The 72,089-nt window shown below is 33.8% G+C and overlaps 1 protein-coding gene and 1 non-coding gene across 4 annotated transcripts; both read left to right on the top strand.

Annotated features, from left to right (window-relative positions):
• Positions 1-38,913: 38,913 nt before the first annotated feature.
• TRNAS-AGA (transfer RNA serine (anticodon AGA)) lies at positions 38,914-38,995 on the top strand. The gene has a single exon. It is a non-coding gene; the product is annotated as a tRNA-Ser (tRNA).
• Positions 38,946-42,479, top strand: LOC149577996 (WAT1-related protein At2g39510-like). 3 transcript variants are annotated; one of them, XM_089827169.1, is made up of 9 exons: positions 38,947-39,426; positions 39,540-39,657; positions 39,893-40,010; positions 40,128-40,190; positions 40,908-41,024; positions 41,099-41,336; positions 41,412-41,573; positions 41,655-41,806; positions 41,913-42,479. In XM_089827169.1, the coding sequence occupies exons 2-9, from the start codon at positions 39,573-39,575 to the stop codon at positions 42,334-42,336; spliced, it is 1,359 nt and encodes a 452-aa protein (XP_089683295.1). In that variant the 5' UTR covers positions 38,947-39,426; positions 39,540-39,572; the 3' UTR covers positions 42,337-42,479. The 3 variants fall into 3 exon arrangements, with proteins under 3 accessions (XP_089683301.1, XP_089683295.1, XP_089683291.1); XM_089827175.1 differs by having other exon boundaries at positions 38,946-40,010; positions 41,412-41,525; XM_089827165.1 differs by having other exon boundaries at positions 38,947-40,010.
• Positions 42,480-72,089: the final 29,610 nt, after the last annotated feature.

Here is a 72,089-nt window from a genome sequence, read left to right as displayed (position 1 = left end):
AGGGTAAGGAGGTTTTAAACATTTATTTGGTTAGTAATGAAGTTAAGAAACCCATTTTTAAGGCTATTCCTAACATATCTTACAAGAAAGACCCCTCTAGTGTGTTATCCATGATACCACTGAATGTTTTAATGGTATAAGACGTTAGAAAATGCTATAACTGCAAAATTGGTAGCATTGGTGATATGGAGATTAGGGAATCATATAAAAGACTCTATGGTAACAATTTTTTGAAAGAAGAATTCAAAGTTGTCGAGAAGAAAGGGTTAACACAAGCCTTAGATTTTCCAAATGTGTTCAAAATTGAATGGATTAGGATAGTCTTGAGTAGAATACATGATAGTTCATTATGGCTAGATAATAGACCTATCAAAATAACTAAGAGCTTAATTCATAGGGTTACTAGTTATCCAACCCTAGATTGGCCTAAGACATTGAGAAGTGATTCGAAGGAACTAATTAAGAAGAACACTAGAGTTGTATGGAACAAGAGAGGCATGACTATTGATACAATTATTGATCCACTAATAGAGTTTGTTGTTAGGGTCATTTCACACAAGTTTTACCAATCTAGTAGATTAAATAGTGTGTCCTGTATAGCAATAGATGTAGGATATAAAATTGTCAAGAAAGATCATACATATGATCTAGCAGAGATACAACTATAGCAACTAGTTGAGAACCTTGGAGAAATTAGAAAGACAAAGAGTGCACAATGTAAATTTGGTTATATATTGATATGCATATTCTTTTATGTGCAAAACACTTTTCCTACTTTTGGAATAGTTGCATTGAAACCAAATAGATCAATGGAAGTACAAATTGGTGAATACATTGAGCAATTAGGAGAGAATTTTGAATCTATGATGAGAAGCTATTTTGAGGACTTCAAACAATCAGTAAAGAAGAGAATGAGAACACCAATATCTCTAGTAGAAAAAACATTATGATGATGTATGGTTTCTAGTAGATACTGACTATACTTTTGTACATGCCACTACACCAAGGGTGAGATGGTTAAGACCCTTAGGATATGAAATCAATGTGGATGAAGCTTTTGCAGCTATAACAACTTTATTGGCAAAATAGGTTGAAAAAAATGCAAAGGAATTTGGAAATTATGAGATGAAAAAGTCCAAAATCTCATGGAACTGAAAACTACTTCTATAATCAAGAAGAAAGAAAAATTTGGAGAGGGTGTCGAGTAGGAAGAAGAAGAAGAAGATGATGAAGAAGAAGAAAATTCTCAAACTGAAGCACCACTTGCACTTACACAAGGTACAAGAGAAGACCAAGGAGAAGAGAAGACTATATTTATTGAAGGTGTCAAGGAAGAAGAAGCTAAGGATGAACCTAAACCCACTAAACAAAAGAAGAGAAAGGCCAAGGTCCAACATGTGGCAAAGGCTAAGAAAGCTATCAAAACAAGCCAAGCCTACTACACCTACTATAAGAGCTACTACATGTCCAACTGCATAAAAGGCTAAGGAAAAGACCAAACTAGTAAAACAAGGAGGTCAAGTGCATAAAAGGCCAAGAAGAAAATATGTGGCACAAGCATATTCTAATGAGGAGAAAATATAATCAGGTGAGATCAACCAATTCAAAGTGGTGAGTCACAATCCTTTATTAGATCTTGAAAACCTTTGTGAAAATGTTAAGAATAGTGTAGATCTATCAGGATTTTCTCATGTAGATTTTGACAATCTTGGTAAATTGGAGAAAAATCAAGTGGAGGAGGCTATATATTCCATGATGGAAAAATTCAAGACTACCCCACTAGATATTACCAACTCAATGCCTAAGAGTTTGTATGATAGAGTTGAGCAGAAATGGCACTATTGTCTGATCTTAGAGAGATAAATTAGAGAGACATCTCTTGCATAAGTGATGCCTAAATTAAGTAAGGGTAAAATTTCTAAGGCTATGAAGAAATATATAGTTAGGTTTGTACCTAAATACAAAGCCTTTAGCATTTTGCAAAATAACATTAAGGATGTAGTTAAGAAGACCACTCAGATGTGGGAGCTTACATATGGGTTAACTATAGTGAAGGAATGTAAGGAAGAGCCCATAGACATAAAGGATGATGATGAAGAATATTATCATGATGACACTATTGAGGGAGGAACTAAAATGCATATAGATGACAAGACAATAGCTGAGCCAGGGCAACAAGAAGAACAGAGTGTGCAAGACACACAATTGCCTAGTGTCAACCCCCAACATGAAACAAATGAGAATACTAAAACAATAATTGTTAAGGATGTTTCTAATGACATAGCTCAGAACATCAATCCCCTTTTAGAGGAAGATCTCAAAAAGATACTAGATCAGTCCATACTATAGGAAAAACTATGTGATAATCATGTATTGGTGAGTGTGGAAGAATTGTAGAAGACAGTGACTGATACAAAAAGGGAAAAGGTGAATACACAAGAACCACCTACAATGCCCTCTCAAGTCACTCATGTACAACCTTTGGACAAAGTACTCGAGGCTACATCAGAGAAGGTTGATACACTTGAAAAAGATACAATAGAAATACAAGTTATTATTGAATAACAACAAGAAATAGGTCAGATAGACTTATTTGTACCTACAACACAAGATCAAGGTACATCATAAGTCATTGTGGAAGTTAAGGGCAAGCTTGAAGAGAAAAAGATGACACCTAGAATGAAGGAGAAACTAGCTATAGAATCCCTAGTAACCTTACTAGCATCTAGCACTCCTTCCACTCAAACTCTTCAAAAGTCGAGCACAGATGCAACTCCATTGCAAATCTCAGTGTTGAGGCTGAGTACATCAAAGGTAGAGGAAGTAATCCAATATGGAGATGCGAGCCTTGATAAATAAATTGTTCTACCAAAGTATGATTATGATACAATGACTACATACTTCAACAAGCCCCAGCAAGGAAGAAGCATCAAGAAATTCTTAGAAGGGAGCACAAGCAGAAGTAGGCATTTCATGATATTAAAGACATCTTTTTAGATGCATTCAGTCTACTAACTCTAGATGAGACCAAGCCACTCATTGAACAACTTACAAACATAGTGGAAAAGGGTAGTGATGCCAACTTAGATACAAATGCAAAATTATTAGAATGGTCAAAAAAGAAATTTTAGAGCAAAGTAAATGAAAAGATATCAGGTGACATAGCACTAATACTAGTTGCATTGGCAACTAAGGTTGAGGATGTGAAGATGGTACTTGAGAAAATTTTCTCACTATACACTAAATTGTGCAATCCAACACTCTTTGCCCAAGAAACTAGAAGTCAAATTTTGAGCTTGGAAAGTTAGACAAGTTCATTAGGTACACAATTAATAATGACACTAACTCAAAGTGAAAAGCACTTCAGAAGACTACTACAAACCCAAAGTCAATTAGTTGCATTGACAATAGATGAGGCCAACATAACAGCAAAATTGGTTAGCATTTAGACAAATTTGGCCCCTCATATGGAATTTTTTCACAAGGAATTAGGTTATGCTGAAACTCTATTGAAGAAAGACCCCAATCTTTCAACATTAGATGGCCTAGTCCACCGTGTACTGAGCTTGCTATCCAAATCAAGTCTTTGGATGTTGCATGTGAAAATTGGGATGTAGCTCTCAAGCTAATCTTGGATGTCCATAAATATTTTCTAGACAAACACACTATAAGTGTACAACCCATTGACATAAGTGTTAAAAAAGGGGGAGAGATAGAATAAATGGAGAAATAGAATAAAGGGGAGAGCAAGAAAAAAAGGGGGAAAGAAAGAAAAAATGGGGAGAGCAAATCAAGAAATTTTTGGAGATATAAGGAGAATGAGAAGTGGGAAAGCAAGCAGAGATAAGAGTAAGAAAAGGGCCAGAGAAAAGACTAAGCTAAGCAAGCATCACAAGGATCAAAATACAAGAAGTATCAAATGAAAGAGTATTAGTTAAGAAACATTTACTGAGTAGGAGAACAAAATTTTGGATACAAAATAGACCCATCAACTAAGGGGGAGTTATCAAATTTTTGAGGTATCTAATTTGTTAAAAAAAATTGAAAATTTGAAGTTTTGTACATAAGCCAAGTTAGAAATATGTTATGCTCATGAGATCAAGGATATTAATGTAAACTCAAACATTTTTCGACACTCATGTCAAAGGGGGAGGTTTTTGATCTTAGATTGGTTTTGACAAGTGAGTGTCAACACACTTAAGTTATTTACTTAGTTTATGTCGAATAAGTAGTACATGCCGAGCACAACATGTATATATATTATAGGGCATGCCAAGTCAATAGTAAGTGCCAAGCCTTTCACATGTCGAGTCACTCAAGCACTGAGAAAATAGTGTATGCTGAGTAACATAGGAGCCGAGTAAATAATGGATGTCGAGTAATCTTAAGTTGGATTCCCAATGAAATTACATGTAGCTAATAAAAAAAAGGGAAGATTTAAGTAGAAAAATGGATGAATCACAGCCATGGATTCATACCTAACCCTAAGTCACCGAAGTATTTTTAAGGAGGACAAACCCTAAACTATATATGATATGAAGAGCATGTGCAAGGTGTATGAAGGAGCAAAGAGAGTAGTTTGCATGAGAAAAATAGAGCAATCATGGTGACTAAGGAGTTATGAAGTAACACTACATTGTAAAATCAGTTAGAGTAGAACAAAGGAAAGGAAAAGGACATAGCAAAGAGACATTTGATCAAGGAGAATTAGAAGACAACAGTTTAGAGGTGATCTGTCATCAAGCAACCAAGTGCTAACTATAGGATCAATGCTGAGACATTCTAAGAGGTGATTTCAATTAAAATCTCTTAACAGAGTACTCCTAATAAGTTGTACTAAAATCCTTTTATAGGTTGCTTACTTAATTGTGAGTTAAAGTCCTTTAATTAGGCACACTTTTAACAAGGTGTTGAAATCCTCTAATTGGGTAAGACCTAATAGTCTTTGTGAGCCTTTAATAGGGTAGACCTTTCATAGGGTAGATCATGTTTCATCGTCAAAACATTGTAACCTTCATTGGATACACTTTATTACTATAGTAGTGAAGATTTGTGGGTGTCATCCCCACCCAAATTTTACCTTCTCATTGGAGGGTTTCTGGGTAATCATATCTAGTGTTAAATGTGTGAATGTTTTCTTTCTTACATGTTTTATATGGTATTTCAATTTACTTGCTAAATGTATGAGATGCATGTGTTGTGAAAGTTTTGTGGGTCCTAGTGTAAACTACTAATTCACCCACCCTCTCAGAAGTTTACCTTTCCTATTTTAATTCCAACATGATCATGATTGGGACCATAAGTGGTCTACACCCTTGAGTTGATTGGATTTATGTTACTATATCAATTGCTTTGATTATGCTTATGGATGATTTTTGAGATTATGATGTGTTAGATGGTTCACAGAGTTTTTTGCCAGTGGTTACTCAGATCAATGTGGTATCATGATGTTGTTCTGTGATTACCCAAAGATGTGTGTAGAGATTGCACTATGTACTATTATCTTGCTACACTAGATTAGGTTCCTTTAGCAGTGGTTAGTCATGTGTTTGACCATTTTCAATATGTGTTTTAAGTGTCTTATTAATGTTGTTTAAACAAAAAGTATTAAATGCTTAAATAATTAGAAATGTATTGTTCGTGTTGGATTTATTGGTTATATGCTACAGAAATTTACCTTGTTATATTTTAATCTAAGAGATACTTATTTTTGATTAGGTAAAACAGGTTTTACATGGATCCGGAAACCCAAAGTTTTACAGCAAAAAGAGCGAGATGAAATAGACTAAACAAACCAAAAATTGCCACAAAAGGCTGGAAACAAAAGAAGGCCCAAAGCCAAAGTACAAAGGCCAGAGAAAAAAAAGAAAATCCAGGCGAACAGATTAGTGTCCATCTGTGTCCATGGCCTACAGGGTTTCTGCAGCATCATTGTCCTTTTGACTGGCCACACCCTCCTAAATTTTGGTAGGAGTGTTCATCTGGTTCCCTTGATTCACTTGGTCACTGGCCTCTTTTTGAAATTCAACCCGGTTGAATCCTTGCTCTGTGTTCTGCTCTGCATCTCTTTCAAAGCCAGTTGTAGTCAGATAGTCCCCCAGATTGACAATATTCTCATTCAAGGTGTGAAGGGTGTCCACTATCTGTTTGGTGATAATCTGGTGGATAGAATCCAGCCTTTGGACCTTCTGCTCAACCTGGGTGAGTTTGTCATCCTAATGGTCTCTGGAGACCTAGCCTCTATCTTTCTCCTAGCTCCCCACCTGGTCTTTGCTTCCTCAGGCTTCCTGGTCCTTGTCAGAATCCTAGTTGTTGGGCTAGTTGCTCCTATCCTTCAGAGCCTCAATTTCTTGAAAAAGCCACTTGATGGAACGAAAGTTGTCAATCAGGCTATTCTTTGCATTGTTCAAGAAGTTGAAGCTAGTTTCCCGCACATTGTTAGAGATAACCAAAAGATCCAGGTCAATGAGCTCGTTGTAGTGGGTACTTTTGTCAAGGTCCTCCAGCACCTAGATTTTAGCAGGTTCTCTAACAATACCCAAACTCATGTTATGTTTTACATTTGAGATGACCTACAGGTCAGATGTTATACTTTGATTTTAGTATCATAAATTCTAGACTACTGTGTTGTTCAGTTGATCATATTTGCATGATGATGCCATTTTGAGATGACAGTATGCTTTATGATGATATCTGGTTATCTAGTATTTGGACATATCTCTAATCATGTTATGTGATGGATTGAATGCTATGATTATTTACTTCATTATGCTATATGCAAATGTGAGTGATGTAAATAGATTATTTTAGTGTAATTGAATAAATGGTTAAATTAAATGATTTAATGCATTTATTGCTTCGGCTAAGTTATTATATGCAATTGCACTTGATCATGTATTTTAATGTGCAGGGTTTATATCCCTAGCAATGGCACATGGAATTAGTGATTCAGTTGTTCATAATTATCAATGTCGTCCCTCTATGGTTGACATATATTATTTAATTATTTAATTAAAATTTCTGATGATTTGACCAAATTTGGACTCATTTGCATTATATGACTAGACCTATGATCATGTACATGCATTTAGAGTTTCACATTGTCGCAAAGTTGTTAAGGCTTTCTATGATTTTGGTTTTTGGGGTTTTTAGTCTTTACTTTAATGAATTTTAATTTTTGGTAGCTTTTCCATAAATGAGTTCCAATTACTTGGAATAAACTTTTATTTTTGGGTTGATTTGGGGTATAACTAGGTTGGTTGGTTATTTGCCCTAATCGATTAATCACTTAAAAAGTGAATAAGTATCCAAAAATGAATTTAATTCCTCACTTCTCACTTTTGAATTAGAAAGTTTGAGAGTAAAACTCAAAATCCTCTTCATGAGAAATTATTTTTTTGTTTGTTGTGGGGGCTATGGGCATAGGATCATCATGAGATCATTCTTGTTGGATCTAGATCGGGGAGACCTTGGATTGCTGCGATTTTTGGCTACTTCTATGGGATTTTTATTCTATGGTTTAGATTACTATTTTTCCCTTTTGGCTATGAGGTAGGGCTCTCCCATTTTATTGTTTCAGCTCTATTTCTACTTCTTTTTTTGGTAGCCATTTGTTAGGAAGCTGAGAACTATTGTTCCCCTCTATTTATGTATGCTAGCTTTACCCAATTGGGTGGGTATGAGCATTTCCTTATTTTTTGGGATGAGGGTTTTGGATTTTGTACCATTATGCTGGCCATTTTTGCATACAAAAACCAAACCTAGATTTTATTCAAGATTTTTGTGGCTTTTGTGCCCTAAGACCAAATGGGTTTTATTTTTGAAGTTTTTGAGTTTTGGGGTTTTTACCTCTTTTTGTGTGTTGTCCTATTTTCTCAAGTCTTCTTGGCATGATGTTGGTCATGGATCTGGATCATCCATTGGGATGTCATTTAGATCATTTTTGTACTTTTATGTTGTATTGGGATGCGTGCCACATCTGTACTCCCAACTTTGTGTTTGGTTGAGTGATTTTATACCTAGTGTTACTATTTCTTTTGGACCCTTGTTATTATTTTGTGGACACTAGGATTCATATAGAATCCATACTCTCATATTAAGGCTGGTTGAGTGAGTTCATGATGTTTGGTCTTGTTGCATCATTGGGATTCATGTAGAATCCATATTCTTGGATGCAAGCTGGTTGAATGAGTTTATGATGTATGGTTTTTATTTTTTTTGGGATTTGTGTAGAATTCAAACTCTCAATGGTAATTCAGTCAATTTTTTTATTGCTTGTGTTCTCATCCAGCCCTTGTGTTTTGATATTCGTGACAGTGGTGTGCCCAATCATGAGCACATGTGCTTGCATTTATCAGGTGACTTACAAGGCTCAAGCTCGTAATGGTAATGCGGTTGACTTATATCTTTGGGGTTGGGTTGGGAATATGCATGTCTACATGCCCTCATCATTGAATAAGTATGGGTATGGTATGGTATCTTATGGAGGGGCTTCTATTACATCCCTAGTGACCATACATAGGTTGACATATAGAAGGCTTAACTAAGTGATAACTAAATAAAACACTCAGTGGTAATAAAACTTAAGATAATAAAATGTGTTAGCACATGGTTAAGTTTGAGGACACAATGCATGACCTTTCCATTGGGAAGTTGATTCTACATCATGCTATCTTAGGCTGCTTGATGCCATGCTATCTCCCCTATAAGTGATTCCCTACATAGTAGCCCATTAAGTGTCTAACCAGGACCTGTTGTACTTGCATTGTCACATGATCTTGGTTGGAGTTCTCTTTACCTATTTGGCATGAGTTTTAACCATGGACGTTTGCTTTATGTATTTTGTGGTTGGATCATTATCCCCATCAACACAGTGGGAGTGGGCCTATGGGTTTCACATGGTTGGGAGGCATAGCTACCTATACCATTGTTGGGGACTGATGTACAAAGATGGTCTATTGTTCCAGTGTGACCGTTACTTGATGTTTTCACTTGGTAATTTGGGTTTCAGAGTATGCTTTCTTATGATTTATGCTTTCACTAGAATGCTTGGATACCATGTTTAGATGATGTTAGTTTATTTGATGCATTCCTATATTATGATGTTTAGCATATGATTAGATGATGTGATTTTCTTAGCTGAAATATCTATTGCTTATTGTTTTAGCATGTTAGATTTCCTATTATTATGATGGTTAGTTTGATTAGTTCGAATATCTAATGCTCTACTTTTTAACATGTTAGATTTCCCTGTTCTTATGATGTATTACATTTTAGTAGTGATGTCCTCATAAGATAGCTTTGACAATTTGGTTAGTAGTTTGGGATGTTATCCATAGGGGATGGTTAGGACCTTCGAGGTCTAATGATGCTATTATGGTTAGGAGGAACCACGCACAAGTTTTAGTTATGTTGGTCCTTGTACGTTCATGTTTCCTTCATGTGATGTTTGGTTTATGAACCATGTATGTACATTACATTGCTTTCCACATGTTCTTTCATATGCTATTATGGTTTAGATGGATAGATGTTCCTCTTTATTGTTGCATGGCATCTTGTCATTTATGCTCTCGAGTGTTTATTCCTCAATCTATGTGGATCTAGTACTCCCCAATGTGGAGGAAATCTTATTCATACATTTTTATTTCATATTTTTCTAGCTTTTTGTTGTGGATCCTCATGTGAGATTGTACTTTTTTACATAAGAGTGCCAAGGTTCACATGGTGTGTTGAGTTTCCTCGCATGGTTCATGATACATCCTTGTGCGAAACCCCACACTAATGTAGTGCTTTCTGACTGTTGGTTCCAACATTTCCTCATGTAAGATGGCATTTTCTCACATGACTTGGTGTACTTTATCATGCAAAGAGGTAGTTACTCACATGAGACTGTCAGTTGTAATTTCTCTCGCACGAAAAAATAGGGGCATCTCTGCTATTTTTTGGAGAGCACAATTTGAAATTTTTAGTACCCTTTAGGAATGCTAGTGTTTTCTTTCTTTGGAAAATTGGAGATTTTGTATTCTGGTGTCATCTTTGAATTTCCTTCTTTAGTTTGGGCATGTCCATTTGGTAGTGGTATTTGGAGATCTGTTGGTTGCTAGGATTGTTGGTAAAGTCTTCTGTTGCGATCTTTTTGATCCTTATATGATGGTGTCATGTGCATTCATAATTGTAAAAATAATATATCTTGGCTTGTATTAAATCCTTGTTCCAAGGATCTCTGGGAGAGGCATTACATAGGGAATGTGAAAGGATATTGTCAAAAAATACTAAATATGATAATTAAAATTAGAAGTTAAAACATAAAGGATCACAAAGGATATAAGGAGAATTATTTTTTGGTTGTCTTTTTGGATTGCAAGTCGTTTATGTAACACTCCTCTAGGGAACCCAAAAGAAATTAACCTAAAGTTTCACAAAGTTTATCAAACATTTTTTTTTTAAAGATAAAGATAAACAACAACATATATAATATAGCGGAAGCATAAACACATACTTAAACACATACCATAAAACATATTACATCTCTTAAGGTTTTGTGACATTGAATCACATTTAAGTTTAACTAAAACTAAAACTAATATATAACACATCCACATTAAAGAATAACTAAAAGTACAAATCCATTTAAATAATATAAAATTTTGTCTTGAATGCTTTTTGGCAATAATCAAAATGCACAATCATCCACTATACAGGTCACAGGGTATGAAAGACTAAAATAATATACATCATGAAATAGATTACATCATCTCGTAAGATCCATGAAATAAAATAAAATACAATAGGTATAACCATCCATCATAGAAATACAAGACTAGAATGAAAAGGAACATCTACACAAACACATCTAGCAATAGCATCCGACAATTGAATCTCAATGGTATAAGAAAAAGCACTACCACCCAACCTCATGAAACCCAAAAAGGTCCACACCCACCACACTGAGGAGATAAACTCAAGTCCCAAATAGGATAGCAAACTCAAAAGTCAAAACCAACATCTAGGTCAAGGAAACACCTGAAAGCAAACTATTTTAAAGGGTACCAAGACACAAGTATCAACAAATCCTAGAGGCAAAAAAGACATGTAGGGAATATACTATGCAACTGGCAAGTGTCATCACATGAGCCAACTCTAAGGTTACCCAATTTAATATTTCAATAGTTTGGCCCCTGATGACTCTATGCAACACTAGTATCCTTTTGTATAGATAAGGCATACTAACAATTCAGCTCTAAGGTTACCACAGTAGTCTTTTGATACTTGAGACCCCCTAGTGACTCTATGTAGCATCAGTATCCTTTTGTACAAACAAGGCATACTAACAAGTCAACTCTAAGGTTACCATGATAGTCTTTTAATACTCTAGACCCCCTAGTGACTTTCTGTGGTACCAATATCTTATTAATTCATTTTGAACCAATTTAATGAAATGTTATCACTTATTAAAATAGCCTACAATAGGTTACCTGTCAACCTCTTTAGGGCCTTGGCCTTCGTTACAAGTCACTTCCCAACATGATATACATAAAACCTACCCTAATCTCAGCAAAATCAAAAGATCTCAAATGACTATAAACCACACATCACTTCTTAAACAAGCAATTGGAAAGCACTTAAATATCACTAATCATAATCACATATTCCACCAATATGATCATCCTAATAGGACTGATCCCAAAATCAAGTACACATAAACCAAATCCATGTCATTACATGACATCACCATAAACAAATCACAATATCACCTCAGTCCAGTTGCTAAAGGATAACTAATCAAAAAGTCAAAGGTTATATTAGAAAAGTCACACCATTCACCTTAGTTCTACACAAGAAAATAGAAAGCACATCTTGAAACATCTGATCAAACTCATCATAGCACACATACAACACATTATCATGGTCGAGTATAAAAGATCATATACAAAGCATCATCATTACATCATAGGAAAAACTCCCAAGCCTCTAGCAATACAACCTGACTGGTCAAAGCTAAGTCAAACCCCAAAAACCCAATACCAGTAAATCACACATTACATAAGGTACATACAAAAGTAACTTTCATAATTCTTTCTATTTTGAAAACACATAAGTTCAATGTTCACTATAGGTATTCAAATTTCACTTTCATTTTCAAACACAAAGATTTAACAACAACCAGGGTTTCGGTTTTCTTTTCCAAGTATGATTGTTTATAGAGTTTTCAATTTCAATCCGTGTTCACATTTCCATTTCTCTAGTTGTCAAATTTACTATGGTTTCTGATTCCACTAGAATCCTAGATGATTCAACAATTCATATAAAGTTGTTCAATTCATTATCAAAACATAAGAGTTCAAGTTTTCATTTCTAAGTTTTCAACTTTATAAAGTTTGTAAATTTCCCCATAATAAAACTCATTTCTACTTTTAAATTTGATCAACCAATTACCACTAATTCGCAAAACTATCGTCTCTATAGGATCATATCTTACATAATAAATTATTAATTAATTAACCAGTAATTATTTAACAATAATAGATAATAAAAAGAATTTCATTAAATGATTTCCTTCTGATGTCCTATTAAATAATTAATTAAATTAATTGCTAATAACATAAAATTTTAAAGAAACACTTAATAAATTAACATACTTTAATAGTTGAAAGAAAATTATTAATAAATATATTAATAATTAAATTATTTAATTTAAATATAATTAAATTAAAAAATATTTAAAAAATAAACATTTAAGGCCCACTGGCTAGCCCTTAAAGGGTGGGACTGTTGTCGCAATGGTCTATGGCTGCAACAACACTTGCTGCATGTAGCTATGACCCAAACACCGTTGTTAGGGAAAAAGAAAGGGTAGGTGGGGGGTTGGTGGCCTCATCCACCAAAAAATATATTTTTTAATTTTTTTTTATTGTTTTATAAAAATGAAATAAAACAAAACGCTCCCACCCCCCCCCCTCCCCCCTCCCCCCCTAAATATTTTTTTATAAAAATTATGAATAATACTCTGATGGAGAAACCTAGATAAGCCAATCAAATTTACATTCTAAATTCAATTTTAAATCAAAAAATCCCAACTAATTAAAATTTAAAGCACAAGGGTTTTCCAAAAAAATCATTTCTCAAACATAGATAACTTTGAAACAAAAAATAAACTCAGATTCACAACAGGGTTTCATTAAAGAAATCAAACAAAACAACAATTATCAAGAATGGATCTATCTAGACATGAAGTAGATAGAAGATTGGAAAACTAAAACTATTGTGAAATTAAACACTAGATTTTACCTAAATCTAATGCTAACATGCAAACACACAATCACATAAAGAATGCAAGAAAGCCCCTTTCCTCTAAAAACTTCCTTCCCTAAAAATCACTTCCCCAAAATCCTTGATTCTTGCAAAATGAGCTCCTGATCTCTGATAAAGAGCTCTCCCCCAAATTTAGGGCTTTGATTGTGCAATCACGCGAGGGAACTCGCTAGTCAATTTTTTTTAATATTTTATTATCTTTTACATTTTCATGCACATACTTTTAGATATTTAATTACAAAATATCTTTATTAAATAATTAACTTTCACTCTTTAATTAATTTACTATATTTTAATTCCATGCATAAGCTTTATGTAATTTAATTAAAATAATCTTTATTAAATTCATGTTTGCTCTGTCTAGTTAATTACAAGACGTTTTAATAATATATATAGTAATTCAACTAATATTATTATTTAGAGTTTATTATTTAAATAAAACTCCTAAATAATAATTATTAAATTAAATAAATGTTAATATGCCCAAATTAGAACTTTAATAAAATATTTTAAATTTAATTTTTTTATTTAATTAATTTCTCAATTAATTAAATATCAAATTTCTTTATAAATTTTTCATTAAATTTTCTTTTAATTTGAATTAATTAAAATAGAAAATCACCACAGACCCATAAGACTAAATATGATAACTAAACTAAAAAAAGAGAATGGAATCAAACTCTAGGGTCAAAGTGACAAATTCATGTCACTTGATGAATTAAGACAGGTGAAACTAACTCAGATACTTGTCCTATTTTCTAGTACAATTGGTTTAGGGTTTAGGATTTGGACTCAAGAGTTATCTCCCCACTTATATCATTGAAATACTACAATAGGGTATGCTCATCCTGGCAATTCAGGGAAGTCAATACATGATACATGCAATCTGCATAAAATGCATGCATGTACATACACATATATTCTAAACTAAATAGACAATGGTAAGAAGTGGTACATCATGTAGATCCTGACTAGCAGGTGACTACGACTCCCTTCCTCAACCACATTAGAAATGTCATACATAAAGTAAAATAGACAAGTACACCATACACATGCAAGTATGGGGAAAGTAACCATAGAATTGCATATAAATAATCTATCTACTAATCATCAAGAGATAACTAAAATCATTGAATGAACACACATCTATCATTATTGAAATAATCATGAAATAACTTAAATAACTAAGTAACTCATCACATTTATCAACTGAGTATAGAATAACATTTAATCAAATCTAGTAACCAAGCACCGATAATCATAAAACATAATTAGAAAACTGGCCTAAAAGAATCTGACACTACAACAAAAAAGTCAACTAGGGGTAGGCATTACAATTTACCTATATATATATATATATAATAATAATAAACTATACTACTTAAAGGTAAGTACTAAGCCACTGAATAGTACTTGTTTAACTTCCAATTGAGCAATTCACCAAAAAGCTAAATGAGTCAAAGTAAGGAACATGCTTGGCACTCCTACTAATGATTTTGTTTTATTTTTCAAGTTTGATTTACGTTTACTTATTTACATGCTCATTAAAAATTTGTATAGGATGAAAAATAATCTTGTATATATCTTATTGACAGACATCACCCTAATTTTTCTTTTTGTTTTAATAAACCAGTTTCATTTTTCTTTGTTTTACCTTCATATATATTTGTTAGGGATGATGTAATTTTAAGTAACTTTTGTTAACTCATTTCATTCATGTTGAAGAAAACATAATTATCTTTATTTTTGTTTTTTTATAGTCTTTTTTATGAATCTTTTATTTTTTGATTTGTTTATCCTTTTAAATTAAATTTAAATTTATTGTTGTTCTTTTTTTTTTACCTTACAAACTTATTTTCAATCTATTTTACACTTATGACACTATTTTTCTTCTAATTACCAAATTTTTTAATATATATTGAATAAATTGTTAGACTTAACCTTACAAACTTATTTTCAATCTCTTTTACATTCATATCATGTCCTATATGCTATTTCACCATTTAAACTTAGCTTTATATAATAATCTATTTGATTTGACATTGCACTTATTTAGTGATTTCAACATGAATATTTGCAATATTTAATTTCATTCACTTTGATAGCTAATCATGATGTGTTTAATTTAACATGAGGTACTTAATTGTGTGATATTTAAATATACTACATATGTTCATTAAAGGAAACACATTCCTTAAATAGATTGAGATGAATCCAAATTTAATTGGAAATGATTGAATGTGATAGTTGTCCTCTAGACATTTCATCTCCTTGAATCATACATCCAAGAGGGCTATTATTTTTTACTAAATCCTTTGTATCATATATTTTTGATATCCTCTATATTGGAATGGTTGTATTTACCTCTTGCATGATCACTTATATTTTTATTTGGAACTCATGCAACTCTTGGTTCTATCATGAGTGACCTTCCCTTAATGAAAATCTTTAAAGGCTTAGGTTTACAAATGTTGGCATCCATACTACCAATGATAATTGGATTGAAGAACTTCAATTTAGTTTCTACAAAATTTACATATTTCCCTAACTTGTTACCTATCAATTTAAGAGTCTCTTTTGTCAGTAGTTCAATAGGGAGATTAGACAAACTAACGACATGATCTATTATGAAGGAGCCTAAGTTATTTGGGTTAAATAAAGGTTTCCAATAAATAACTCTAAAATATTTTCCTTTAAAATTTAGTGCATTTTTAAATAATATTCTTTTTTTCAAACTAGAATTACAACAATCAATATGAGAAAATCATTTTTCAAGATAGTTACTATTGGAAACTACAATTGAAGCAATTCTTATGTTGTCATTGATGTCAAACCTATTAGTATGACAGAGTGTGAAACCTATTGGAGAGACATTTACTAATAGTGTAGATTGTCATATCATTTGATTGATGAAGGTGATTTGAAAAGAAGAGATCATGAGATGACCTAGTGAAAGGTTGAGTTGAGATGTGATAAGTATTATGGAAACACAATGGGCACTTGATAAGTTGGTCCTTGACAAAATAATGTGTTGTTCAATCAATACATGAAGTAAACAAGATAGTTGGATGAAGCTTAGAATTAAAACAAGTCAAAAGGATAAGCTTGACCGAGTATCAACATTGGTTAGTAAAAGGAGTTGAGGTAGAAGGAACTTAAGTAGAAGCTAAAAAAAATAGTTTAAGTTGAGTGTTAGTTATTTTTTAGCAAATGTATGAAGTGGTATTAGTAGAAATTAAGAATAGTAATGATCAAGTGAGCTTTTTCATTTTGAGAAAGACAATATAGTGTATTTTGAGCTACACAGTGATGACCGAACAGAAGAACACAATGATTGTTGAGTGACAATAAAAGTTACAATTTGAGAAAGATTTGAACTTTAGGCTGACATAGTTGGAATTTTGAATTAGTCAAAGCGCATGGAAGATAAGGATTTATGAGCTAGCATATTTAATGCATGAGGAGAGTTTGTTAAGTGATCAAATAGAAGGATTTGAGAAGAAGTTTCTAGGAGAAGAAGGAGAAGTAAAAGATGGAAAGATTTGACGAATCTGACCTAACCCTAAGATCAATGATGATATTTAAACAGTGAAAGATTAAAATTATATATTTAAGGAGGCATGAGAGATGTTTCCTAAGGTTGGTTCATTGTTGATTAGCACTTATTAGAAGCCGTGAAGATAAAAACAATTGAGGTGAATAGTAAAGAGTTTGGCAAAGAGTGATTGCTTGAGGGACGCTAAGAAGATCAGTGATGGAGATGTAAATGGAGGATAGACAATGAACCAACATATGAGAAAATAGAGATCTGAATTTGCAAAGTGAGTTGTACTTTATAGATCAAACCTACTGTTACATTGTAACCATTGTATCAGTCAAGATCCTTTAATCAAGGTGACATTCTAATGGAATTTTCAAAATTGCTCTAACAAGACCACTCCTAATAGGGTGATTAAATCACTTAATAGGGTCACGTTTAAAAATGTGTTGTATAACCTTTAACAAGGTTGGCTCTTAACCAATCTCACTTTAGAAGTGAAAAATGGATAGCATGTTACTTAGTGGTTTCCTAAAATTGGGTTTCCACGTTAAATCATGGTGTCAAAGTGTCATTTTTATGTATGGATGTTATTGTTATGCATGCTATATTTTATAGTAGTTTATACTAGAAATCAACACATATAGAAACAAAAAGTTAAGATATTGTATGAAAAGTTAATTTTTTTATGATATGCTATATAGACTGAGTGGGTATCTAAGATTGATTAAGTTGTTTAAAGCTAGAAAAAGTTGAGTTGGTACACATGGACTTGAGCATAACTTATTCAACACCCCCCACCCCCTCGACAATTATTCTAAATCATTATAATGATTGGTATTAGAGCTCTGGCGCTTGTAAGGAAAGTTTGAAGTGACTCAAACCAAAGATCAAGATGTACAAGAGAGGGATGCCTAAGTTGAACAAGGAGAACTTCCTAGCATGGGAAAGATTGATCGGACTGCACTTATCTGATATAGAAGATTCCACATCTTACTACCTTAACAATGAATAGATTGAGGTTACTAGACCTATGATAGTTGAACAAAGGAAAGAGAAGCATAATTATAACTGAATGATGATTGAACTTGTAGCAACCCTAAGTCATGCAGAATTTGACAATGCAAAGGAATGCACTACTACTAAGAAAATGTGGGACAAGTTGGCAAAAATCCATGGATGAGACAAAAACGTATTAAGAGTTAAGGTAGAAAGACCAAGAGGAAAATTTGATGACATGAGAATGAAAGAAGGTGAAACTGTTGCACAATATTATGGCCCAATCAAGGAAGTGGTGAATGCTATTAGAGGAGCTAAAGGAGACATATTTGATGAACCTATGATAAGTAAGTTATTGAGGAATTTACTTCCTATCTATATAATTAGAGTATCTATAATTCAAGAACTAAGGTGTACACTTGGTAATGATATAACCTTGGATAGTCTGATTAGTAGAATTATTGCATTTGAATTATCAAATTTTGATAATTATTCCCCTACTAATGTTGAATCTTAATCAAAGCACAACTAACCCTTGATGGATCTAAGAAAAGAAAAAAGATTAAGTATGTAGAAAGTGATAGTGGATCTGACGATGATCTTGATAATCTTGAAGCATTGTTGTCTAGAAGAGTTTCTAGATGAAAAGGCAAATACAAAGGTAAACTTCCTATTATTTGTTTTACATGTAACAAAGTTAGTCATATTTTTGCTAGATTTCCCGAAAGAGATGAGAAAGAGGAAAGGAAAGACTTCAAGTACAAATGAAGTAGAGATGATAGAGACAAAAGAGAAAATAAAGATAAAATAGACTAAAAGGATAAAGATAAGAAATCTTGCTATATTTTTGAAGAGGATGGTTCTAACAGTAATTTTGATGATCATGATGAAGAAGTTGTTTGTGTTGCAATGAAAGATGATTATGATGAAGATGAGAAAACTGTACTAATCTCACATGTGAGTAAGAATGACAGATGGATAATTGATAGTGGTTGCTCACAACATATGACTAGTGATACAAGTAAGTTTGAGAAACTGGAACATAATAATGGAAGTAGTGTTAATTTTGGTAATGATGCACCATGTTATGTGAAAGGTAAAGGACCAATTGAATTGAATAATAAGATCAAATGTGAAAATGCATATTGGGTTGATGGTTTGAAATATAACTTGTTGAGTATGGCATAGCTAATAAGTTCATGCTACAAAGTTGTTTTCCAAAACAAGAAGGCAAAGATTTATGATGCTACTAGTGAACTAGTTGGAAGTGGAGAGAAAAGAAGAGGTCACTTGTTCTATCTAGACCTATCTGAAGATACTTGTCTATTTATAAAATATGAAGATATCTGGTTAGGGCACAAGAGGCTATGTCATGTGAACTTTGATAATTTGGTAAGAATTAGTAATATGAAAAGAGTTAGAGGGTTACCAAGATTAAGCAAACCTAATGAAATGATGTGAAAACAATGTTGAATGGGTAAAATCACAAACTCTAATTTCAAGAGAAATACCTATTCTTCTGATGATATTTTGGAGTTTGTTCATATTGACTAATGTGGTCATATTGGAGTGCAAAGATATTATGGTGATAAATATTTCATTTTGTTTGTTGATTATTTTTCTACAATGATGGTTGTGATGTTTCTTAAAGAAAAAATTGATGCATTTCAAATGTTTAAGTGGTATCTCTCTAGAGTTAAAAAAGAAATAGAAAAGTGTCTGAAATGCTTGAGATCAAATAGACGTGGTGAATTCATCTCATATGAGTTCAACATATTTTTCAATGAAAAAGGAATCAAGAGTCGAATGAATACTCTAAGTACTCCACTACATAATGGTATAGCTAAGAGAAGGAATAGATCAATTATGGATTGTGCAAGAACACTAATGATGGAGAAGGATGTTTTACAAAAATACTAGAGAGAGGTTGTAAGTACTATAGTCTACACTCTAAACTGAGTTCAAGTGAAGAAAGGATCAAACAAAATACCTTTTGAACTTTGGTATGGATATGCACCAAATGTGAATAATTTTAATTTTTTTGGAAGCAAGTGTTACATATTGAAAGATGCAAGAAAAGGTAAACTTGATGTGAAAAGTGATGAAGGTATATTTCTAGGTTATTACACTAAGAGAAAATTTTATAAGTGTTTGAATTCTAACAATAACAAGATTGTGGAAAGTGCAAATGTTAGAGTTGATGAATTTGTGGAGAAAAATGAAGAAGAATGAAAGAAAGAACCTAAAGACTATAGAAATTTTATCTATACCTATGAAGGTGAACCTAGCACCTTACCTAAACAAGAAAAGGTGGCTCCTAAGCATCAACAACCAAATGCTATCAAGGTTCTACAACATAGTTATCTCAAGCATCAACAAATTTCCAAGCATTAGGCTACAGGAGCCAAGTCACCGACAGAGACTGTCGATCAAAAGAAAATGGAAGCTAGGTTGCAACTAGAAATAATTGAAGAAGTTGAACATGTTGAATCTAGTGAAAAAGAAGAAGAAGAACCAAGACCTAAACCTATATTGGAAAATTATGTGAGAATACATCATGCACCAGATCAAATTATTGGAGACAAAGATTTAGGGGTCATGATAAGAAGAATACTGAAGAATGATGCATTCTTATTGTGTAAGTTTGAGCTAAATCTATCAAAGATGCATTGTATAATGAAGATTGATCAAGGAAATGAATGAAGAAATTGAAAAAACTTAGAAGAACAAGACTTGGATACTGGTACCAAGACCAAAGGACAACAATGTAGTTGGGACTAAGTGGTTTTTCATAAAAACGTTGAATGAGAAAGGTGAAGTTATAAGGAATAAGGAAAGACTAGTTTGTAAGGGATATGCACAAGAGGAAGGAGTTGACTATGGTGAAAATTTTTCCCCAGTTGCAAGGTTAGGAGTGAGAACTTTTCTTGCATATGTTGCTTACAAGGGATCCAAAGTGTACCAAATGGATGTAAAATTTGCATTTTTTAATGGAATTCTAGAGGAAGAAGTCTACATTGAAAAACTTGAAGGATTTGTTGATCTAAATAAAAGAAATATGGTATGTAAGTTACACAAAGCTTTATATGGTTTGAGGCAAGCCCCCTAGACATTGGTATGAAAGGTTACACAATTATTTGGTGAAAATTGGTTTTGCAAGAACTAATGACAATATAAATTTCTATATGAAAAGTGAATCTTAAAAAAAGATATTGCTAGATAAAATATTTGTTGATGATATCATATTTGGAGGTAAAGATTCATTTAGCAAGTTATTTGCTAATCAAATGAAACATGAGTTTGAGATGTGAATGTTTGGAGAGATTAAATTCTTTATTGGATTGCAAGTGTATCAGATGAATAAAAGTATTCTCATTACTAAATCTAAGTATATCAAAGAAATTTTGAAGACTTTTCAAATGGAAGACTCAAGACCAGTTGGAACACCTATGGTGTCTAGACACAAATTGTCAAAGAATGGTAACTCAGTTGAGGCGAATCAAACAATATATAGAGCAATGATTGGAAAAATAAATATGTTGTATATAAAAAACCTGACATTGCATTAGGTGTTTGTATTGTTGTTAGATTCTCTGCTACTACTAGAGAAAACCATATGATAGTAGTAAAAATGATACTAAGATACCTAAAAGGAACAAAAGACTATGGAATATGGTACAAGAGAAGTGACAAATTTGAGTTTAAGGTTTATATAGATGCTAATTTGGTAGGAGATGTTGATGATAGAAAAAACACAAGTGGAGGATCTTTCTTTATGGGTAGAAGATTCATTTCTTTGACAAGAAATAAGTAGAACTTTATTTCACAATCTATAAGAGAAGCTAAATATGTTGTTGCAACAGTGAATTGTTCAAACATTATATGGATCAAGAAATCATTAAAAGGAATGAAGGAAGAGATCAATGAACCTATTGTAATATATTGTGACAAAAAAAGTGCTATTATAAACATATCAAAGAACCTTGATGCATACAAAGACTAAGCATATTTGTAAGAATTTGGTATAGCTATGATACCATGAAGAATTTTCCTTAGGGCAAAATGACAGCAAGATCAAGAAACACAAGACAAAGCACAATATGGACCAAATGATGTATGATCATAACAATATGAGAATAAATAACTAATTCTTTGGATATCAGATTATTCAATGATAGATAATTGATGTATCAATGTTGTACAATACACACTAGAAGTGTCTATATATAAAGACCTCTAGAATGACTAGGAGTTAGTGAAGAGATAAGCTCAACAACTAAGCACACATCCACCAGAAGTGGATTATCCTCCATTGGGCACAAAAGTATGTGTGATGATGAGAGGATAATATGACAAGGTGTATCTCGTATGGAGATGTTGTAGACACCATGTGCTTAAATTAGTTGATAACTCCTGTGTTGTAGACACCATGTGCTAAAATGAGTTGCTAACTCTTGTGTTGTCAACGAGACAACTCATATGAGTACACTTACTCCTAGGCATTTAACTAATAAATAATAAAATAATGCATTAACCTAAGTAAACTTAAGTAAATTTTAAATAGTAATTAATTATTTACACTAATAATATTGAGATCAGGTATCACTATTTGAAGAGTTGGTATAAGGAAAATAAGTGATATTGGAATATGTAAACACAAAAGAACAATTAGCTGACATATTCACAAAGGCACCACCTAAGGATTCTTTTGAGTATCTAAGAGATAAGTTAGGGGTCATTCCCCTACTTGAAAAAAAACTAAGCAAAGATGTTGTATTGCATCAAATGTTTTCAACCAGAATATCATAAACATTGATGTATGAGGTCACACTTTAGGAGTTTCCTAAAGGTGTGAAAAGTAAGACATTGAACTATGAGAAGATGAAACTAAAAAGATTTAAGAAGAAAAATGTTGATAGGACATTTCTATATTAGTCAGAGGAGTGACATGAAGACGTATGAGAATAGTTGATGTCTTTGGCATTGTTGTCAAAGATAGATAGATTAGCATGATTAAGTTATCATACAACATTAATCAGTTTAAGGAGGGAGAGTAAGATTAGGTCATCATACAATTATAGATACAAAGAGGGAGATGTATGGAAGTTACCATTCTAATTAGAAAGAGTGAGAGAAGTTATGAAGAGAGAATTGTCAAGAGGGAGACATATATTGTTGAACTTGTGAGGTGTTGCTATAGTGAAAGAGTATGTACTAAATTGACAGAGGGGACATCCTAAGACTACATGGATGAGAATTAGAATGAAGCTAAGAAAGAGAGAACACAAACATAGAGGGATTTGACAATAACATATTGAAGATTTTGGATTGCATAGTAATGAGTAAAGTATGTGAGGTGTTTCCATCAATGCTAAAGAGGGACATTGTTGGAAAATATAATTGAAGAATTTTTTATGTTGTCATTGATGTCAAATATATTGGTAAGATAGAGTGTCAAAAATACTAGAGAGACATTTACTAATAGTGTAGTGAGTCATATTATTTGATTGATGAAGAGGATTTGAAAAGAATAGATCATGAAATGACCTAGTGAAAGGTTGAGTTGAGACGTAATAAGTATCATGGAAATAAAATGGGTACTTGATAAGTTAGTCTTTGACAAAATAATTTATTGTTTAATCAATACATGAAGTAAAGAAGACAATTAGATGAAGCTTAGAGTTAAAACAAGTAAAAAAGATAAACTTGAGTGAGTATCAACATTGGTTAGTCAAAGAAGGATCTAAAGCGGAAGATTAAGGAACTTAAGTAGAAGTCAAAAAAATAGTTTAAGATGAGTGTGTGTTATTGTCGAGAAAGTGTATGAATAAATGTTATTAGTGATTGGGCATAGTAATGGCTGAGTGAGCCTGCTGATGTCAAGTGAGACAATATAGTGCATGTCGAGCTACACAGTGATGATCAAATAGAAGAACACAATGATTTTTGTGTGACAATAAAAGTTACAGTTTGAGAAATATTTGAATTTGAGGACTACACAATTGGAATTTTGAATTAGTTAAAGTGCATGGAAGATAAGGATTGATGATATGAAAAATTTGATGCATGAGGAGAGTTTTTTAAGTGATCAAAGGCAAGGATTTTATTAGAAGTATAGAGGAGAAGAAAAACAACAAACAAATGGAAGGATTCAATGAATCTGAACTAACCCTAAGATCAATAATGATTTTTAAGTGGCAAAATATTAAAGTTACCTATTTAAGGAGGCATAAGAGATGTTTTCTAAGGTTGGTTCATTGTTGATTGGTGATCTTGAGGAGAAGTTGTGAAGAGAAAAATAATAGAGGTGAATATTGCAGAGTGATTGCTTGAGGGATGCTAAGAAAATTAGTGATGAAGATGTAAATGGAGGCTAGTCAATGAACCAACAAATGAGAAAATAGAGATCTAAATTTGTAAAGTGAGTTGTACTTTACAAATCAAACCTAATGTTACATTCTAACATTATATCACTCAAAAGCCTTTAATCAAGGTTGACTTAATAGTCATTTTATAAATCCTTCAATCAAGGTGACATTCTAATGGAATGCTCAAAAGTCCTTTAACAAGGCCATTCCTAATAGGGCAATTAAATTCTCTAATAGGGTCACATATAACAATGTGTTGTATAACCTTTAACAGTGTTGGCTCTTAACCAAGCTCACTTTTGAAGAGTGAAAAATTGGTAGCATATTACTTTGTGTTTTTTCCCAAATTGGATCTCCATGTTAAATCTTAGTGTCAAAGTGTGATTTTCATGTGTGGATGTTATTTTTATGCATGCTATATTTTACACTAGTTTATTAACTAACAATTGACATATATAGAAATACAAAGTTAAATTGTGGATTATATACTATATAGTCTGAGTGTGTATTTGAGATTGTTTAAAGTTATCAAAAGTTGAATTTGTAAACCTAGACCTAAGGATAACTAATTCACTCCACCATTGTTATTCTAAATCATTATAAAAATTACTTCTAATTTCTTACCATAAGATTCTTTCAACCATCTCACAATAGATTCTACCTCTATACCTCTTCCCTTTCATCTGGCATAGAGTTTGTACTTCTAGCATTGTCATTGGGTATATTCTACCTCATAACCTTGAAGATCTAGAGTGAGGATTTCCACCTTGTTAGTTACCACTGGTCTAGAGATGACCTCTTCATATTGGCTTGCCGATGTTGGAAGGATTTAATGGGAAACAAGATATTGAGAGGGAGGGGGTGGTGGTGAACCAAGATCTTAAACTTTTACTTACAGAACCAAACTACTAATTTCACACCTAATACATCTCATATCTATCATCAATACTATAATGCTAAAATGTAAATGAAAAATCACATCCATGAAAAGATTCAACACATAACACAAATGATTTGGTTACCCAAAAACACTTCAATCTATTAAAAATGATTCAATACCTAACCCTCGATTTTCTCTGAAAGCTAATTTTGGATCTCCTTTGTTCAATGTCTCAATTTGATCTCTTAATCTAATATCTCAATTCTATCCTTTATTGCTTGGATTTCTCTATCTAATCTCCTTTCAGACTTATCCTTCCTTGCTATGTTCTATCCTTGTTTTCTCCTTCACTTGCGCATTCACCCATTCATTCACACACACTTCCTTTCACTTGATCCTAGGGTTAGAATCCTCTTTAAAGAGATAATCTTAAAAAGTTATGGACCATAATCAATGGTTCACAATTCATCTCTTTTTTCATTTCCCTCCTAATTTCTAGTTGGTTGATTTACTTTCCTTGGGATTAATTCCTCCTATAAATATGTGTAAGATTCATCTTAACTATCTCTATAATCATTAAATGCTATATAGAAGTTGGCAAAAAATGGTCAGCATAGGTGTTTGTGCGATTTCAAACTCATTTACAAAACTAATTTTCTCAGCATCTGAATATTAAGATGTTCATCCATTTCTAAAATTCATTCTAGCACTTGGCTTCTACACACTTGATCTTTTCTGTTTACTCAACAAAAACTATCTTCCATTTTACTCAATCTTAACTGTATATGCTTGGCTTATATATGCACTTGGTCTCAACTAGGGTTCTCAATAATCTATGACTTGCTCAACATGCAATGAAAAATAAACAAGTCCTTATGTGCCTAACCTTTACTAGATGACTTAGTTATTGTGATGATCATCCATCCTTGCCTAGTAAATGACTATGTGTTTGGACACTAATAGGAAACTTAGGCATAGAGATCAACAATCTCCCCCTTTGTCATTAGTGGAAAAAACACTTTGTCATGAATTATCATTCCATATAGTAATACTTAGATCTACAATCTTGATTTACTAATGTTGTTCCATCTTACTATATTTCTCTTATCTTTCTCTTTATTATCTCTTATCTCTTATTTCCCCCTTGTTTTTGTCACTTATGGATTGGGGTTTGCTAGGGCTATCTTATATTTCTCAAAAAATGATTTGTCGCTTGCCAAAATTTCTACAAAGCTTTCATTATACTACTCCTTTACTTTCTCCAAAATTTGAATTTGAATTTCTTTCTTGATAGCCAGATCAATTAGGCTATCAAAAATTGAGAAATGGGTGTCTTTCTTCATGATATTTTGTGCTATAGACACTTCCTTTTAAATAATTTCCAATGTGGTAGCAATAGAAATTGAATTAGTATAATTTTATTCCTCATGTCACTAAATCGAGATGTGAACTTGGCTAACCTCTATTGTCCAAATGAAAACTTATTATATGAGGGTGAGCTCGAACTTGCATTCTTTCCTAATGAAATTTTTCATGCCCTCATGTCAGCATTTTATTAAATCAATGGATGGTTGATTCTCTAATGTGAATAACTCAACATCACAAAGCTTCATATATAAAGTATGAATGGTCTTCAAAATTGCTTCTAACTATGTGACTAAATTAGAAAGCTTTGCTTGTATATGTACAAGTTCTCTAGAGACTTTCTCCATTATTTTGTGCTCAAACTTTCTCTTAGACCATTCCATCAATTTTCATTGGTCTCAATATCTTCTTATTGAAATTTATCAATTATGTGCACTAACTAATCCAAAATTTGATGTTAATTGTTCAAGTTAGTTATTCCAAATGTATCTACAAAATGTCTTTAACAATATGCAATACATGCTTCTTTATGTGCTCTCTCCTTAGTTGTTCTTTCTTTGTCTTGCAGCTTAGAAAAGTTTGTAACTCTTTCATTTACTCCAATGTCAAATTGTTTAAGTCATACACATGTAAAGTAATTACCTCATCTAGACTTACTGACTCATCTGTCAGATCTCTTTTGATTGAGTCATAATTTGAGATCATGGGGTTATATCACTAGGTAGTGATATTTGTAATTATTTACCCTTCTCAATTGATCTAGATATCTATTGATGCTCCTCTTGAGTAGGTGGCAGCTATTGTTCAGGTGTTCTAGTTAATGGTTCTGATAGCTTTGCACTCAACAACTATATAAGAGCTTGTGTAGCTTCTTTCTCTTTTGAGTTCTCATTCCCTTCTACTAACTTTATTTTCTTGACCTCTACAATCTTCACTTTAGTTTGAAGTACAGGCATACAAGTAAATTGTGGAAACACAATTATAGCCTTTCCTTGTTGCTCGACACTTGTATTCTTAGTGATTGATGTAACTTCAGAATTATCATTATTTGCACTTTCAATCCTTGGATAATCTATGATCTATAACAAGACTAGATTGGTGTTAGGTAGAGATGTGTCAAGCTCAACATTTTGCAAGTCTTCTTCTATTAATGCATTTTGATCATACAATGATGAATCAAGAATGTCTTCAATGGTGACAACATCTTGTTGTCCACACCCTTCTACAAGTTGCCTAATTTCCTTAGAAATTTTTACAACTTCTATTGCATCATCCTCTTCTTCTTTATTGACTTCTCCACCTTACTCCACCTCTTCATCTCCTTTATTAGCCAATGGATTAAGAAATTCAAATGTTTCTTTCCATAAATTGATACTCTCTTGTTCAACTTCATGAGCTTTAATTCATCAAAATTTTATATGCCCTTTCTTTTGGCATGATCATTTTCACAAAATCTTTTAGGAAAATAGGCATGTGCGTCTTCCCCAAATCTAGCATTGTCTATGCTAAGTGGTCTCCTTGATCTACCTCTTAGTAGATAATTCACACTTTCATTTAGCATTAACCTTATTATACAAGTTTTTTGGAATGCCTTTTCCCAACTCTATAGGTGTAGTCTTAAATTGTATCATCATTTCTATCAAGGATTTTTCAAGGTTTTTTTGATCTTCTTTATTTAAGCAATCAAAATTTCTTTTTTTGAATCCTATTGAGCTTGCAAGTACAACGATTTCTTGGCATACCTTATCAACAATTATAGGAGGTGGTCTCAACACAATCTAAAATTTGCTCATATCGTCAGATTCAGTCTCTCTACTATCTTCTTCCTCTTTAACTACAACTAATTTTCTCTTTGTCCTCTTAGGAATGTTTTTCTTGAGCAAACTGGCTTGTTTCCTCTTTTCTTGACTTCCTTTTGGTTTGATAACTAGGGGCTGGGCTATCTTTGATCTTTTTATAATTTTTTATTTTATACTCTTGAGGTGTACAAACCTTCTACACATTTGTCCTCATATCAGCTTTAACTTTAGGATCAGCAATTATCAATTTCTTTTTCTTAGTTTCCTTAGGCTTGGCAACACCTATCTCTTTATCTTTTCCTTCCTCGACTCTAGTTTTTTGTTATGATCCTTCTTCTCCATCTTCTTCCTTGTCCTCAAGACTTTTCTTCTTCCTTTTCTTTTCTATCTTGTGCTCACTTTACTCTGCATTCATTTGATCCTTTGCTATGTCATATGTGTTGAATGGCTTGACATTAGCATCAATATCTTCAAATAAAACTGTAGTTACTACTATTGTGACTTTATCAACATTAACATCATAAGACATATGTCTTAATCATGCAATTATGGGTAACACTGCTTGTGCATAAACAAAATCTATGTCTACCATGAAATATATCTCATCAAAATATCTAACTACAATAGATTTGGGAATCCCTCATTCATTTTTTCATTTTGTTTTTGAATTCCTCAAAGTAGTTTTCTATAATTACTTCAAAATTCTCTCCCAAGTGACTTATTAAGTCATTTATTTATTCCATAGCTGTCTTGTGCCTATCCCATACTATTGTACCAACCATAGGAAAATAATTATGTACATAAAAGAATATAGACTAACAAAGATCCAAACTTACACGATGTGTTCTTTTCTTTTCTTATTGCTCCTAGATTCTCTGTCAGTTGTTCTAGTTGCAACTCAACGCGATCATAAGTATGATCCTTTTAAACAATTTTGTAGCCTAGTTCTATTGCAACACATGAAACATTTTTCAATATGCTAGATTGGAAGAACTTGTGTGCTATCACATGTACTAAAAATTCAATCATAGGATCATTAATCCCATCAATTGACATCCCTCAACCATTCCACTTTACTTTGGTATATTTTTCAATATCATTTTGTGATGCACTTCTTATGCTCTTTGGTCTATCCAAGGTAGGGTATTTGGTAACTCAACGCATTATGGCCTTTCTAATATTAAGTGGCCCTCCTTCTAACCATACCTTCATATCATGAACATGACTTAGGACAATCTTTATCCATTCAACTTTGAAAACTTTAGGAAAATCTAGGTCATGGGTAAGCCCTTTCTCAAAAACAATCGTGTATTCATTCTTTAGTACTTCATTGTTTTATAGCTTCTCATAAGCTTCTCTTATCCCAAAATCTCCAATTTCTCCTATTTTGCACACGTGACAAGATCTCACATCTTGTACAGTAAAAAATTTAGGTGGAATTGATTATAGGCCCCCAATATCATCTCCAGTCTCCTCAAAATTCACACTGTTACTAAAATTTGGTGGGGGACACTAGTCGTTCCTCATGATTTATCATTTAAGCATTGCTCACTTTCAACATATCACTTGTTGATGTCATTTCAATCTAGGATTTTCAAAAACAAATTCTTCTATGATAATAATTAACTCGGCATTGAAAGTAACACTTTTTGACTTTATCAAATTCACTAATGCTTCACTATGATTCACTTGTTTCATCACTAAATTCTCCTTATTCACCTTTGTATCACTTGTGAACTCTGAAATCACTTGGTAAATATAAATGTATGCCCAAATTTGATAAATACCTTCAATTTTCCATCTTAGGTCTACAATAAATATCTTCATACTTGGTAGGTGTATTATAGTTTTCTTGGTCTCCATGCTTATTTACAAACACTCAGTTATCGTTACCTCACTCGGTCAATACCAATTCGTTTAGCCAACACATCATCTTAGTTGATCACTCAGTCTATACTTCAATTCTTGGTCAATATAGACTATATCACTAATGCTCGATAATTTATGTTGTAAATGATTCTATTTTAGTTTCCTCTCTATTGATTTGTTCTTGATGTATCTTTTCTTATGTAGATATGAAATTTTAGCACATTTTATGTTAGAAACTGATGTAAGATATATCATTAAATATACAGTTCCTACATACCTTCTTCACTTAGTTAGTTGTGGTGTGATCACTCCATTGGATTCGGTGATCTCAACTTTGCTTGTCCCACAAATTCTTGCTTCCACTATTTCTTCCCATGTTTTCTTTGCCTCAACCTTTTCTTTACCTTTGTAATTTCTATTATTTGGTGATGGTGCTCTGGTTCTAAAATTTCTACTAACATGTCCAACTTTGAGACAACTAAAACAAACTAGTTCTCCATTTAACCATTTCTTGCAATTTCCTTTGAAATGTGTCTTAATGCATTTCTCTCGAATGTGTCCATATCCTCCATAATAATGACAATTGTACCATGTATTGTAATCCCAATGGTGAGAGTTACCCTTTCTGGGTTCTTTTTTTTCAAATGACCAGTTAGAATTTATCTTGGATCTACACTCATGAGCTCCATATCTATATTAATAACAATTATAGAAATATCCTTCAAATCTAGATACAGTGGGTAAACCGCTTTTCTCTGATTTGCCTTTGGATTTTGCATTTCTTTGTTTTCCACTCTTTGATGATTTTATTTATTCAGTAGATGATAAATGATTATTGTATCCTAGTCCATAAGTATCTCTTGTTGATCTAGTGATCTCGTCATCTCTTCAAAGTATTTGATAGCTTTACTTGGTTTGTTCATTCTTTCCAGAAGTTTCTTTTTAGCCCTTAACTCATTTAATAATTGCTCATTTTGTGACCTTAAGCTTATGATCTCCAAGTTGAGTTGCAATTATCAACTAATTCATCATATCCAGTTGATTGTTTGTAAGCTTCTATACTTCAAATGATCTTTCTTCAAGTCTAGTTGACATTTGTTTCTTATCTTCTTCAACTATGATTTTGTCTTCATCTAATTTCTTCCTTTTCTCTATTACTTTACATAGTCTTACTGATTGGGTTTCTTTTTCTCTCTTTGTTCAAAATGTTTTTCTTCTCCAATAATTCTTCCATTGTTGCATTTCTATCACCAATATTTCCATTGTCAAATAGTCCATCTCTATCAACTTCTTTGTATTATGTGTCATTTTTTTGAATTGCAAACTCTTTCCTTTTTGTCAAGGATTTTCTTAACTCTTCTCTTGCTCCTTCAAGTTGTTGTAATATGATCTAGATTTCAATCATTTGGTTCTTAATGACTTTTCCCATTAGGTATTCCTTCATCTTCAAGATCTAATTCTTTCAAGTTGTTAGACTTTTTTCAAGAGAACTATGCTCTAATACCAATTGTTGAAAGGATTTGATGGGAAACAAGATAAGTACTGAGGGGTGGGGGGCGAGTGAATCACAATCTTAAACTTTTACTTATAAAACCAAACTACTAATTGCAAACCTAATACATCTCATATCTATCATCAATACTGTAATGTTGAAATGTAAATGAAAATATCACATCCATGAAAATATTCAACACATAACACAAATGATTTGGTTACCCACAAACACTTCAATGTGAAGGTAAAACTGAGGTGGGGATGAAACCCACAAATCTTTGTTGTTGCAACAATAAAGTTAACCTGTTAGAGCTACAATGTTTGATCACAATATATGATCTACCTTGTAAAGGGGTTTTCCCTATTAAAATTTTTAAGGTTTTAAGGTCTTACCTTGTTAAAGGATTTTACACTTATAATCAAGTAAGGACTCTATTAGTAGATTTATATAGATCTATTAGGATCACTCAGTTAAGAGATTTCCCCTAACTCAATCTATTAAAATTGATTCAATACCTATCCTTTGATTTTCTCTAAAAGTTGATTTTGGATCTCCTATGTTCAATGTCTCATTCTGATCTCTTAATCTGATATCTCCATTCTATCCTTCACTTCTTGGAATGCTCTATCTAATCTCCTTTCATATTTAGCATTTGTTTCTTTCCTCTATCCTTTTTTTCTCCTTCACTTGTGCATTCACCCATTCATTCACACACTTCCTCTCACTTGATCCTAGGGTTAGAACCCTCTTTAAATGGACAATCTTTGAAAGTTCTGAATCATAATCAACATTTCACAATTCATCTCTTTTGTCATTTCCCTCTTAATTTTTTGATTGGTTGATTTTCTTTCCTCAAGATTAATTCCTCTTGTAAAGATGTGTAAACTCCATCTTAACTATTTCTACAATCATTAAATGTTATATAGAAGTTGGAAGTTGGCCAAAAATGATTTACATAGGTGTCTGTGTTATTTCAAACTCATATGACAAAACTAGTTTTCTTAGCATCTGAATGTTCTGACGCTCGGTCATTACTAACATTCATGATGACACTCAACTTCTACACACTATTGAAAAGAGATTATTTTGAAGTGAAGAACATGTAATGCAACAATCATTATTTTGTCAATGATGTCAAACCTGCAACATGCTAGTGAGACAACTACTTTTTGGTCTAAAAACTATCATTTAGTTGATTGATGAAGAGGATTTGAAAAGAGGAGATAACAAGAGCACCTAGAGAAAGGTTCAGTTATTTGGTATATAAAAGGAGCACTAAGACCAAGTAAGACATTCATACTATAGTGTATTGTTTATCTACTTCAAGTCTGAAATGAAAGATTAATCAAGTTGAGAATGGAAGAAGATTAAGTAAGAAAAGTGTCTTCTAAGCCTTGTCGAGCAATCAATGTAAGCCGAGTAGAAATCAGTAGAACCCGAGTGAAAATCAATAGGTGTCGAGAAAAGAAGACAAATAGTGCAAGTCAAGCGAATGTTAGTATATGCTAAGTAAAGTTTAGTTGGTGCCAAGCATTAGAAAATTTTAGTTTTTGCTAAGTGAATAGTATAAATGTCGAGTGACAATAAATAATGTTAAATCAAATATTTGACAAATTTGAGCCGACTAATTTGATTTCTTGAATTATGTGAAATGTGTGGAAGATAACTATGATGAGTTGGTGGCATAGAATTCAAGGTAAGCCATTTTGAGGCGAATTTAGGGAAGATTGTAGAGAAAGTTTCTAGAGGAACCAAACGAAAAATTGGGTAGATTCATTGAATCCTACCTAACCCTAAAATGAACAATTTTGGTTAAGCAGAAAAAGATCTAAATTTTCTATTTATAGAGATAGTTGGTTAGAAGCAAAGGTTGTCATGTGCAAGAACCTAAGGAAGATAAGGAGTCTAGGGTATTACTTCATCTAGTGGTCAAATAGAAGAGACTGTAGTTGATATACAAAGAAAGAAGGCTTAAGGGGATGAATTATTGAAGGATGGACAAGCTATTAGAGTTAAAGAGTATGAATGCCAAGAAGGATGGAGGACTGAAACAAAGATCTATAATCTGCAAGTGAGTTGTAAGTTTTTATCAGATCAAGTCCTATTGTTACCTTCTAATAATTGTACAAGTGTGGATAAAATTCTTTGGATTAAGCTTGGCCTAACAATCATTTGTAAATCCTTTAACGAGGTGACATTCTAATGGAATGGTCTAAAGTCCTCTAACAAGGCTCACTCCTAATAGGATGTTTGAAATCATTTAACCAGGTCACATTTAACAGTGTGTATTATAACCTTTAATAGGATTGGCCTTTCACAGGGCATCACATTAGAAGAGTGAGAATTAGTAGCATGTTACTAGTAGTTTTTCCCAAATTGGGGTTCCACATAAAATCCTTGTGTCAAATTGTGTGAATGTTCTTAGGGTATTTCATGTTTACATTTCTGCAAAGTTGTTTTGACCTAGGATAGTAACCTACAAAGTTAAAGTATTGTATGATCTAATGGGTGCATGCATGTTGAGGTTTATGGGTATGAATATTATTAGCACTAAAAAGTTTTATTTGTACATCTAGACCTTGGATAACTGATTTTCCCCCCTCTTAATTATTCTAAAGAATTTTAACACACACTTGATCTTTTATGTTTACTCAAAAAAAATTGTCTTCTGATTTAATCAGTCTTAACTATATAAGCACGAGTTATATATACGCTTGGTCACAACTGAGGTGCTTGACAATCTCTGACTTGCTCGGCATGTAATGTAAAATAAAAAAGTTCTTATGTACTCAACCTTTACTAGATTCAACTCATTTGCAGTGATGATCATCTATCCTTGCGTAGTAAATAACTAAGTGTTTGGACATTGATAGACAACTTAGGCATAGAGATCAACAATCGAGGATTCCTTCCTAGTTGGTTTGACTATGGGATCTAATTTTAATTTAGAAAAGGGTGATCTTATAGCTATTTCTCTCAGAGGAATGAAAGGATTTATATCCAAATGATGTCTAGACAGAGATGATCTTGATTTACTTGTAAAGGGTAGTTTTGATCTACATGAGTTTTGAGGATAAGGGTAGGAAAGAATTCAAGTTTTTTGGGGGATTAAATGTTTCTTTTTGTCATTTGGATCATTTAGATTTTATAGTAGTTTAACCCTCTTCATTATATTCATTCTTCACCAGTTCAGAAAGATACCAAGGAACTAAGTTTGGGATTGTAGTAAAAGGGGAGGGCGTATTTTGTGTGCCAAAAGATAAAACATTGTTTGCCAAATTTTTCCCTACTTGCCTAGTTCGCATAGATCGAACAAAATCCAGAGTTCACAAGATACATTTTCGTGCTAATGTGTTGTTATTCTTTTTTAGCAATTATATATATTATTTTAAGGCCAGTGTAATTATTACTGCAGAACCATCAAAATTAAATTGGAAAAATTCCTTATATTGAACTGGAAAAGATATTGATCTCTGTATTGTTAAAAATGACTAAAGAAGGTCACTTATATATATTGGATGCACTTATGACTAGATTTGCTAAGGTCTCCTAGGAGCTCACCTTAATTGATTTTCTAACGACCTCGAATCTAGGGGGTTGTAGAAATTCACTGGTTTCAAGCTAGTCTTTTACCCTAGCTATATGTGATCACCAATTTGCAAATAAGCTTATTGTTGAATCATTGCAGAAGATCTCTTACTAATAGAATGAAATCACCTTTAATTATGATTGGATTTTCTAAAGTCTCCTAGGACCTTACCTTAATTGATTTTCTAAAAGTTTTAAATCTAGGGAGATGCACAAATTGATGGTTTCAAACTAGATTTTTACCTTAGATGTTTTAATCACCAATTTTTTTGATCTGTAACTATAAATATTTGTAATTAAAATAACTACTAAATATATCTAGAAAAAATAAAATTAATTGTTCTAAAGAAAAGAATTGAATTTTATAACACCTAAGTGTTGAAGCTTGAATAGTATGTTCTAGGCAATTTGATGCTTAAATTTAGGGAATTCATTTCTAAAAACCACATGTAGGGTCTTCAGTGACAAATTTTGCACACATGATTTTCTATGATGAATTCTATAGACCTTCACATAATATCTTTTCAACTCCTTAAGTAATCTAGAGCCTAAAAGAAGGACCCATGTGTCTTCTAAGGATTAATTTGTTGATAAAGGATGGTAGATCGCTATGAAAATTTCTAATTTGAATCGTTATTTCCTAAGTTCCTCTTTAATTTCCAAGGGCATTCTTAATCTCCTTATATTGCAGTGGTTCTTGGAGCTTTACATTGTGACGACCAACTCACATTTGAATGTACTAATCAAAGTAAGGAACATGCTTGACACCCATACTAATGATTTTGTTTTAATTTATAAGTTTGATTTGAGTTTACTTATTTGCATGTTCATTAAAAATATGTATAAGATGAAAAATCATCTTGTATATATCTTAAATTGCCATAAGTCACCATAACTTTTCTTTTTCTTTTAATAAACTTATTTCATTTTTCTTTGTTTTAGCTTCTTTTATCTTTGCTATAGATTATGGATCATGTAATTTAATGCAACTTTTGTTAACTCGTTTCATTCATGTTGAGAAAAAAATAATTATCTTTTATTTTATTTAATATTTCTTCTTGAGCTATAACTATTATCGTCTTTTTTATCAATCTTTACCTTAGAAACTTATTTTCAATCTATTTCACACTTATGACACTTTTTTCTTCTTCTATTTACCAAATTTATCAAAATCTATTGTTTAAAAAAAATTATTAGACTGAAGCTTACAAACTTAATTTCAATCTCTTTTACATTCCTATCATGTCCCATATGATATTTTCCCATTTAGACCAAACCTTGTATGATACTTTATTTGATTTGACTTTGCACTTATTTAATGATTTCAACATGAATATTTGTAATATTTAATTTCTTTCACTTAGATAGCTAATCATGATGTGTACACTTTGACATGAGGTACTCAATTGCCACCATTTCCCAATCAATTCTTTATTGGTGATGTTTATATACTACATGTGGTCATTCAAGGCCCCACATGCCTTAATTAGATTGAGATGATTCCAAATTTGATTGGGAGTGATTGAATGTGAAAGTTGTCCTCTTAGACATTTAATCTCCTCGAATCATACATCCAAGAGGGCTATACTTTTTTTAATCAATCCTTTGTATCATATATTTTTAATATTCTCTATATTGGAATGGTTGTATTTACCTCTTGCACGATCACTCATATTTGTATTTGAAACTCATGCAACTCATCCCCAATCATCTAGTTGCAGGCATATGTGTTTGGAATCTCATTATATCTTATATAGGGGATTTTTATAAAATATTTTCTCTCACTACATGGCTTTTTGAAGTTGTATCATGTGTCTTATACAATAGGGAAACCACACCATCATTTGAAGCTTTTATATTTTTTTCTTCTCACATCAAACCATTATAAATGTATTCACTAGATTGTAGGGGGCACATTTTCCTTATTAATGTTGTTGTTAGTTTTGCATAATGCACCTTTGTATAGATTGTGGAGATATCACTTCCAAGTACATGAAAACCACATATATTGAATGCTTTTATTCTAATCTGTGTATATATCATCATATTTATATCTATATCATGGGGGCACCTCGATTTTGACTCCGTGAAACTTTGTATATCATAATTTAATTCTCATCTTTCGTAAGATTTCAAGAGGGTCAACTCAATGCATTCTCATGACGACATCTTCAAATTATGCTTAGACTCAAACTTGAATGTTTGGCACAACATGTGGGCCACAACTATTCCAATTACATGTTTCTTGATACATAGATATTAAATTTTAATTTTATTTTTATTTTTAGAGCCTGTTTGGCTACAGATATAAAAATGGGAATAGGAATACTTATTCTTGAATAGAAAATGGGGTCACATATTCCTATTCTTGTTTGGTTCACCCAGAATTTGATGCGGAATTCACAGGCTCAGAAATTTATGTTTTCTAATTTTATTTTTTTTAAATGGAATAGGAATACGTATTCCTATTCCACCTATTTAGGTGGAATAGCAAATGCTCATTTTTGGGCCAAAATTGGAATACATATTCTAATTTTATTCCTATTCCAATTCCGATTTGGTTCATCCAAACAAAGAATTCAAAATTTTAAGAATATGCATATGCCTATTCCACTTGTATTCTTGTTGCCAAATGTGCCCTTAATTTTTAATTTTTAAATTTTTTTTTCATATGAATTCCATGCTTAGAAAAATGTAAATATTTATAATTATATATTTGTGCTAGACCAATTTTTGGGTTATAATGCTAAATCGTTTGTGTATGTTAGGCAATATTTCTCCTGTGGAACTTAAGGAATTATAAGACATTATCCCTATTGATATCCTTTTATTGCTAGTTCTATTTATGAATTGTCTTATTTTGAAAGTCATGTTTCACATAGTTCACGTGGACACAAAGTGGGGATTTTGTAAGGATAGAAGTGCATACATTCCCCTTTTCAATTTACAAATATTTTTTTGGTTTTTCATAGTTAAATGCTCGACTTGTTTCATTTTGTGTCCAAGTTGACCATAAATCTAAATAGTGTTAATTGCTTTAAAGTAGACATCATTTCCCTTAGGGTCTTTCCTTAGTAGACTATTTTACACATTCTTTTGAAAAATACTACACCCACAACCTAATCTTCCAATTTTGAATTCTGAAATTCTTAATTGAAAGAGCAAACTTTCCAAAATAATCATTATTACTTGTTTTCTTGTACGTATGAACACCTTAAGCATATAAGATCTTAGGTTAAATAGGTCCTTATATTATTAGTTCTCATAATAAAATATTATTTAAATCATGCTCAAATCATTATAATCTATATTACATTGATCTTACAATAATATTTAGTGCATCAAATCATAAATATTTCTTATAAAGACACAAATTTTCTCAATAAGTAGGAAAATTTAAATATATAGAATTTTTCTTTAAAAAATCTCTCCATTTAAAACGTCCTACGAGTTTAAGATCAGTGATAACTAAGTTTGAGGCCTTTTGACCGTAATTAGTTTAAAGTTTATTTAATACAAGAGTGAAAACAAAATATTTTGGAAATATTAATCGCACCAGGTAGGGATCGAACCAGACGCTGTATCCACTGAGCTACAGGCGCTATCGAGGATCAGTACTTGCTAGCTGTTGTAAAATCTTAGACTCTAATGAGTTATTGTCATAAGACTTAACAAAACATACATGCTTAATTTATATTTAAGTGGACGTGCCGGAGTGGTTATCGGGCATGACTAGAAATCATGTGGGCTCTGCCCGCGCAGGTTCGAATCCTGCCGTCCACGTGTTGAAGTTATGAAAATTTCACAGGAGCTAACCGTTTCGTTCAGATCTGTCTTCCGAAAATTATGTTTCTGTTTATGTGGAGAACATTGAGGACATTACTATGTGATTCAAAAGAGCCAGCTATCACAGAGAAAATGAAGGATTCTACGGTTTTCTCGTTTGAATTTCTTTTTAGTTGGGGTTTCAAAAGATTATTTTCTGTTAGAAGAACAATAAAATAAAACGCAAACCCTAGTTTTTCTAATTTCCCAAAAGCTATCGGAGAAAATAAGAATAAAAAATATTGCAAAAAACAAAAAGTTACCTAGTTTGTTTCCATTTTTCTAAAATATCTATCCCCTGAATAGTTAATTTTTTAAAAAGTTAGAAAAAGCAATGTAAAGGAAGTGCATTTTCGTGGCTGTATAGCCACGGGCAATAGGAGATGCAGGTTACTTGTCTGACACACAATCTTTTGCTTTTTCTGATGACAGAAGGGCTGATGTAATTAATCGGATTTAATGCTTTTAAAGATATTCTTCTAATTTTAGTTGTTTTTCACAGGACTGAATTGCATAGTTGGACGCTTGGTGCAACATGCACTTCAACAGAGTTAATATCTACCTATTTACTTTGTATTCTGTTCCAAACTTCCAGGAGGCAGAGAAAATATCTTTTCAAGGTTATGTAATGCTTTACAGGTTTCACATTATATATACTCTTTAATCTGTTATCTTTCAGAACAAGATAAGAAAAGTCTAAATTTTGAAATTCTTAATTGAGAATACTGAAAAGTTTGTGTTGGATAGAAAGAAGAATGGGTGAAATTGGAATATGTGGGTGTGGGGGTTTATCAGCATTATTTGAAAGATCAAAGCCAAGCATGGCCATGATTACAGTTCAGATTGGCTTTGCAGGGATGAATATAATCTCTAAAATTGCAATCAGCCATGGAATGTCTCCTTTTGTGGTGGTGTTTTACAGGCATTTAGTGGCTACAATGGTCACTGCCCCTTTAGCATTCATCTTGGAAAGGTGAGGGAATAGGATATATTCAATAACAACACCGTTTTGCTTCATTATTTCTGTTTGAAAGCTTTTTGAATTATGTTCAATTTTTTAAATTAAGTCTGTTTCTCTTAAATGTGGCAGGAAGACAAGTCCAAAGTTAACATGGAGGGTTTTCTGTGAAATCTTCATCAGCAGCTTCCTAGGGTAATCATTCGTACTCTTCATTGATTGATTGCTTTTGAGAAATCATGCTCTCAAATTTTATTGATTGTTGTAGGGGTTGATCCAGCTTACATTTCAAAATGATATTTTTAGGTTTGATTTAGTGGGCTGAACATTTCCAAATGACCGTAATCTGCATGATTTTTGAGTTTAGTTGGTTGATTACATTTCAAAATGACATTACCAGCATGATTTTTGAGTTTAATTTAGTGGATTGCTGACATTTCAAAATGATCTTATTCTATTTTAGATTTTGATTTTGTGGGTTGATTGCATTTTAATTTTTTTTTAATAATATTATTATGTGTTAAGCTTGAGTAGATTTAAATTCAGGACCTTCTAGATGAAATGCTCACTATACTCGAATTTATGGTTGACTATATTCGAATCCAAGCAATATTTGCACAATATACATCCTGTTGAGTAGACTCGAACCCAACACCTCCCAAATGAAATGTTCACAGTTTACCACTGAGTAGACTTGAACCCAAGACTTTTTACCGAGATTAAATGTTATGTTGTGTCGTTGGCTCTTGCATTTTTATCTGCAGGGTTTTGGGGTTTGATTTAATGAGTTGATTATGATTTTAGAGTTTGATTTAGCGGGTTGATTGCATTTCAAAAATGACATTTTTATTTGCTGGATTTTGGGGTTTAATTTTGTGGTATTCTCACATATAAAAACAATCTTATCTGCAGGATCACATTGAACCAGAACTTTTACTATGCAGGCTTGAAATACACAACGGCCACATTTGCAGCTGCATTTCTCAATCTTGTACCCGCCATTACTTTTCTTATGGCTGTCATTTTTGGGTAAGGATTTGAACACTAATGTTTTTAAAAAGGGCTTGTAAAAGCCTGTTTTTGACACCCTTAATTGATTGTAGCATGGAAAGAGTAGAGATTAGGAGTTTGGCTGGTCAAGCAAAGGTTGGTGGAACTATAGTTTGTGTGAGTGGAGCCATGATCATGACATTCTTTAAAGGATTAAAAATACAATTGTGGCCATCACCCTTCCATTTAAATGAACACAATGAAAGCAATGTTAAAACTGAAGATCTCATTAAAGGCTCCTTGTTCGTGATGATCAGTTGTATCTCCTTTTCAGCATGGTTTATTTTACAGGTAAATATATCTTCTGCAACAATACAAAGAGTTCTATATTTTTATTTAATGGTGTTTTCTTGGTTTTCAATGCAGGAAAATATAACCAAGAAATATCCAGCTCAGTATTCAAGTACTGCCATACTCTGCTTTCTAGTCACCATACAGTCTACTATTGTAATATTGATCTTTGAAAGAGGTCATTATAAGGTGTGGGCTCTTGGTTGGAATGTCAAACTTCTTAATGCAATTTATTCAGTAAGTTTTTCTTCTTTTTAATTTTACTCCTCAAGTCTACTTTAAAGTTATAATAGTTGTAATATACTTCAAATTTTGCAGGGAGTTGTGGCTTCAGGAATAGCTTTCTGTTTGATGACATGGTGTATAAAGAAAAAGGGACCTGTGTTTACTACCATCTTTAATCCATTGATGTTAATAATAGTGGCTTTTTTGGGCTCTATACTGCTTGATGAGAAATTTCATCTAGGAAGGTAATCACAATATTGTTTTTTGTTTGATATCTTAATTTTCTTAAAGATTTTGTTGTCACTATTTGTCTCTATATTTATAGTTATATGAATTTTTTCTTGCATGCAGTGTTCTTGGTGGGATTCTGATTGTTATGGGTTTGTATTCTGTTCTCTGGGGCAAACAAAAGGAAATGAAAAGGATTGTAAAGATGGAAAATGCAACACCTTCCATCTCTTGGAGTAGATCAACAAACATGCAACAAAGTGAAGGTGTTGATAATGTTGAAGAAAGAGAAACCACCAAGCACAATCACGCAGCTGAGTTTCAGCAAAGAAGCCTGGAAGAGATAATAACAGATTCTGAAAATAAACCATCTTTAATTTCTAGCAGCAACGAATTGATTATCATGCAACAAAGTGAAAGCGGTGATGTTGAGATTGAAGAAAGAGAAGCAATAGAAGAGAGACAATCAATTGATTTTGGACAGAGCCTTGAAGAAATAGTAACAGAAGATTCTGAAAACATCAGCACAATACAACAAGAGAAATGATTGCTACTTCCAAATACTTACAGTAATAATTTTTGTAGTGCATCATAGAAATGAAAGGTTTAGCCTATAAAAATAGATAAATTCCTCCTTTATTGTAAAAATTGATTCAGATGTAATAAATAACACTTTTGTTTTTGTCCACATGTTCAAGAATGAATAATTTCCAAGCGCTTATCTCAAAGTAAATCTTAGATGTAATGGTCCACCAATATTTTAGATGCAATGCATGCTCCACATAATTTTATAGTTGATTGCTAAATAAATGACATTTTATATTTTGAAAAACCTCTGTCAAATATCTCAAGAGATGCCTAGAAGGCTAATTTAATTGAACTTAAACTAATGACATGCAAGTTGTTACTAACATTATAGCAAAGTTTTATTATTAATAAAAAAATGGTTTTATTAAAAGTAAAGAATCGATAACAAAATAGTTAGTTAAAATTGAAGTATTAGATTTTTTAATTAAGTTAAATGGAAAAGTACTTTATTAAAACTAAAGAGTCTAATAAAAAATAGAAACTTAAATTTGTTACTAATAATATATAGAAATTGTTACTAATAAAATATGGTTTATTAGAAGTAAAATGAAACGTGTTACTAATAAAAAATAGTAAAATAAAAAGAATCGTTGAAGAAATAGTTGTAATTAAAATTAAGGAATTCTTTGATTAATTAAAACTCAAAAATTATAATGTAGCATCTTTGAGAGCAGGGAATTTCAATATTATAAACTAAATTGAGAAGTTTATTTTTATAGTAGAGAATATGTGTCCATTCACCTTTTAAATGTTTTCACCATGAAATTTTTCATTATATTAGATATTCTTTGACACGAATTGAAACATATTATATTGTTTAGCCAATGCATTTATAATTGAAATATTTGATTTAACTTCAATACTTTGTAAATTTCAATTTCAATTTTATGTAGAATTAAATTTGTAGAACTTTAAAATAGTGAATCAATCACAAAACTCTATGAAAAGAAAATAATAGCACCAACCATGTCTTGGTCGTTATATCTGCTCTAGTGTATGCCCCTATAACTCTTTGTACACTTAAGATTTGAATACGATCTATGAAAGATTGTTAAGTGCAAGGAACAAGTTTCTATTGGGGTTGTCCATGATTGTTCTCTTTGTATCTTCTTCCCAAACAAGAATAGTTTTGACTACTAGCTCAAATATGTCATTTACCCTTGGTGGGTTATAGAGGGCTTTCTCTTTCCTTGATTGGTTTCCCTTGTATGTTTTAGGTGCTCTACACCTATTTGTGGTTGATACAAGGGTTCTTTTTTTTGTTCCTAAGAATGTTAGTGGAAGGGTTTTTGCTAGAGTGGTGCACATTGGGCACTCTTCATAGAGACATGGTATTGAGTTTTAAAACATGATAAATGACCCCCCTCCCCTCTCAAAGCTCCTCTCTACTACTAATGATAAGGGTTTCCTTGTGTTTCTAAATTGTAGCTACTATTTCTTTCAAGGAGAAATCTTGATCTCATGTATATGCTAAGATATCCCTTGTGGTGGTATGTGGCTCAAATATGGTGGATAATGAATATTTCTACAATTTTTGTGGTTGTCTTTTTTTGTAGATTTTCTAGTTTCTAGCTATCTCATCCAGATTTGCATCTCTAGGTGACAAATTCTTAGAAATCTTTAGTCTCCATTAAAATTGAGATTTTTCCTTGTGAAAAGGGATTTTTATTGTTGTTTTTCTTATAAAATTATGATTTAGAGTTAAACAAGTTGTGGATGTGGGGTGACTTTGACTCTCTCTCTCTCTCTCTCATTTCTCACTAAACCACTCAATGTATATCTAGTGTGGTCTCATATTCCCATTCTTCCCCTTTATTATTGATAAAACTCTCTATTTGAGGATATTGGAAACTCTGTTAGTCATTTCTTAAAGGTGGATGAGGCTACAAAAATGATGCACCTCTCTATCTTTTCTCTCATTCTAGTTGATTTTGGCATACCTCCACGTCCCTTCCAAGGGATACATTTCTCATGGTTGGGACATGTCTTGAAATAAATTAGTAGAATATGAGGGCTTCCACCTTTGATGTTGATAGTGCTTCTCCATTGGTCATCCGATTACAAATTGTTATCCCTCACATTGAATAAAGTCATCTCCACTTGGTGGAAAGATGTAACTAATGATCATTTGACTATCTTGGCCTCTTAATCCTTCTCTGAAGATTATTGATAGCATAATGATGATTCCCCCTAGGATAATGCTCCTATAGTTTTTCCCTCCTTAGACCTAGTGAATTCGACTCCACCTCTTATTATTGATGTGTCCACCTCTAGTTGCATGTATTATTCTCTAAGTAGCACTGCTCTTGGATTGCTTTAGCCTTTGGCTAATGAGGTATAACATTACTAACACCCTAATCGTGATGATGATTATCTCACAATGAAGGCTCTGTCATCTTACCTAATGGTTGTGACCCTACAAAAATAATCGTCAAGAAAATTGTTTACCATTGGAGGAAAAAAACACTTTGCAGTCTCTTATCAAGTCCTCCCTATAATGTGGGTGAGTTGTCTATGCACTCTTGATGTGGGTTACTAGTTGTTCTTCTAGTCTAGTGTTAATGGTTTTTTATTAACCTTATTGTAAAAACAAATTTGGTTTGTTTGTTTATTGACTTCAAGTTGTAGTTTTGTAAGGGGCAACACCCTAGTTTTTTTCCACTTATCAATGGAAAACAACATACATGAGATACTGAAAATGATTTGATGTTTATACATGTTTAAAATGTCTAAAGAGGAAACATTGGTCAAATGAAGAAATTGTATTTCTCATAATGCACATAGTAACCATCCATACTTGAGCTTGAATAATTATCACTATATTGGAAGGAGAGCTAAGTTGTCATTCTTAGGGAGGATAAATGTGCGTACTTATAAATAGATTTCCATTTCATGTACAACCTATTCAATATAATGTTAGGTCTTTAAAAGTTTTAAACACTATTATTTTTTGAGAGGGAAGAAATGAGGTGGTGAATTGACACAATTAAAATTTTAAGAAGTCTATATATCAACACAATTAGTTTTTAACAAATATATCACTAATATTAACTAATCAAACCAAAAATTGGTATAAAATATAATATTGATTTCATACATAGTAAGACTGGACTATGTGGAAAACCCAAGATGTAAAAAACCATAGTGAGAAATGTACTTGATTGTACATCCAAATATATAACTATAATTTATTTTAGTCCAAAATCCAAGGAACTCAATATTCCTCCCAAGTTAGCAAATTGTCAAGGATTACATCATTAAAAAATTAACATAATATATATTTTATTAGATACTCATTCATTTGACTTCAAATGAAAAATTGAGGGTATGTGTAAGATCATGGTATACCAAGCTATGACCTTAAGTGGCAATAAAAAATTAGAAAATCAGGGATAGTCAAGGGTAAGTGCATCAAGTTGCGGTGCCAAAAGGGGGGTATAAGTAGACACCTTTTTTCTGAAATCAACAATTTCTGAACTTCAACAAAAATTTGAAGATAGTTATGCTCAAAATTATAAGATATGACCAAAAAAAAAGTAGTAGTCCTTTCAATCTAGTTTCTAAACTACTAATTTTTTTTCAAAATGGTTTAGTTTTAGGTCCTCAAAAAAGGGGGCCACATAAAGTGGTATTGTTTATTCCAAAAAAAAAAACATAGTACAAAGTGTGGCTCCCCTAATTTTTTTAATTTTTTTTATTGAAATTCTTTAATCGCTTTGGTCAAAAGTTACCTAACACTATGTAGTTTATCTCGGATTTTTTGGGTAATTTTATAATGTGTATTTTTTTTAATGAATTTTTTAACTAGAAACATCCCAAAAATGTGAAATATATGTGTGCTCCCCCTAGAAATGATTGAAAACTAATCTAAAATCAAAACTTCTTTTTGTCAAAGTGTGTAGAATGGAGTCTAGTTTCTAAAAAACTAAGTTGTTGCAAAATTTGAATAACGAGTTAAAATCTATAGCCCAATTAGTACATGTTGGTTTTTGACAAAAAATGGGCATACATTCAAAAGAAATTATAGATGAAAGGCTTGAAATAGTTCAAATTAAAAATAAATTATATGGTTATATAGCTAACACAAAGACCTACAATTTCATGTAACCTGATCTTATCAATGCTCAACCATGAGGAATCTTGAAGGAGAGCACACAAGAAAAATCAATCATTTTTTGTATGTTTGTAGCAAAACACATCTCAGACCAGCTTATAGACTCCAAACCTTTGGGTTGGATCTCCAAGGCAAAGCCAAGCCTTTGGCTTGGTTTAATGCAAAGATTTGAATAACGCATACACCCTATAAGATGTGCGCGCTATAGTGCGCACGTGCTATTTAATTCTTTTTGAATTTGGGTCTCAATAGTGTGTGCACGCTATAGTGCGCACGCACTATTGAGACCTAAATAGTGCATAGAGAGGGAAGAAGAGACACAAAGCAAGAGCAAGAGAGAGAGGGGGGATGGCTATGTGTGTGAGAGAGAGAGAGATAGAGAGAGAAAGTAGGAGATGGGAGAGGGGAGAGAGAGAGTAGAGGATGGGAGAGAGAGGAAGTGAGAGAGAGTAGGGGTGGCAAAGAGAGAGTACAAGATGGGAGAGAGAGATTGAGAGTAGGGGATGGGAGAGAGAGGAAGTGTGAGAGAGTGACTAGGGGTGGCAAAGAGAGTAGGCGATGGCAGAGAGAGATTGAGAGTAGGGGATGGTAGAGAGAGAGTAGGCAGTGGGAGAGGGAGCGAGAGAGGGAGAGAGAGATAGAGAGAGGAGGATGGGAGTGTGTGTGAGAGAGAGTAGGGCATGGAAGAGAGTGTGAGAGAGAGTAGGGGTGGAAGAGAGAGAAAGTAGGGGATGGAAGATGAGAGAGAGAGTAGGGGATGGGGGGGAGAGAGTAGAGAGGGAGAGAGTGAGAGAGTGAGAGATAGTAGGTGGTGGAAGACAGAGTGGGAGAGGGAGAGAGAGGGGGGATGGGAGTGTGTGTGTGTGTGAGAGATCTAGAGAGTAGGGGATGAGAGAGGAGAGAGAAAGGGGGAATGGGAGTGTGTGGTGTGTATGAAAGAGAGAGAGTAGGAGATGGGAGAGGGGAGGGAGAGAGAGTAGGGGATGGGAGAGATAGAGTAGGTAGTGGGAGAGGGAGAGAGAGGGGGGAATGGGAATGTGTGTAAGAGAGAGAGAGAGTAGGGGATGAGAGAGAGAGGAAGTGTGAGAGAGAGTAGGGGTGGTAGAGAGAGAGTACAAGATGGGAGAGAGAGATTGAGAGTAGGGGATGGGGAGAGAGAGAGTACAGTATGGGAGAGAGAGATTGAGAGTAGGGGATGGAACGGGGGAGAGAGAGAGTAGGTGGTGGAAGATAGAGTGGGAGAGGGAGAGTGAGTGATGCAGAGCCCTCCATTATCACCTTAAGTAGGCTAACTCAACTCGAGGAATCAACAAGAAACTTGGAATCAACTCAAGGAATTAGTCCTACTCAAAGGTGATAATGGAGGGCTCTGCATCAAGTGGTATCAGAGCATAGTAAAAGATCTGGTTTGGGGTGAAGATCTTAGATTTTGAAGACTAGGAGTCCTTTGTTGATGCTTGGAGTTGAATCATCCTCCAAGAGTGTTCCAAAGTGGTGATTCCAAGTTGGATAGATCTTGGATTGAAGGTGGTTTCTGAGGTTGCTATTTGAAGAAGGTTGATAGTAGGTCATCATGGAAAATAATGATGGTACAAGGTACATCTAGGATTCATCCATATTCATGAAAAAATGTAAGTTCTAGGGTAAAGTATGCAAGGTTATTGTTTCTAGTGGGTCTATTGCTAATCTTGTTTTAGACCAAATGGTTTCCAAATTGAATTTGAAAAAGATAGCACATGGTATTCCTTACAGAGTATATGGTTTCAATAATGATAAATGGATTGATATTAGAGAGCAGGCCTATGTTTCATTTAATATTGGTCCATATGTTGATAAAATATTATGTGATATTGTACCTTTGGATGATTATCATTTGATTTTTGGTAGAAGATGGAAAGCAGATGTTAAGGCCATATATTGTGGATTGAAAAATGAATATGCTATGAACAAAGATGGAAAGAAGTTTGTGATGAGTTCACTGCAGGATGATAAGGAGACATGGGGAATGTCAAGATCCTAGTTGTTTGGAAGAAGAGAGTTCCCAAGACAAAAGGAACATGAAGATGTGAAGATAGAGATGAAGAGTCCATTGAAAGGACAAGGAGGCAAAGTGCAACAAATAGGATATAAAGAAGATGGTGAATCTCATGGTGAAGAGGTTCAGATTGTGGGGATAAAAATAGAAGAGAGAGTTGCTGATGAAGATATGAAAAGAAGAACATTTGAAGATGAAGGTATGATATTGATTGGGGATATATTGTGCCTACTAAAAATAGGGTAGAAAATGGGTCAAATTTTTTTCTCAAAGGCTAAGGTGAATGAAGCTGATGAAATAACCACCAAGGATAAGGTGGAATGCAAAGAGGATGATGAGAAATTTTAGAAAATAATAGAAGTTTTCACACATGAAGAAGGCAGCATATTGATGATGAATGAAGAGAAGATGCATCAAGGAATGTGTACTCCAAATATGGAGATGAAATTTTTCAATCTAATGGATTATTTTTATATTCTTATTCTGATTTTATTGTAGGTACATGGGGCTATGGTGGAAATGCCTAACATGGTGAAATTGTTGGAGTTTGGTAAAGGTTACATGCTGGAAAGCATATGCTACTGCTTGTTATTTCTATTGATTTGGCTTATGGGTACTATACCTAAAAGCAAGAGAAGAATATGTAGGAAGAAATTCAAGGATGTAGACCTCAATAAGATGTATGAGAACATGAGAAAAAATTTTGAAAAGGTGGATTCAAAAATGGATCGGTATATGAAGAAGGAGAGGATAGTCATAAAGAGTTTCAAGGGAAAACAAGACACAAGGTGTCTACAAGACAAGTACAAATGCATAGGGAAGAAGCACCCATTTCAAAAACATAGAGATACATTTTCAAATGCTTATTTTGTAGGTACACAATTTCCTAGGGACTGGGAAACATTTGAAGTCAAGGAGTATGGTGTAGGGGCACCAAGTGGACACATGAAACTACAATATACACTAGGACCTATGAAGGAGACCATGAAGGTACCAAGCGAAATCAATGCCTAATGAAGATATGTAAAGTCATTTGATGATGAACCATGGCTATTGAATCGATCAAAATGTAAGGGAAGCATGAAATTGCCAAATTTGTAATACATTGACAAGAATGGGAAAACTTAGGCCAAAATGGCACAAGTGAGGTTTAAGGAGTTAAAATTCATCTAATGTTAATTTCATAGTAAAATGTAATGTATTTGGTTCATCAAAGTCATAGTATGGAGGAGTCATCGGTCATTCAAGGTTAAGATACAAGATATGCAAAAATGTTGCACAAAAAGATGTAAATTGCAAAATTGACAAAATATTGTCAAGAATGCCAAAAATGGCTAAGAGAAAGGACTAATGGATATGTTTAGAGTTTTATAGTTTAAATAAGTCATTTATATGTCATTTTTGATAATGAGGAGTCTACAAGTTGTAGGTTGTCAAGTTGACAACATTTTAAACAACTTTGTGTTTGCAGAATTGTAATAAACCTGTAACAGTTTGTTATAGTTGTTAGTTGGTCGGTCTTTGTAGAGGTTGAGAATTAGTTGCTTGAGTATAAGTTATTTAAGTTGTATTGAAAATTTAATGTGGGGGGGTCAAAGGAGGATCAGAGAATGCAAAGTTGAATCAATAAAGAAGAACTATTCTTTGCAATTACTTTACTGTTATTTGTAACAATCAACATTATTGACACTTCTATTGGGTAGAACGTGTTTGTTTTGATTTGAAGGAATGGGTTTTGTCCCTAGTATGATATAGAAATTCTTTAATTCATTTGATAATATTCTTTTGATTCTTAAGAAGCAAATAACCCTTAGGAATTAATTGACTATTCGTGGGCGTATATGTAACAGTTTAGACTTATTTTGGAAACAAACATGCATAGATAGCCCCTCCCACTTTCTGTGGATGTTGTAACTTGTGGGAGAGGGCCCTTAAATGTATTATATACCATTTTAATGTCTTGAGTCAAGGAATTGCAAAGGGAACAGGGAGAAGGAAATTTATTGTTGAATAGTGAGGGGAAATGAGACCACAAATAACAACAGTCACTGACTGAGAGTATTTCTCTAAAGGATAGGGTGCTTTTATGATGGATCTCATCTAGGGGAATCCAATTGATGGTGTTGGATCCATATTTTTGGTCTTAGAGTGTTTGTAGGGGTCTTTTCAACTAAGCCCTAGTTGGGATCCCCTTAACATGAGGGTTTGGTGGAAGAGTGCATAAATATACATGGATGCTTTAAAAAAATTGAAAATCTTTGTATTTAATACATTTCCTAAGACTTTTTTTGGTTTTGGAATCATGGAAGTAAAGGCATATAGAATTTCCTTCTTTGAGCAAGGATTAATTAGGCTTAATTGAAGGGTAGGTTGTGAAGGAAGTCTTCACCAGTCTAAAGGTTAGAAATTGAGACTGATATGAATTTAATATCTCTAAAAAGGGTATTCAAAAGTGTGAAAACATTCATAGGCTATTTGAGAATCTTGGGAATGAAATTCTGATTTCAATGTTGGCAGGCTGTTAGACATGCCTAGAAGGCCATAGTTGAAGAATGGTGAAAGATGGGTTGATAGGAATGACTGATGAGTTGGAACATGACAAATTTATTATGTTAAGATGGTCTAAGGTGTTAGGATCAGGGGTTGAGGTCAAAATTGAGTTTTCGTGTGTTGGAGGCACTAGGTACACTAGGTGGCCTAGGATGGAGTTGGTGAAATGAGAGATTGGAATAAGGAAGTGGGAATGTGAACTTGATTGGTATGGTTGTGGAAGTGATTTACAAAGTCAGAGAACTTCATTTGACCTTTGAGTAGGACTAATTCCTTGAGTTGATTCCAAGTTTCTTATTGAATCCTCGAGTTGAGTTATCCTACTTAAGGTGATAATGGAGGGCTCTACATTAGTGAGAGAGAGGAGGATGGGAGTGTAGGTGTGTGAAAGAGAGAGAGAGAATAGAGAATTGGAGAAGGGAGAGAGAGAGAGAGTAGGGGATGAGAGAGAGGGTAGGCAGTGGGAGAGGGACAGAGAGAGGGGGAGAGAGGGGGATGGAAATGTGTGTAAGAGAGAGAGTAGGGGATGGGAGAGAGTGTGAAAATGTTAGAGAGAGTAGGGGGTGGTAGAGAGAGAGTAGAGAAGGAGAGAGTGAGAGTGAGTGAGTGAGAGAGAGAGAGAGAGATAGAGAGTGAGAGAGAGATAGTAGGTAGTGGGAGAGGGAGTGGGAGAGGGAGAGGGAGTGAGAGGTAGAGTAGGGGATGGGAGAGGAGAGAGAGGGGGATGGGTGTGTGTGTGTGTGTGAAAGAGAGAGTAGGGAATGGAAGAGGGGAGAGAGAGATAGAGAGAGTAGGGGATGGGAGAGAAAGAGAGTAGGTTTTGGGAGAGGGAGAAAGAGAGGGGGATGGGAGTGTGTGTAAGAGAGAGAGTAGGGGATGGGAGAGAGTGAAAGAGAGTGAGAGTAGGGGATGAGAGAGAGAGTAGAGAGGGAGAGAGTGAGAGAGGGAGTGGGAGGGAGAGAGAGGGGGGATGGGAGTGTGTGTGAGAGATCTAGAGAGTAGAGGATGTGAGAGGAGAGAGAGAGGAAGAGAGAGTTTAGGGGATGGGAGAGGGGAGAGAGAGAGTAGGGAATGGGGGAGAGAGGGAGTGGGAGAGGTAGAGAGAGGGGGAATGGGAATGGGTGTAAGAGAGACAAAGTAAGGTATGGGAGAGAGTGTGTGAGAGAGTAGGGGGTGGTAGAGAGAGCTTGTACGAGATGGGGGAGAGAGAGAGTGAGAGTAGGGGATGAGAGAGAGAGAGAGTGAGAGTAGGGGATGTGAGAGAGAGAGAGTAGAGAGGGAGAAAGAGTACTTGAGAGAGAGAGATAGTAGGCAGTGGGAGAGGGAGTGCGAGAGGGAGAGAGAGAGGGGGGATGGGAGTGTGTGTGACAAATCTAGAGAGCAGGGGATGGGAGAGGAGAGAGAGAGGGGGGATGGGAGTGTGTGTGTCTATGAAAGAGAGAGAGTAGGGGATGGGAGAGGGGAGAGAGAGAGTAGGGATGGGGGAGAGAGAGTAGGTGGTGGGAGAGGGAGTGGGAGAGGGAGAGAGAGGGGGAATGGGAATGTGTGTAAGAGAGAGAGAGTAGGGGATGGGAGAGAGTGTGAGAGTGTGTGAGAGAGTAGGGGTGATAGAGAGAGCTCGTATAGAATGGGAGAGAGAGAGAGAGAGAGAGAGAGAGAGTAGGAGATGGGAGAGAGTGTGAGAGAGAGTAGGGGATGGGAGGGAGAGAGTGAGAGTAAGGTATGGGAGAGAGAGAGTAGAGAGGGAGAGAGAGAGAACTTGAGAGAGAGATAGTAGGTGTTGGGAGAGGGAGTGGGAGAGGGGGAGAGAGAGGGGGGATGGAAGTGTGTGTGACAGATCTAGAGAGTAGGGGATAAGAGAGAAGAAAGAGAGGGGGGATGGGAATGTGTGTGTGTGCCTATGAAAGAGAGATAGTAGGGGATGGGAGAGGGGAGGGAGAGAGTAGGGGATGGGGAGAGAGAGTAGGCAATGGGAGAGGGAGTGGGAGAGGGAGAGAGAGAGGGGGGGAATGGGAATCAGTGTAAGAGAGAGAGCGTAGGGGATGGGAGAGAGTGTGAGAGTGTGAGAGAGAGTAGGGGATGATAGAGAGAGAGAGAGAGTATAGGATGGGAGAGATAGAGTGAGAGTAGGGGATGGGAGAGAGTGTGAGAGAGTTAGGGATGGAAGAGAGAGAGTAGAGAGGGAGATTGAGAGTGAGAGAGAGATGTAGTAGGTAGTGGGAGAGGGAGTGGGAGAGGGAGAGAGAGAGGGGGGATGGGAGTGTGTGTGAGAGATCTAGAGAGTAGGGGATGGGAGAGGAGAGAGAGAGGGGGGATGGGATTGTGTATCTATAAAAGAGAGAGTTTAGGGGATGAGAGAGGGGAGAGAGAGTTTCTTGAGAGAGAGAGAGAGTAGTAGATGAGAGAGAGACTAGGTGGTGGGAGAGGGAGAGGGAGAGGGAGAGAGAGGAGGGATGGGAGTGTGTGTAAGAGAGAGAGTAGGGGATGGGAGAGAGTGTGAGAGAGTGAGAGAGAGTAGGGGGTGGCAAAGAGAGAACAAGATGGGAGAGAGAGTGAGAGTAGGGGATGGGAGAGAGTGTGAGAGAGAGCAGGGGATAGGAGAGAGAGAGAGAGTAGAGAGGGAGAGAGAGAGAGTGGGAGAGAGAGATAATAGGTAGTGGGAGAGGTAGTGGGAGAGGGAGAGAGGGGGGATGAGAGTGTGTGTAAGAGAGAGAGAGAGAGACTAGGGGATGGGAGAGAGTGTGAGAGAGATGAGGGGGATGGGAGAGAGTGAGAGTAGGGGATGGGAGAGAGAGTAGAGAGGGAGAGAGAGAGAGAGATAGTAGGTAGTGGGAGAGGGAGAGAGAGGGGGGATGGGAGTGTGTGTGAGAGATCTAGAGAGTAGGGGATAGGAGAGGAGAGGGTAAGAGAGAGTAGGCAGTGGGAGAGGGAGAGTGAGAGAGAGAGAGAGAGTAGGGGATGGGAGAGGGGAGAGAGAGTAGAGAGACAGAGAGACTAGGGGATGGGAGAGAGAGTAGCTTGAGAGAGAGAGGGGGATGGAAGTGTGTGAGATAGAGAGAGTAGGGGATGGGAGAGGAGAGAGGGTGAGAGAGACTAGGTGGTGGGAGAAGGAGAGAGAGTAAGGGATGGAAGAGGAGAGAGAGCAAGAGAGAGAGTAGGGGGTAGGAGAGGAGAGAGAGAGAGAGAGCGAGAGAGAGTAGGGGATGGGAGAGGATAGAGAGTGAGAGAGTAGGGGATGGGAGAGAGAGTAGGTGATGGGAGAGGGAGAGTGAGAGAGAGTAGGAGATGGGAGAGGAGAGAGAAAGGAATGGGGGATGGTGGGATAGGGAGAGATGTGTTTTGACATAGTGTATACATGCTATAGTGTGTACACACTATGTCAAATCACCCAAAAATGATCACAAAGCAAGTTTGGGTCCCATTTCATCCATTCTCTACTTTTTGTCTATTGTGCATTCTATTGTTCCAATAGAAAACATGGGTTTCAAGTTGTTGGAAGTTAGCAAACACTATTTGAAGTCTTTTTGAAGCTAGCAAACACCAAATTCAATCATTGGATATGCTATTTGAAGGCTTTTTGAATATTCTTTCTATTGAAAAGGTTAGTGCAATCCTTTTTAAATATTGTTTGTTGATATATAGATACAAATTTGATTATAGTTTGACATGTTGTTTAATATATAGTGAATTCATTGAAATTTTTATGTTTGAATGAAATGTTATTTCAAAATGGTTAGAAATTTGGCAAGTTGTTTGATATATATTGTGTATTCATTGAAATAATTGTAATTTTTATATGTATTTGAATTATTTGTAATTTACACATTGTAAGTAATTCAGATGTTTGAATAATTTGACATGTAGAAATCATCATCATGCCAAGGAAGAAATCAAAAACTCAAACAAATGAAGATAGGGAGAGAGATTTGGCAATTAAAAGAGATACAATGAAACTACTACGTGAACAAAGAAAATTGCAAAGAAATCATGAAGAATTGACTTTCAAAGAGGATCAAGAACCACCGATACAAAGAAACAAAGAGGAAGAATTGAAAAGATAAAAAGAATGAATGAGACTATTACACTCAAGAAGACAATTGAATTGTGAAGCTACACCATCTTCCAATGTTGGACACATATCATTCTCTCATGTTGAAGAGACACTAATTTGTAGATCTGATGATGTACACACTCCATCATGTCATGTTGAAGACACAACATTAGCATATCAAGTAGGTGATATTCCATCTTTTGCATCTTATTGCCAAGGCACATCATCTTCAATTCAAGGTATGCAATACCCTCAACCTTATGTTGATGTTCAGAATGTTGAGGGAATGGAAGAGATTATAACACCTTCTAGAATTTGTTTTAGAAGACCAATATATTTGATTGATATTGATACTAACATTTTGAAATCAATGCTTGACAAGATTAGCAAGTGTACTTGTCAAAGAAAATTTAATCATATGTGGAGATTATTTTTTGAAGAATTAAATATTACAGGTCAATGTCAATTATTTGTTTAAATGATGAAAAATTTTAAATTTAGGCCTATCGTGAAGATTCTTGGGCTAATAACAATGGACGGTTCAAATGAATTTATTTTTGTAAAGAATCTAATGAGTGCTTATGACAAAGCGGGTTTTAAATCATGCATCAAAGATAGTAATATCACAAGATGAGTACTTACATTGACAATAGTAAGTACCCAAATGAAGAAAGCTTGACTCATGAGAAAGACAAGCAAAACATTGAAAACTGGTAGACGTACTCTAAGGAGAGCCATGCTAAGGCATGAGAGATTGGAAGATCCAACAAAAAATGAGTTATAGACATTTAGCGGTAGACTACCACAAAAAGATAAAGAAATTAGTGAAGCTTTAAAATTATTGATCGAAGATTTTTTGGAAAAATAACACACGTGTTTCCCCTAATCAAAGAGATGTTATAAGGAGGATTGGTAGCCAAAATCATGACCCACATGCAAAATATTTTTTGGACTCAACTCAAATACAATTTTTTTAAAAATTTATTGGTATGTATCCTCAAATTCGAATAAGTCAACGATTTTTTGAGATGGTTAAACCTTTTTATGTGAAGATAAATCATACATGCACAACTTATTGTTGTAGGATACATATTGAATTTTCTAGTCATTTTGATATTTTAAGGCATATATGTGTGTTTTTGCATTCTAAGTTTGTTTTGCAGGATTGTGACATGAATGAGCCACCAAGATCTTCAAGGGAATTCATATCCAACATTTTATGTGAAATAAGGGATGGCCAAAAAATTTACAAGACATCATGCTTGGATGGTACATGCTTATTTTGTGGTTCTTTACAACTTTTATCAATTTTTCAACATATGGATAGTACACATACAATTGGAAATGAAATAGTAGATTATAAAAAATTTAAGACAGTGACATATGCTCTAAAAGACGGGAAATAGGGTAAAAGATGTGATTTAGTCATTGAAAAGATTCTAGTGTATGAGTTTATGAAGATTTTTCATGAAAATATTATTTATGAGTATGCAAGGCATACACATAGAGCTCGATGCCTGGATTTGCAATTCAAGTTGTGCAAGGATACATTTCCATTGGATACCATTGTTTCAGTTGTAGATTTCATATAGAAATACACACTACAACCATAAAATGAGGTGCAAGAAAAGTATAATATTTTTCAATAGGTTTCCATATTTGTTCACATCACATTCATGCATTCACCTATAAGTATAGAGGATGACAAGAAGAATTTGAGAGAGTACTATTTTTACATCAGTGATGATCAATCACATTCTATGTAGTTTGTACATGGTTGTTTCCAACTATTTTATGGAGATTTGGCTAATGGGGGCATAACATATCGTCAACACATTATTTGGTCAGATAATTGTGCATCTCAATTCAAGAATGCACAAATGTTCTATTGGTTGAGTAGGATACATAGATTGTGTAGAATTCAATATATGTAAAATTTCATAGAGGTTGGTCATGGAAAAGGAGAGCATGATGGTGTAGGCACATGCATCAAAATAGCCTTAGCTTGTGAAGAACTAAAGTACAAAGATGGAGCACTATTGACTGATGCAAAATCCACCATCTAGTGGTGTCACGCTACAATGGGTCCACGTAAGGAAGGTGAGTCTATGGTTTGTAGATCTTTTTGGTTGATAGATAATAATAACATTGCACCATATGAGGATTGTTGTACACTAATACGATCTAGTGAGTTGCACTCTTTTAGAAGCTCTAATGCAGATTCATGGAGTATCCACACATGAAAAATGGTATGCTATTGTCCATCATGTGCAGAGGAAAATTTGGATAACTGCGAGTCAACTGAAAGGGTGGACAAATGGTATATATGGGTTTTGGACCCAATTGACACCTATCCTCCCCCACAAGCACTAGAAATGATAGAGATGGATTTGTTTATTGACTTTGACTGCTTATCTGATCTAGTGCAACCTGGTAATATATATATTTATATAACTTTGTAATTTAATTATGTAACTTTATAACTTTTATCTAAGTATTTTTTGAATTAATGACCACATTTTGTACATTTGTCACTGTAGGCCATGTTTTTGCTATTATTGCACTTGAAGATAATGAAGAAGGCATAGGTTATTAGTTGTGTCATTATGTCCAAGCTAAACAAAAATTGGATCAGTTAGTTATAGATGGTGAAGGTTTAGAGTACCATGTCAGTGCGGTGGTTGTAACTAGCACATGGCTTAGAAAATATTCTATGAAGAACCCTAACTTGTGGTTATTCGAGGATTAGCAAACAAAGAGGAAGATTCTTCATTATTCAAACCTTATTGTCAAATCAAGTGTCCACTTGATAAAACATAGTGGAAAACCACATAATAAGATTCTTTTAAACATTTGCAAGTTAGACCATGAGGCAATTCTTGAGACATTAAAATGTAAAGAAAATCTAGTTGGCTCATTAGATTGAATAGGGAGAGAGAAAAACAGAGAAAGAGTGATAAATTGGATCTAAATACAATTTTGCAACCTCTCCCCCAAGACTATCCACATGAAAAGGTGGGTATTGTTATTATGTGTAAGTGATGAGATAAGTTTAAATCACAGATTTTATGTTTTGATTTGTTTAGAATCTAGATATATTATTTGAATTTGTGTTAGATTCTTTAATAAGACCCATTTTCAGATTAGTCATTTGAATAAGTGAAAGTTTAGAATTTGTTATTTAGATCAAAATGTAATGAAAGAACATGAAAATTGTTAGAATTTGAATCCTTTGTGATGTAAGGTCATGATTGTATGCATGTAACCAAAAACTTCAAACTGGAAAAAGCAAGGATACAATGGGAGAAGTTTTCAAGACTCATCAAGCCATTCAGTAAGCTACTTGATCATTGCTAGAAGCTCAAACAAACAATTCTTTGCATTTAAAACATTGTTACCAATAATGATATTATGACTAACATGCTTTTATCTTTTATTTGTTTTGTATAGGTTTGGGGGTCAAATCCTTTAAGGATGACCATAGGTTGTTATGTTTGTTTGCTCTTAGTCTAAAGATTGCAAGGTTGTGATTGTGTGGAAGAATGCAAACCATAAATGATAATCATAGGTGGTTCATCAATGTTTGATTTGCAGCCTTCCTTTTTCCCTTTAAACATAATCATGTTTATGTTCTCACAAGTTGGCTCAATCATATGTAGTTGATCTTTGCATCCTATTTCTTCCTAGAACTTTCTTCTTGTTCATGCTTGGGTACTTGGGTTCATTGAAAACCTTATGATCAAAATTAGTCATGAGTTCATCCACCCCAACTTTCTTATCATCAATGAGATCTTGAATGAGGTATTTAAGTTTCATATAATTTGATGTAGAGTGCAACAATGGAAGCACAACCTTAAGACCCAACCCCAAAACCAACACTCAAGATGTTCAAAGGATTGAACAATTAGTTTGTTTCACTTCAACAAGTGTATACCTCTACAAGGAGCCACTATGATGGTTTTAAGACTCACCATACACAAGTATGACACAAAACAATTTGACCCAAATCAAGCCTTTAAGGACAAGTTCCCTTAATTTGGGTAAAATAGGGATTTTATAGTTCTAGGCTTCACAACTTCTAACAAAGGCTAAAAACTACTTAGTTACAACCCATCTAAGAAAAATGCACCACTGGTTGCACTCCCAACAACCCACAACACAAATTGCAAGGAAGGAACCAGAATCCTATTAAGTCTCGAATCCCTGATTTTATCCACTAACTTCAAAACTTTCCAAAAGACTTAAGGAACAAATCACACTTTCAGATACCTTTTTTCAAGTTCTCTCAAACTCCATAGTTGCAAAGATTGACTCCACTCCAACATATCATAAATCCGAATATGTCCAAAATTAGTTAGATTAGGCTTGGGTTTCAAAGCAAGAGGTTAGGAATGGGTGCATAAAACCAAAAATCCACTTCCAAGGTGTTCTAATAACTCAAAAAAGGACAATTTTTTTGACCACCAAGTCCTTAAAGTCTCTCCATCTCTTTATCTAATACGATCTCCTTCAAACTGGTCAAATACATGGTGATATTTAACCTAGGGCTTCCTCCCAAAATTTAATGCCTTCAATTCCTGTTCCAAAACTACAAAAATCTTATAGTACTCATCCCTAACTTTCCTCATACAAGTGGAGAATAAATTCCATTGATGGATCAACATGTTAGGGCCATTTGAATGCCAAAACCCTAAAATTGAGGCTTTATGAAACCAACATGCTTATAAATTCGATTATTTTTGAAAGAAAAAGGATAAAAATTTCAAACCACTACCAAAAGCCTTTAGAAACTTAGCATAAACTTTCAAATTAGAAAGTTCATCATCCACCCCTTATTCTTCTATATTGTACTTGCAAAATGTCAAGAAATTGCACTAAAACAAGTATATTTAATTGATTTGAAAGCAAGTTTACAATTAGATCTTCCCTCTTTATCCATTTTCAAATGTCTTAAACCTCAATAGGTTGTTTCCAACTATTCCACTCAACCATCAAATGGTTTGATCCATTGAGACTCTTAAACCAAAAACTTGCTTAACAAATTGTAAAAGTTGTTGACAATTTTTAAGTAACTTTTGCTGCTATAGCAAGAAATGTTACATTTAAACTTGATTAACACTTAGAAACCTTTTTAGGCTTCCAAACCCCTAAGACACACTTAGAAAAATATGAAATGACTAACATATCATCCATTTGGACCAAATGATGCCCAAGGTTTATAAACACACTAAGGGGTCTTATGTCCTTAACAAAATGGATGGGTCAGAGGGAGATCATGAGATCTATCCCTTGACCTTATTACAAACATATTGATGAATTAAATTTAGGTGCTCTACACCATAATTTTTAGTCTTATAACCCTTATTTCTATCATAGATGCAATAGTGATTGTCATTCCAAAATTTAAGCTTAACCTTGGGTTCATAAGGTTTATAGTTATATGGTAGTATAATGATCTTATTTGATATCAAAGTATTCAACACCAGTTCAAGTGAGTCTCCTAGAGGTGTATAAGTGTGATTAGATTTGGAAACCCAATGTAGTTTACCTCTACTAGAGTCACTAAATTTGTTTGAGTCAATATTCAAGTGGAGAAGTATATTGTTTTGTAGTTTGAATGTCATTGGTCATTGGTCAAGTTGATCACATTAGGCTCCTTCCTCATTTCTTCCATTTGTTTCATAAAAATTTCTAAAGGTGAAGGTTTCTCCTTTTGAATCAAGTTGTCAACAATGAGGTTGTGTGGAAATTTTACTCCTTAAGAGAATAAGTGCATGAAGCATTTATCTTTTTCTTATTTCTACTTGTAACTGGCATAAAAGAAAATATAATAATTCAATATGATAACTAGAATAGACTTGATTTTCAAACTAGTTTAGTAATATTTCCAGTTTTTCAAAGTGATGATGTAAAAAGAAAAAAAATGCATAAAATGTTGTCCATTTGCATAAAATGTTGTCCTCTTGCATTTTTCTCCACATTTTTGCATAACATCAAGAAAATAAATTAAAGATTAGGATACCCATTTCGCTCCTCTATAACATATCAAAAGATGATGTATGATAGTTTTGGGCCAAGTCCTTGTTGTTACACTATGGGCCACTTTTTAGGCATAAAAATGAGCAATATAGGTGATTTTTTAAGGAAAAAATATTTTTTTATGTTTCTTAGAAGTTTATAAAGGTCCTTAGGGTCATTAGGTTGAGTTTTAAGTGTCTAAGAGTTAAGATGTCAAAAACTCCAAATAATTGTAAAAGTTGTCAAAGCAAAATTGTAAAAATGTTGAAAACTTTACAGGAGTTTGGGAATTGGTGAAGGGTTGAGCATTTGGAAATAAATTATTTTAGTGTTGCCAAACCTTTTCCAAGTTGTAGAAGTGAAATCAAGCGAAAAATGTAAATTGTGCAAAGTTGCATTGTTGAAAGTTGTAAAAGTTGCTCAAATTTACAACTTAGTGAAAAAAAGGTCGTGGGATTGAACTGTCTATTCTGTTAGCTTTGGGTGGCTGGGTAAACTCTATCTCCAAGCTTGTCCCATCTTTTTGAGCACTCAAAAATTCTTGAGCACGCTGAACTGAAACGTCCCTAAGGGTCACTAAATGTCACAGGGCAATGAACTTTGATACGCATATCTTGGAGCTCGTGTGAGGTATGGAAGGAATTCTAGTTCCTATGGGACCATGTTGTAGAGACCTGCAATAACCTCTCTTTCTTTTTGGAGATCTTACTCCATTTTGATTTTGTGATGCCATCTCAGGTGATGCTAAAAATTATAGTGTTGGTCAGTACAAAGTTGCCAACTGCCAAATCTCTCTCACCTTTCATTGTGGGATCGAACTATCTATTCTGTTAGCTCCAGGTGGATGGGTAAACCCTATCTCCAACCTCATCCCATCCCATTGAGCACTCAAACATTCTCGGGAACACCAAATTGAAATGTCCCTAAGGGTCACTAAATACCATAGGGTAGTGATCTTTGATGGGGCATATCTTGAAGCTTGTGTGAGGTACAGATGTGATTCTAGTTCTTATAAGACTGTGTTTTGGAGACCTACAATAACCTCTCTCACTTTTTGGAGATCATACTCTGTTTTGATTTTACGATGCCATCTTGGGTGATGGTAAAAGTTGTAGTATTGGCCAGTCCAAAGTTTCCAACTGCCAAATCTCTCTTACCATTCATCCTGGGATCGAACTATTTATTCCATTAGCTCCAAGTGGCTAGGTAAACACTAGCCCCAACCTCATCCCATCTCATTGAGTGCTCAAACATTCTTAGGCATGCCAAACTGAAACATCCCTAAGAAAGATAGTGACACATTAAGGGGCTTACAAGAGTTCATAAGTTTCTATTTATCTCCCCTACAGTGAAAATATCATGGAGAAAACATGGTGTGATGTGTAGGAGAAGATTCTAAAGGGCTCATAACTTGTCTTCCTCATCATAACTCATGATCTTAAGGGTTTATTAGAGGTAGGCTCTATATGACACATATTCTAATGTGTCATAGGTTTATAAGATTGTGTCAAAACTATCAAAAGAATGATAGCGATCACTATTTTGCATCATTATGAGGGTTTCTCAAGAATCTTATCTTATGTAATGTCATATTTGTAAATAGCAAAGAATACATTCAGTAAATCTTGCATTATCATTCAAAAATACCAAACACATTAACATACTCCTAAATGCTAGATTTGTAAACTGTGATTTTTTTTAGTTCATTTTCTTGTATTGAATAATGGTTTGGATCCTTTAAAGAAGTGTGCTTTTGAAAGTTGTGGGTACATGTGACCCTCACCAATGTATGATGGTTTCATGAGAGGCAATAAAAAAAGAAGTCAAAGTAAATAGATATATAAAGTACAAAATTATATGGTGTAGGAGCACCCTTCCAAGGCTCCCACCATTTCATTTTGGTGTAATAAAATTCTCTTAAGAATTATGTGAATACAATAAGAGCATATAGCTCATGCTTGTGTGTTCAAGCTAGGTTAGGTTTTGAAGTTTCCTCCTTCGTCTGTGTTGGGAATGGTATCTTGACCTTCAATTGGAATCATTCTAATTTCTTTATGTTTCCATGTTGGTGAAAGGTTGAGTTAGAATTTTCTATTACATTTGGGCATATTTATGCATTAGAAGACCTCACAAGGTGGATTATTTTCTAAAAAGGCCAAAATGCTTAGACAATACAATATTTTGCAAAAGTTGTCAACATATGCTATTAATGGTGTTAAGAGATTGGAGGTCTTAGATGAGGAAATTTGATGAAATTTTTAACTCCTAAGGATGTTTGGGGAAGGCCTAGTAATGATCTCTAAATGTGGAAACAAGTAATATTACTTGGGCAATAAAAATTCAACAACTTTGTCCTTTGTTAAAGAAAAGGTTTAATTTGTAAAATGGATTAACGTAAAGAATTGAAATTATTAAAACACAAAAAAGGGAGGTTATTTTAGGCTTGTAAAACTCTAAACAAAATATGGTTATTGTCTTTATATTGCTGTTGTACGGATTCAACAATCTGTGCATTTTTTTCAGCAATAATACTGAGTTTTGCCTTCTTTTGAAGAAATTTTACATTGTGACTATGATTTTGTTGGATGAAATAGTCTATGTATTGTATATTATTCATTATTCATGCATTAGATTATATCTATAATCAAGTTTTATAAGGTTTTGTAAATTTCTTTAAAGTTCACTATTTGCTGTCTAGTTTTGAGTTCTCAATAATGAACGGGTTGTAGCTCTTGTTTCCATCGTGGGATTTCCATGGAATTTTGGATTCAAAGACTAAAGAACCTAATTTGTAAGATATTTTAAGAAAGTTCCTGAAAAATGTGTGCAAACATTTGTTTGACAAAGCCCTAGGCGAGCTAGGCAATGCCCGACTAAGAGCAATCAACAAAGAAGTAGTTCTCAAGAGCAAAGTATAAAGATTCAATACTTTCCCTTTAGAGGGATTAAAGAGAGATATGAGAAGGTTATTTCTTAAAGAGGATAATTTTCTATGAGTTGAATAAGGTGTTTGAAAGTTGAGGATAAAAGGCAGCCCTCAAAACCCCCAAAACCCTCATTTTTTTGCATTATGGTTGTATGACTTTTTAGCGGCCTAAAAGCTGAAAAATATTTGAGTATGGACTATGTGAAACAAATTTTCTTAAGGCCACGTTTGATGAATCCCTAAGGGTAATAAGCTATTAGCCTTATAAATCCAGGTGGAGGCCTAATTAGGGGCTCTTTTAGTAGCCTTTTTGTGAAGAACCCAAGAAATCAGGTATGAACCCATTGTTACCATCCATTCAAGCATAATAAAAGTGTTCCAATAGCACCTTAAAAATCATCACAACCTTGGTTGGACTAGGTATTATTGTGGAACCCTAGTAGACCTACATATTTATTTTGGAAGAATTGCACTCCTAGGAGGATAAGTGAGTCATGGAGCAAGTTTTGATTATTTCACCTGGTGGGAAGGTTAGGGAAGGTCAAGGGATGTTCTAAGTTGTAGGAAATCCTATAGACCAAGTTAAGTGTTAGGAGAACACCAAGATCCTAGCGTGGATCAGTGACATAGACTGGGTAGTCTACCCTAAACTTTCCCCATCAAAAAGTATATTTTAGAATGACAATAAGTGAATAGACTCTACACAATGCATTGAGGATAGTTTTCCAAAGAGAGAGCCAAGAAACTCATATGATATATGAAAATAAAGAGTAGACAATGGTAAATAAATATCAAAGTAGAAAACATTTTTTGAATATGATAGGGAATGACTATGTTTTTGTGTTACATTCCAAGTAATAATTAGTTGGGATGTACATCATAGACTAAGGGAGATGATATTAATGAAGGGTTTCAGATAAAAGGCTACTATAATTGTCAAAACAAAATTAATGATAATCAATGGATAAGGTAAAGGCATTACGAAGGAATGAGATCAAAGGAAAATATTCAAGGCAACAATAGTGAGTGTGTTGAACAACTTTTTAAACCTTTGTAGTAATGTAACTATCAACATCTCTAGAAAAACTTTAAATATTTATCAAAAATCTAATTTCCATGAAAAAAATGACATGGTATTAAACTTAATATTCGTGTTCATTTCTAGGGCTTTGTGGTAGGGTTGAAGAAAGTGGAATCGTTTCCTATGTAGATGGAATAAGTAAAAGAATTTCAAGTGGCAAAGTATGATCATGAAATTCTTTAAAATCATTCTGACTAAGCACAAAGATAGTGCTTAGTCCAAACAAGTGAAAAAGTACATGTGAGAAGCCTATGTAGTAGTTATGTGTAAATGGAATAGAGGTATCCAATTGAGATCAATGATTGATTAAAAGTATAATGAAAAACCTCTTAAAAGCTAGTTTACTACTATATCACATAGATTATAGTCATATGGTAAAAATCATGGAGAACCTTTATGGTAGAGATATATAAGAACTAATTTAATGGATCATATGATAGCAAATTTAACAAAAAATAACACATAGTGAGACAACAATCTTAATAAATCTAGTAATCATGTGTAATAGAATAGAAGACATTTAGTACTATTTATAGTACCTAGTTTTGTATGTGTAAGATGACTCAAAATCAAATACTATAATGAGTTGTAAAGTTGTGAGTTAGTTCATAAAGAGATAACGACGAAGGAACAATCATAGTTCTAAAGCTATGAAGAGGAGCTCCAAATGCAATTTAGGTGGTGGTAGGTTGGTAGTTTGAGAAAAATTATTATCTACTCCTATTTTTTCAATGTTGAACTCTATTAGAATAAATTTACAAGTTTCACCTAGCATGAACTGAGAATTCAACAAAGGCTTTCAAATATTTTTGCATACATGTCAGTGCACTAGTGATATATGTCAGTGCACAAGTGATATATGATTTTTATGGTGTATCTATAGGTTTGGGAACCTAATAAGGTTCTAAGAGTCAATAAGATCCAATTTACAACACTTTCTTGAAAGTTTTTCAATATTTCTTGCTATAGCATAAAAATTGCAAAAAGTTGTTAAGCAACTTATGCAATTTTGCTAAGAAACTTTTTGTTTGAGCAACCCAATGGTTCAAACTATCAGGTGGTTGGGAAAATTAGTTGAAAATGGCCTATATAGGCTTAGGAAATTTGAAGATGGATCAGTGGAGAAGATCCAATTGTTATATTTCTTTTAAATCAATAGAAACTGATGTGTTTCAGTGCATTTTCTTGATTTTGCAAGTACAATACGAAACTTAAGGCCTGCAAGATGAACTTTATGTATTGAAAAGTTGATACTATATATCTTGGAGATTTTGGCTTTGGTTTGAAGTCTTTACCTATTTTCTTGCAAAAGTTATTGAATTTATTAGACTGTTGGTCTGAGAAACCCTTGATTTCAAGGTTTGGGCACTTAAATGACCCTAACTTGTTAATCCACCAGTGGAAATCCTTCTCCACTGGCATGGATAAAGTTAAGGGTGTATGATATAGGATTTTTGCAGCTTTGAAATAGGAGTTAAAGTTTGTGATTTTCAGGAGCAAGCCCTAGGTCAAATATCCTCATGTATTTGACCTAGTTTTGAAGAAATTGGACTAATCAAAGTGATGGAGAGAGTTTGAAGACTTGATGATCAAAAAAAGTGCCCTTGTTTAAGCTAGTAGAACATCCTAGGAGTGGATATTTGATCCTATGAACCCATTCTTAACCACTTTCCTTCGAAGCCAAGCTAAAACTAGCTAATTAGGTCTATGTACTTCGTTATGGTTATGATATGGTGGAGTAGAATTGGTCTTTGCAACTTTGGAGTCTATGAGAACTTGGAAAAGGGTACTTGAAACTATAATTTTTTCCTCAGGTCTTTTGGAGATTTTTAAAGTTATTGGTAAAAATTCAGTGTTTGGAGACCTAATAGGATTCTAGATCTATTCTTGCAAATTGGATTGTGGGTTGTTGGGAGTGCAACTAGTGGTTGATTTGGCTTAACTGGGTTGAAACTAAGTGGATTCAAGCCTTTGTTGGAAGTTTTAAGGTCTAGAACTATAAAATCCCTATTTTTCCCTATTTAAGGGAGTTTTTCCTTATTGCTCAATTTTGGATCAAGTTGCTTTATGTCTTACTTGTGGGTGGTAAAATTTGAAACCTTTCTCAGTGATTCCTAGGAGGGGTAGATACTTATAAAGAAGAACAAGCCATAAGTTCAAACCTTGAAACATTTTTGATGTGTTGATTGGGGATTGGCCTTGTATTGTGCTTCCATTTTTATGCACTTTTCATCAAGTTTTTCATAGATGAACATGGGACATGCATCCCATTATCTTAAAGCACTGACATAATACACTTTTAAAGATATTAATGCCATGAAAGTAGAGCCTTAAGCAAGGAGACATGGATTGAATGAGGTCAAGCAATGGATATATGAAAGTTCTCTATAATAGTTGAAAAACATTAGATACTTGTAGCCTCTATATTCACCATGCATTAGTTATAGTTTGTGACCAACTTTTGAAAGGTTTTGTAAACTTCTGCAAAGATACCTGTCTGCTGCTAGTTTTGGAGTTGTTTATCATGAAAGGGTTGTAAGTCTTGTCTCCACCATGGAAATTCCATGGTCTTCTAGATTTCAAGGCTAAAACCCTAATGTATTATATTATGCAAGGAAGGGCCCTCAAATTGATTGCAAAAAATTCTTTGACCAAGCCCTAGGTGAGCTAGGCAATGCCCATCTAGGAACTGTCAGCAAAGAAAGAGCTCTCGAGAGTAAAGCTTGAAGAATGAAGACTTGCCCTTCTGAGGTATTAAAGAGGGGTATGAGGAGGTTCTAACTTGTGGAGGAGGATTCTTGATGAAGTGTGGAAGGTGTCTTAAAAGTGGGGACAACATGCAACCAAGAAAACCCTACCAAACCCTCAATTTTGCTATTTTTGTCATATGACATGTACACACCCTGAGACCCTAAAAATCCTTGAGCATGGGTCCTATGTATCAATTTTTATTAAGGCCAAAGGTTTTGAAACTCTAAGACAAAGGAGCTATTAGCCCTAGAAATCTGGGTGGAGTCATAATTAGGGGCTCTCCTTGTAGCCGTTTTGTGAAGAAATCTTGAAATCAGGTACAAACCCATTGTTGTTATCCTTTCAAGAACAATACAAGTGTTCCAATAACACCTTAGGATATCATGGAAACCTTGGTTGGACTAGGGAGTGCTATGGTACCCTAGTAGACCTATAAATTTTTTGGAGGGATATTGTTCCTAGAAGAGTGAGGACGTGATGCTACAAGTTTGGACCAGTTAACCTGGTGAGGAGGTTGGGCAAGGTCAGGGGATGTTCTAAGTAGAAAGAGATCCTATAGACCACATAGGTGTACAGAAAACACCAAGATCCACATATAATATACAAGGTTACACGGGGACGGGCGTACTTGGGGTACTTAGGGTACAGGTATGGGTACAACTATTTTTAATAATAGGGGACAGGGGTACTTGAGTATGTCAAAATTTATTTTTAATTATACTTTTATATTTATAGAAAAGCTAAATTTATGAGTCATGACAATGATTTTTCAAATCAAGAGCAGTGATAAAGTTTGCAAATATAATGTATTGTTTTCAATTTCAGATTTGTTATATGTTTGTAATAATAATTTATGATAAATGTTTAGACGCATAACATAGCAGGCAGGTTTAAACATGAACAAGAAGATCATAAATCATATGACAGTGTCATATTGCAAATGTTAAATTTCTAGCTTTAACACTAACAAAGTTTATTGCTGATCAATATTGTATCAAAGTTTCAAATTGATTAGGTATTGAATTAAGCTTGATAAATAAATAACAAAGAAGGAAAACTTTAAACATGAACAAGATATTAAATCATATGACAATGACATATTGGAAATGATAAACTTGTGCTTAAATAGTCATGATAAAGTTTATTTTTAATCAATATTCTATCAAATTTTTGAATTGATTAGATATTGAATTAAGCTTGATAAACAATGAGTTGATATACAAACAAAAAAAAAAAAAAAAATCTGAAACCTCAATCAAGGTCCTTAGCTATGATGCTCTCCATCGAGTACTCAGTACTTGGGTATGTGGGTATGAGTAGTAGGGGTATCATAGATGAAGGAACATATAATATATTATGATAACCAATAATGTCATACATCAAATATAAAATGTCATAAATACATCAAATGTATATTGAATATGTCCACTGACATAAAATCCAACATATATGTCTGTTGATGCCTATACATGTATGTCTATCAACTATATATTCTCCATCCCATGAGGGGTAGGAAACAAATCTCTAGAGGTCTTCGGTCATCATGTGGAGGGAGATGATGGTGATGATGGGGTCTTCCTCACATGCTCGCTCGTCCTCTTGTTGAGGCTTTTCTCTAACTCGAGCTAATACAAACAAAATAGATATGAATCAATAATTATTATACATTGAAATCAAATATATGTACACACAAATTTAATTATTTTATTACCACCATCATATAATCACTCTGCAAGTCCACCTCGAAGGCTCGTGGACGATCGAGTGTGATAAGACCTAGCAACAATTCAATCAATATAATCACTTATAAATAAAATTAGAAATTTTGATACTAACTATTATGAACAACAACTAATACCAAGAAAATTCATTCATACCTCAATCAATGGCTGTAAACTAGCCATAACTATAGCCACTCCACGATCGACGGACTATCGAAGATGAGGAGTCTCAAATTTCAAGAGCTGCATGTCATACAATACACATTACATGTAACATGAAATATTAAACAAATATAATCAAATGAATTAAATTAACATGAAACAAATGTACCTCTACGAAGCTCGTATCATGTTTGGGCTCAGAGTTTGTAGTGAATGTCGACGGTCTTGTAGAGAACTGATGCACACACATAAATTTTTTTGTCAATCTTTCATATGATTACTTAAAAAATATATGTATTAATTTAAATGATTAAATCGATACATACCTTTGGACTCATTGACGAGACAAAAAATGGGGTTGGGGAATGCTACTAGGGCGGTCAACACTCTGACCCTAAATTTTGAACAATGTCAATACATGCTAATTAATTAGTCATTCACTATACATATGTAATGTGATCAAATTAGTTTATTATAATTGTAATTTACCTGTGTGTCAATGCCAAATGTCTCACTCAAGAGGTGATTAGTGATTGGCCCATCATCCGTACTATCTCCAACATGATTTCCAAATGTGCATAAAGATTTGCATGATGTGCACATTTGACCATGATGTGCAAAAGGCTCCTCCTCAACTAATGGACTTGTGCAATGAATGAGGGTTTGCGTCAAAGCACTAATAGTCCCTAAAGTACTAGCCTCTACATGTTCCTTCACAATTGAAGGAATAGTCACATGCTCACCCTATGGCTTGACCACAGGTACCCTAACTACATTAGGGGTCACAATATGCTCCCGACCTCTCAAATGATGACCCCCCACCTCTACCCTGAGAGTCTAATATATCAAAATAATTGGAGATCTCCCCAAGGACAAACTCACAATACAATTTCCTTACGAAATACATTGGAACCTCACAATTATTGCAAGGAGGGGGATAAAAAACCATCCACCATCTATCCCAAAAATTATTTCTAATACCATCGTGTATGCACCAATGGATGGGGAACTGTTTAGTTGTCTCTCTAACAGTATCTTATTCACTAGGCTTTCTAAATAATATACAAATCTTTTTTTTAACATCTTGATATGATAATTTATTTGCATAATATCTTTTTTGTTCATCCCTCTTAACTCGCCAAATGTCTAACTAACCACTAACAAAAGCTATGTGGGTCTTAATGGACTCGAGGGAGGATGCCAATTGAGATCTCATTGGATTGGTTTGTCCACAAGCTTTCAACCTACCAATGAATGCTTCTAATTTAGTTTTGCCTCTTTCTATTTCATTTATTATGTTTTCTTGTGTGCTAGCAGGAGGTCTTCCAATTGGTGCAGGTTGCAAAATTTGTTGTTCTTGCTGTGAAGAGTTTTGGTTTGGATCTTGTTGAGGGTTTTGGTTTTGATCTTCTTGGGGATTTTTTGGTTCATTAATCACATTTCCTAATAAGAAATCAATTGAAATCTAAATAAATAAACAAATTTAAAGAACAACTGAAAAAACCTACAAAACAATAAAAAATATATATATAAAACAATGCAAAAAGAAGGTTAGACAACATACGGCATGCTTATGATCTCGAACTTTGACAGTGAGGAGGCATATTGACAAGGTAGGTGTTGAAAACCTTCTATTTGTTGAAATGCATATGCGCTGTGAGGAGGGGAAGTTGGAAAATAAAGATAAAATGAATGGGTTGTGGGTTTACAACCCATTTATAATAATTGGGGTTTTTTAAAAGAATGCATGCACTATGGCTCAGAATACCCAAGCCTATAGAATGGACGTGCTATTAAAAGTCAGAAAAATAAAAAATGGTGTCACCTTTTTGGCACCACAACTTGGTGCACTTACCCTCAACTTTATGTAAAAAGTTGAACATCTTATCAACCTTATGTCAAAAAGTAGTAAGAAGAGAATTTGTAGAAAATTGAACATAGTTTCTAAAATATTAAGCTCTTTTCTAAAAGAAAATTAATTGGTTAGTTGAAAAGTTTACATTTCATTGCAATAGTACATACATTTCAGGAAAAAGATTTTAAAAAAGTATGTGTATGTTTGACTACCTTAATCACAATGAGATGATGTTATATTTCACAAGATTCTAGATATATGTAGTGGACTCATGCCTAGATGGGACACATATCTTTTTGTATTTGTTTTCCACTTAAATAACTAATTTTCAATTTTTTGCTATAATTTTTTCAGAATAATTTTTTTTATCATGTCTGATCACCTTAAATATTTCTAAACTTAACAAAATTGGGAAAAATATTCCTTATAGTAGGTGAAACATAGAATG

This window comes from Cupressus sempervirens, chromosome 1, assembly GCF_028749045.1.
Source record: "Cupressus sempervirens isolate cs-2001-9-10 chromosome 1, ASM2874904v1, whole genome shotgun sequence".
Classification (NCBI taxonomy): Eukaryota; Viridiplantae; Streptophyta; class Pinopsida; order Cupressales; family Cupressaceae; genus Cupressus; species Cupressus sempervirens.
This window is presented reverse-complemented; position numbering and strand designations above follow the sequence as displayed.

Excerpts from the sequence above, each read along its gene's own strand:
- LOC149577996 (XM_089827165.1), top strand. The coding sequence starts at position 39,793 with ATGGGTGAAATTGGAATATGTGGGTGTGGGGGTTTATCAGCATTATTT. Across the intron at positions 40,011-40,127 it reads TTAGCATTCATCTTGGAAAG|GAAGACAAGTCCAAAGTTAA; the intron begins GTGAGGGAATAG and ends TAAATGTGGCAG. Across the intron at positions 41,337-41,411 it reads CAGCATGGTTTATTTTACAG|GAAAATATAACCAAGAAATA; the intron begins GTAAATATATCT and ends TTTTCAATGCAG.